Raw genomic sequence first — 72,089 nt, forward strand, 5'->3', positions numbered from 1 at the left:
TACAGAGGGTTCACTGCACGGTGCAAGCCACTCATAAGCATCAAGAATAAAAAGGCTAGACTGGACTTTGCTAAAAAAAACAACTAAAAAAGCCAGCACAGTTCAGGAAGAACATTCTTTGGACAGATGAAACCAAGATCAACCTCTACCAGAATGATGGAAAGAGAAAAGTATGGCGAAGGCGTGGTACAGCTCATGATCCAAAGCATACCACATCATCTGTAAAACACGGCGGAGGCAGTGTGATGGCTTGGGCATGCATGGCTGCCAGTGGCACTGGGTCACTAGTGTTTATTGATGATGTGACACAGGACAGAAGCAGCCAAATGAATTCTGAGGTATTCAGAGCCGCCATACTGTGTGCTCAGATCCAGCCAAATGCAGCCAAACTGATTGGTCGTCATTTCATACTACAGATGGACAACGACTCAAAATATAAAGCCAAAGCTTACCCAGGAGTTTATTAAAGCAAAGAAGTTTAATATTCTTGAATGGCCAAGTCAGTCACCTGATCTCAATCCAATTGAGCATGCATTTCACTTGTTAAAGACTAAACTTCAGACAGTAAGGCCCACAAACAAACAGCAACTGAAAACCACCGCAGTGAAGGCCTGGCAGAGCATCAAAAAGGAGGAAACACAGCGTCTGGTGATGTCCATGAGTTCAAGACTTCAGGCAGTCATTGCCAACAAAGGATTTTCAACCAAGTACTAGAAATGAACATTTTATTTAAAATTATTTAATCTGTCCAATTACTTTTGGTCCCTTTAAAAACAGGGAGGCACATGTTAAGGAGTTGAAACTCCTAAACCCTTCATCCAATTTTAATGTGGATACCCCCAAATGAAAGCTGAAAGTCTGAACTTCAACTGCATCGGAATTGTTTTGTTTAAAATTCATTGTGGTAATGTCTATAACCAAAATTAGAAAAATGTTGTCTGTGTCCAAATATATATGGACCTAACTGTAACAGTAACAACATCACCATCTACTGTCAGAAAAGTGTAAACTCCTCCTGCACACAAATAAGTCTGTATATGTTGCATATCTGCCAACACTTTCTACATATAGAGCTTGGTGTGGGCGGGGTTAGCTTTCTCAGCTCTGCTTCATTCTAAATCTAAAAGCTCTGATTGAGTCAGAATGGCTGTACCCAGTAATCTAAATGATACATTGTTGAATTCAGGTACTTTTTGCCTACATCATGCTGCTTTCAGATGAAATAGAAAAAACCTGCTGGCAGATTCTCTTTAACTGGTAGAGTAATATCTCATATGTTGTATCCAAGGTCATACACACCTGAGCTGCAGAACATGGTGCATCTGCCATGGGGCTCTTTGGGAAAGGGTATAGCTCTGCTTGGTCCCATCCCCTTTGCCACCTGTGCAGATGTATTTATTCTGAGAAACTGGATTGTTGGAAAACAAGTGAATGGGTAATTGGCACTAAGGTCATGAAAAAGTCATTAAGGGGTTAAGTCAAACACAGGCTCTTCTGGCCTTTGTAGGAAAACCCAGTCCCATTTTGATCTTTACTTTGAGGCATCCTCTCCTATGTATGTCACAGGTTATTTTTACTGATATGCCTGTGCAAAACACATACATGCAGTTACATTTCCAATGGTGGGTAACAGGTTAATCTTGTTTAACCCCTTACCGACATGTCAGTAGTGGGTTTAGGGTGACCTCACCCCATATCTGGCAGGTAATGGCTGTGTGTTACAGCCTAGACCTGCCTCTAACAGATGTGACTGCCTCAATGGAGTGACTGCAGACTTGCCTCCTATGGCCGGACAATCCCTTTAAGGTTAAGGTTTAATGGTCAGCTAGTGAAAGGCAGATTTCCCAGTGAGGTTTATCCCTTTTAGTAATTATTATTTTTGAATTCATTTCTGTCACAGGCCTGAGAAGCATCTCAGTATATTTGTTCTCATATTATTCCATCTTTATGCACTTTGCTTTGTGCGCTGCGGCTTTCATGAACAGAACAGGGTCTTCCCCATACTGTTCCCACAAAATTAGAAGCATACAGTTTTCCAAACTTCATTAGCATTATTCCTCCTCCACAAAACTTTACATAGTTACATAAGTTGAAAAAATACACAGGTCCATGAAGTTAAACCTTTCTCCATCGCTACATCTTAATATATACTTACCTTGTAATGTCTTCACACCCTGTTCCATCCAGATGTGTCCGGATCCCAGAATTCCAAGCAGCGGAAGTTCACCGACTGCCATATTGGGACACCCCAAGTGATGGGTGTCTCAATATGGAAACTGCTGGAGGTACCAGCCTCTTGCGCGATACCACCAGCGGAACACTGTCGCACCACACACGCACACACACTGTATACGCCGTATGCACCACACACACACTGTAAATGCTGTATGTACCATACAGACACACTGTATACGTCGTATACACCACACACACGTACACACACTGTATACGCCGTACGCACCACACACACACACACTGTATATGCTGTACGTACCACACAGACACACTGTGTACGTCGTACACATCACACACACACACGTACACACACTGTATATGCCGTATGCAGCCTCTTGCGCGATACCACCAGTGGAACACTGTCGCACCACACACGCACTCACACTGTATACGCCGTACGCACCACACACACACACACTGTATATGCTGTACGTACCACACAGACACACTGTGTACGTCGTACACATCACACACACACACGTACACACACTGTATATGCCGTATGCAGCCTCTTGCGCGATACCACCAGCGGAACACTGTCGCACCACACACGCACACACACTGTATACGCCGTATGCACCACACACACACTGTATATGCTGTATGTACCATACAGACACACTGTATACGTCGTATACACCACACACACGTACACACACTGTATACGCCGTACGCACCACACACACACACACTGTATATGCTGTACGTACCACACAGACACACTGTGTACGTCGTACACATCACACACACGTACACACACTGTATATGCCGTATGCAGCCTCTTGCGCGATACCACCAGCGGAACACTGTCGCACCACACATGCACTCACACTGTATACGCCGTACGCACCACACACACACACACACTGTATATGCTGTACGTACCACACAGACACACTGTATACGTCGCATACACCACACACACACACACACGTACACACACTGTATATGCCGTATGCAGCCTCTTGCGCGGTTCCACCAGCGGAACACCGTCGTGAACACGTTGCCACCGGGATCAGCTGAATGATTCACTGACCACCGCCATCTTTGTACAGGAGGAGCGCATGTGCAGTTTTAATGTGACCGCCGCTATCTGTCTGCACAAAGATTTCGGTGGTCTGATTTACTGTGCCTGCGCAAATTCCATGCAGGCGCAGTGAATCATTAGGCTGATCCTGGCGGCAGATGTGCGACGTGTCTACAGGCAGAGGAAGCCGGTCACATGAAAGGGGTTTTCCCATGAATGAAAGTTCATTTTAAAAATTCTCTGTCTCTGACCGTGTACAGAACATACCATATCTTCTGGGCAGAGGAGGAAGCAAAAGACAATACTGACATTACAGCAGGGGATCACAGAGGATTTCTTTTGCCAGGTAAAATATTTCACTGACTGGTTTTAAACAATATTTTACCTCACAAAATGTATCCTCTGCGATCTCCTGCTGTAATGTCAGTATTGTCTTTGTGGGGAGAACACAGCACAGGAAGGAGAGAGACAGCAGACAAGGGGGATAGCACATGGGGTGAACAGGTCAAAGAAGAGAGCACAGACGGGAGAAGTCAGCACATGGGGAAAGAGAATGGATAGGTGGGTGAGCACATGGGGGGAGAGATTCTCCACACTGCAAAGCCTGCCCCAATCGTGACATTACCTCCCTCCCGATGCGATAGCATCCGTTCTCCATGCTGTCATATTATCTTCCATTACTTCTATTACTACCTCTTGTACCTCTTCTTCAGCCTGCTTTAACTGTAAAGAACCCTTTCCTATTTAGCTGCCAGAATCGCCTTTCCTTCACATGTAATGAAAATCCACTGGTCTTTTGTATGGTCCTTGGAAGAAATAAGTCATGTGCCCGTCCTTTGTATTGACCGCACATGTTTTTATACATATAAATGGGATTGCCTCTAAAGCATTTTTCCAAGCTAAGCAAGCCAAATTTATCCAACCTCTTACTATAGGAGAGGTCTTCCTTCCCATGTAATATCCTAATTGTTGTCTTTGGACTAATTCTGACTTTGCAATATTCTTTTTAAAATGTGGACCCTAAAACTTGATTCCATATTCTGGATGTGGCAGAATGCGGTCAGGCAGGTGACGTTCTCCTGGTATTATCTATAACCAGACACTTCCACTGCTCCACAGGCCACTCAAGTTTTGGTGCTGATGATAATGCCAGAGGAGGCTTGAACTCTCCTATCACTGAGTTAGAAGAGGGTTGATGACTTATGCACTATGCTCCTCAGTACTCGGTGACTCTCTTCTGTAACTTTATGTTGTCTTCTACATTATTATTATTATTTATTTATATAGCACCATTGATTCCATGGTGCTGTACATGAGATGGGGTTACATACAAATTACAGATATCACTGACAGTAAGCAAACTAACAATTACAGGCTGATACAGATGGGTGACGACCCTGCCCTTGCGGGTTTACATTCTGAGGCTGAATCGCTGTTGTTCCCAAAAGCTTCCATAATAATATCACTTACTGTTGATTGTGAAATATTTACAGGGGATCCTTCACCAGGGTTTTGCCACCTAAGCTGAGAGCAGCATGGTGTAGAGACAAAGACCCTGATTACAGTGAGATGTAACTTACTAGGTTAGTGTAGTTTTGATAAAAATCACTTTTTTTTATCAGTCTGAGATTATTACTAGAGGATTAATAACCATGCTGCCATGTAGTCCACCATATTCATGAGCTCTGTATAACCCCGCCCCCATTACTGCTTTCTGCCTATGCACAGTATAAACTTAAGGCCATGGTCACACTTGCGTGTTTAATGCGAGAAACTTGCGCGAGTCTCCTACATCAACAGCCGGCACTTGGGACCCGACTGTGCGGCTGCACAGAAATACATGGAGATGCACACTCTGGTCCCGATTGCCGGCAGCAGTGCTGGGTATTGATGCGAGTTTCTCGCATTACATACGCAAGTGTGACCCCGGCCTAAAGTTAACAATCAGTGGTGTAAGTGGGGCTATACTGAGCTCGGTATTCAGAGAACTGGGATATCTGCAGCAGGGAAAACAGTAATTTTGTGAAAACTAAAACAAGTAGCACAGTAAGTGATAGAGGACTGGAATCAGGGTCTCTTCCTCTACACTATGCTGCTCCTAGATGGGGTTGCAAAATATCGGTGATGTATTTTATTTGCGCTTTTTCCCATTCATCCTGTTCAAATTTGCAGAAAAAAAGCAGCATGTGCATGTCATTTCATAAATCTCATTCCCTCTGATGGTTTTGTAAAATGATGCAATTTTTTCTATGTAAAACATGAGCAAAAAAAAAGCAATGCGTAAACAAGTCCTAAGAGCGAAGACATTTCACAAACTGACTTGACATCCTATCACAGGATGATGCTCCCAGTCAGTGGGACGAGTCATTTTTTCACAAATGTGAATGGCAGCCGGCATGGTGAGGAGGTGCATGTCATACACCTGTGCCAATGGGACAGAATGTAAAACCTAAATTCAATAATTAAGCGTGTCCCAGTGCTTTTTTACTTCGGCTATGTTCACGCTAGGCATTTTTGCAGCATTTTTTTTTCTGCAGCAAAACCTGATCTCTTTGCAGGAACCAAACTGTGACAAAAACGCATGTCGTGTTGCATTTTTGGTGTTTTTTTTGCTGCGTTTTTGTGCATTTTTTTCTGCGGCTTTATGATACATTTGACTCTTGTGCATGTTTATTGAAAAAAAAAGATCTCATTCTAGTTAATCAAATTTTAGCACAAGAAATGCTGCAAAACCTGGTTTTGTTGCCACCCATTACTTTCAATGGGTGAAAAACGCTGACAAAAATGCAGAAAAAAATGCTGAAAGAAGTGACATGCTCTATTGTGCAAAAAAACATGCAAAGCACAAAATACTGATGACTAAAAACAAGCTGTGTGCATGAGATTTCAGAAATCTCGTAGACTTTGCTAGTACTGTAAAACGCAGCTGAATATTTGCATATATAAAGCATAAAAAACCGCTGCAAAAACGCTCAGTGTGAATAAAGCCATATAGTACAGAAGATTTATCTCAGCTACAGCAAAGAGCTTGTTTGTCATTTTTTATTAAATTCACCTTAGTGTTATCAAGTTCCTAAGTTGACCTACTGAAACTCCATTATGTTGGCCATCGTAAATTAAGGCATGATTTGTTTTTCTCCATAAGTATTTTATCTTTAACAAATGAACACATTCCTAGAAACATATATTCTCAGTTGAAAACTTTTTTTTACTCATCTGAAATGACAAAGAATGTCACCCATAACATAAACAGCTTTCAACGTCTTGCCAAAACGTAGAATGTGCGCGAGCTAAAACAAACTATGATCCTATCCCAGCAGTAGAGCTCTCATCTTCAGCATGTCCACAAACAAATGCTTCTCTTGAGAGGCACCGTAATTGATGATGAGCGCTGTCTGTCTTCTATGACCTGCTGTGACTATGCACCACCTCAAGACCAGCTCTGCAAGGTTACCAGCTTTGCTTTAGTATAAATACACAGATGGCGCAGTCACGGGTCACTTATATGGGTAAACCGCTTGTATCCTTTATTTAAACAACATCATTCATCCACAGCTGTTGAAGTGGATAGGTGAAACCCATTACAGGTATAACCTGCTAAAGCACCTGCTGGTGTGATGGTGGACTCAATGGACTTGATGACATAATTAAACAATGCTTAGCGTCACCCTAGGTTTACTGCATAATGACTGCTGACAGATGTGGTTTGGATTTTTTTCAGTTTCTATTTTTTGGTGTTCTGTAAAATACAGTGAAAACTTTTTGAAAGACCACCTTCTCATCCAGATCAAATTTTCTATAACTTAATTTCCATTCCATAATATACTATGGGTTCCTGCCTTGTTCTTTGAAAAATACCATCCATCAGATAATTATTTTTCAAAGCAATGTGAAGTAGTTACTAGTGATGAGCAGATGTGCTCGTTAGCTGAGATTTCCTGAGCATGCTCGGGTGTTTTCCGAGTATTTGGGCATGCCCGGAGATTTAGTTTGTGTTACCGCAGCAGCATGATTTGCGGCTGCTAGACAACCTGATTACATGTGGGGATTGCCTGTTTGTTACACAATCCCCACATGTATTCAGCCTGTCTAGCAGCTGCGGCAAAACAAACTAAATCTCCAAGCATGCCCAAATACTCAGAGAACACCCCAGCATGCTCAGGAAATCTCGGCTAACGAGCACATCTGCTTATCACTAGTAGTTATCACAAAGTGGTTTATGATAATAATAATTTTATTTCTATAACGCCAAAAGATTCCACAGCACTTTACAATTCAGAGGGGATTTGTACGGACAATAAAGGCATACCAGAGTACACAGATAATTCAACATATACCCAGAGGAGGGAAAACCCTGCTCGCAAGCTTATAATAGGGGAAACACGACAGGTAATTGGTAAAAAGTGCTTGCATTGTACAGTCCAGCTATCAATGTAATAAATAAGGTATTTAAATAACGATGCATGAACCAGTCAGCAGCCAGTATCTGCATAAATCTGCATAAGTACAGATACAAAGTGCAATTAAGCGCATGGAGGCTGTGGAAGAGTTACTATGAGGGACCAGAGTTGGAAGAAAATTTTGTAAGGGCAAAACTGGAATAGTTACATAAGTGACGTGAGGTGGTAGGCCAGTCTAAAGAAGTATGTTTTTAGGGCACGCTTAAAACTGTGGATATTGGAAATTAAGAGAATTATCCTGGTTAGTGCACTCCAGAAAAGTGGTGAAGCTCGTGAGAAGTCTTGGAAATTGGAGTGAGAGGTTCGGACTATTGAGGATGTTAGTCTTAGGTCATTAGTAGTGTTGAGCTTTCCGATACCGCAAGTATCGGGTATCGGCCGATATTTGCTGTATCGGAATTCCGATACCGAGATCCGATACTTTTGTGATATCGGGAATCGGTATCAAGATCGATATTAATGTGTAAAATAAAGAATAAAAAAAAAAATATTGATATACTCACCTCTCCAACGCAGCCTGGACCTTACCGATGTAACCAGCAGCTTCCGTTCCTAAGAATGAGAGCTTGAAAGACCTTAGATGACGTCGCGGCTTGTGATTGGTCACGTGGCGGTCACGTGACCGCTCATGCGACCAATCACAGGCCGCGACGTCATCTAAGGTCTTTCAAGCGCTCATTCTTAGGAACGGAAGCTGCCGGTTACAGCGGTAAGGTCCAGGCTGCGTCGGAGAGGTGAGTATATCAATATTTTTTATTTTTATTCTTTATTTTACATATTAATATGGATCCCAGGGCCTGAAGGAGAGTTTCCTCTCCTTCAGACCCTGGGAACCATACAGGATACCTTCCGATACTTGGTGTCCCATTGACTTGTATTGGTATCGGGTATCGGTATCGGCGATATCCGATACTTTTCGGGTATCGGCCGATACTATCCGATACCGATACTTTCAAGTATCGGACGGTATCGCTCAACACTAGTCATTAGTGGAATGGAGGGCACAGGTAGGGTGATTGACAGAGATGGGCGAGGAGATGTAGAGTAGTGCAGAACTGTGAAGCACTTTGTGGGTGAGAGTGATAAGTTTATATTGGATTCTGTAGAAGATGAACAACCAGTGCAAAGGTTAAAGGCATCGGTGTAGCAGTTTGAGAGGAATATGATCCTGGCTGCTTCATGCAAGATTGATTGGAGAAGGGATAGTTTAGTAATAGGGAGACCGATTAATAGAGAGTTGCAATAGTCCAGACGAGAATGAATAAGAGCAACAGTGAGAGTTTTTGCAGAGTCAAAGATTAGAAAAGGTCAAATTCCAGAGATGTTTTTGAGCTGCAGGTGACATGAGCAAACAAGTGACAGAGGGCACGATGCTCAGGATGGTAGAACCACACACGAAAATGGCAATATTGGGTTCTGGAAGGTGGGTGGAGGGAGAAAACACAAGGAGTTCGGTATTTGACAGATTCAGTTTTCGATAGAGGGAAGGCATGATGTTAGAGACAGTATAAAGACAGTCACTGGTATTTTGGTATTTGGCAGTTAAAGATGCATTGAAGCAATGGTCAGAGAGCTAGGAGGAGATCCAAGAGAGCTCACTATCCTTGAGTCCAATAGAGCGGTGCATAGTGAGGAGGAGCTGGTAACATAGTTATGTAACATAGTTATTAAGGTTGAAGGAAGACTTTAAGTCCATCTAGTTCAACCCATAGCCTAACATGCCCTAACATGTTGATCCAGGGGAAGGCAAAAAAACCCCATCTGGTAAGAGTAAGCTCCACCATGGGGAAAAAAATTCCTTCCCGACCCCACATACGGCAATCAGACTAGTTCCCTGGATCAACGCCCTATCAAAGAATCTAATATATATACCCTGTAACATTATACTTTTCCAGGAAGGTATCCAGTCCCCTCTTAAATTTAAGTAATGACTCACTCATTACAACATCATACGGCAGAGAGTTCCATAGTCTCACTGCTCTTACAGTAAAGAATCCGCGTCTGTTATTATGCTTAAACCTTTTTTCCTCCAGACGTAGAGGATGCCCCCTTGTCCCTGTCACCGGTCTATGATTAAAAAGATCATCAGAAAGGTCTTTGTACTGTCCCCTCATATATTTATACATTAACATAAGATCACCCCTTAGCCTTCGTTTTTCCAAACTAAATAGCCCCAAGTGTAATAACCTATCTTGGTATTGCAGACCCCCCAGTCCTCTAATAACCTTGGTCGCTCTTCTCTGCACCCGCTCCAGTTCAGCTATGCCTTTCTTATACACCGGAGACCAGAACTGTGCACAGTATTCTAAGTGTGGTCGAACTAGTGACTTGTATAGAGGTAAAATTATGTTCTCCTCATGAGCATCTATTCCTCTTTTAATGCATCCCATTATTTTTTTTGCCTTTGTAGCAGCTGCCTGACACTGGCCACTGAATATGAGTTTATCATCCACCCATACACCCAGGTCTTTTTCATTGATGGTTTTGCCCAGAGTTTTAGAATTAAGCACATAGTTATACATCTTATTCCTTCTACCCAAGTGCATGACCTTACATTTATCCCCATTAACGCTCATTTGCCATTTATCAGCCCAAGCTTCTAGTTTACATAAATCATCCTGTAATATAAAATTGTCCTCCTCTGTATTGATTACCCTGCAGAGTTTAGTGTCATCTGCAAATATTGAAATTCTACTCTGAATGCCCCCTACAAGGTCATTAATAAATATGTTAAAAAGAAGAGGGCCTAATACTGACCCCTGTGGTACCCCACTGCTAACCGCGACCCAGTCCGAATGTGCTCCATTAATAACCACCCTTTGTTTCCTATCCCTGAGCCAGCTCTCAATCCACTTACACATATTTTCCCCTATCCCCATTATTGTATGTATATTATATGTAACAACCTTTTGTGTGGCACCGTATCAAAAGCTTTTGAAAAGTCCATATACACTACATCCACTGGGCTCCCTTGGTCCTGTCCGGAACTTACCTCTTCATAGAAGCTGAACAAATTAGTCTGACATGAACGGTCCCTAGTAAACCCGTGCTGATACTGGGTCATGAGGTTATTCCTCTTCAGATACTCCAGTATAGCATCCCTTAGAATGCCCTCCAGGATTTTACCCACAGTAGAGGTTAAACTTACTGGCCTATAATTTCCGAGTTCAGTTTTTGTCCCCTTTTTGAATATTGGCACCACATTTGCTATAAGCCAGTCCTGTGGTACAGACCCTGTTATTATGGACTCTTTAAAGATTAAAAATAATGGTCTATCAATGACTGTACTTAATTCCTGCAGTACTCGGGGGTGTATCCCATCCGGGCCCGGAGATTTGTCAATTTTTGTGATTTTTAGACGCCGCCGTACTTCCTGCTGGGTTAAGCAGGTAACCTTTAATTGGGAATTTTTATCACTAGTTATATTGGCTGCCATGGGATTTTCTTTTGTAAATACTGATGAAAAAAAGTCATTTAGCATATTGGCTTTTTCCTCATCCTCATCCACCATTTCACCCAGACTATTTTTAAGGGGGCCAACACTATCATTTTTTAGTTTCTTACTATTTATGTAGTTAAAGAATATTTTGGGATTATTTTTGCTCTCTCTGGCAATGAGTCTCTCTGTCTCAATCTTTGCTGCCTTGATTTGCTTTTTACAGAATTTATTTAATTTTCTGTATTTATTTAATGCCTCCTCAGTCCTCACTACCTACTTCCTTTAATTCTCTAAATGCTTTCTTTTTGTCCCTTATTGCGCCCCTTGCAGCTCTATTTAGCCATATTGGTTTCCTCTTATTTCTAGTATGTTTATTCCCATACGGTATATACTGTGCACAGGTCCTATCCAGGATGCTAATAAACGTCTCCCATTTTCTTTGTGTATTTTTATGCCTCAGGATATCGTCCCAGTTAATTGCACCAAGATCCTCTCTCATCCTTTGGAAATTTGCCCTCCTGAAGTTTAGTGTCCATGTCACCCCTCTACTACACATCTTATTAAAGGAGACATGAAAACTTATTATTTTGTGATCACTATTCCCCAAGTGACCCCCAACCCTTATATTTGATATGCGGTCTGGCCTGTTGGTTAATATTAGGTCTAGCAGTGCCCCCCTCCTTGTTGGGTCCTGAACCAGTTGTGAAAGGTAATTGTCTCTCATAGTTGTCAAAAACCGATTACCTTTACTGGAACTGCAGGTTTCTGTTCCCCAATCTATTTCAGGGTAGTTGAAGTCCCCCATAATAATGACTTCTCCTTGAGTCGCAGCTTCATCTATTTGCTTTACAAGGATATTCTCCATTGCTTCCATTATTTTTGGAGATTTATAACAAACCCCTATCAGTAATTTATTATTTTTTCCTCCTCCCCTTATCTCCACCCACAGGGACTCTACATTTTCATTAGATTCACCTATATTATCACGCAGGATGGGTTTTAAGGTCGATTTTACATACAGACACACCCCACCCCCTCGCTTATCTGTACGGTCATTTCTGAAAAGGCTATAGCCCCGCAAGTTAACAGCCCAGTCATGGCTCTCATCCAGCCATGTTTCAGATATCCCCACCATGTCATAATTATGCTCCAACAACATTAATTCTAATTCGTCCATTTTGTTGGCGAGGCTTCTGGCATTAGTATACATGCACTTGATGTTCCTCTCTGTACCTCTATTCTTTCTTAAATTACTAACTGTTCTGGTGATCCATAGTTTTGAATGCTGCAGAGAGATCCAGGAGAATTAGTATGGAGCAGTGACCATTAGATTTATCTGTTAGCAGATCATTGGAGACCTTAGTAAGGGCAGTTAGGGGATTGGGAGAAGATTTCCTGCCGGATATGGTCAATTTTTTCTCTGAAATAATTGGGCAGATCATCAGCACTAATAGTGGTTGGGGCCTGCACTCTTGGATTGAGGAGGGAATGAAAAGTGTCAAAGAGGGAATTAGGATTCTTAGATAGTGAGGTGATAAGGGTGTTAAAGAAGGCTTGTTTGGAGAGATAAAGGGTAGAGTTGTGTGTTTTAAGCATAGACTTATAATGGATGAAATCTTGGATTTTCTTCACAGATGTTGATGAGAACCTGCAGCACCGCTGGAGGAAACGTGTTTGCAGCATGTGCCAGGGTTGCTGCCTTCTGTGCTGTGTTGTTCCATGTGTAGGAGGTGCAGCTTCATTAAGGACACTTCACAGTGTTTCAATATAATGTTTCAGCACATAGTCAGGAAATGAGAGGGAGGAGATAGAGGCCAATAATGACTGCACATTTTCATAAGTGTCTGGGTATTAATGGCATGTATATTACTATAAGTGTTGTATGTCGGGGACTGCTGAGTGGGGTGAAAGTTCTTGATATAGAATGAAAGTTTGTTGTGGTCAGAAAATGGGAGAGGGATGTCAGTAAAATTGGGCACTAAACAGAGCAAGGAGAAGATCAGGTCCAGCATATTCCTATCTTCATGTGTTCCTAAGTTAGTAAGATGTGAAATGCAGAGAGAGGAGCTTAGAGATAAAAGATGAGCCGCAGTTGGGGAAATGAGATCATCAATAGGGATTTAAAAGTTCCCATGTTGAGAGTGGGGATATCACAGGGTAGAAAGTGCAGAAGCCAGGTGGCAAAGTGATTGAGGAAGTGAAGGGAGGGACCCGGAGTGTGATACTGTTGGAATTATGCTTATTATTGTATATTGCAATAACTACTATTTAATACTATTTAATAGTGCATGAATTTTTGTCTCCAGCAATAGCGTTATACTGTCAGTAAAGCATTGTTCAAAAAAAAACCAACAACATCCCAGACATATGTCTGTTGATCCTCTGTTTGAAGACTTCTATTGAAGGAGAACTCACTACCTCTTGTGGAAGTCTATTCCATTCATTGATCACCCTCACTGTCAAAAAGTTTTTTCTGATATCTAGATGAACAAAGCAAAGATGATGAAGAAGCAAAGATGGCCAACAGCAGCAACTCTGTGAAGTTGACAGTGCTAAATTTGACTAACCAGAACTACCAATCCTGGAAATTCAAGGTAAAGATGCTGCTGATAAGAGAGGGTACTTAGACATACACACAGAAGTCTAGATCTCACCCACTACCAGAAGACTGGATAGAGAAGGATCAAAAAGCACAAAGTTCTCCTTCAGTGTAGATGATGATAAGATTGTGCATATATGCAAATGTGAAACTGTGTAGGAACAACTGCAGAAAGTGCATACAATGATAAATCTCAGCAAAAAGCTCTATTTAATGAGGAAGCTGTAGAAGTCTAAAGGTACCATCACACATAACGATTTCGTTAATGATATCGTTGCTTTTTGTGACGTAGCAACGATATCGTTAACAAAATCGTTATGCGTGACAGCGACCAACGATGAGGCCCCTGCTGGGAGATCGTTGGTCGCTGCGAATGATCAGGACCTTTTTTTGGTCGCTGATCACCCGCTGTCATCGCTGCATCGGCGTGTGTGATGCCGATCCAGCGATGTCTTCACTGGTAACCAGGGTAAACATCGGGTCACTAAGCGCAGGGCCGCGCTTAGTAACCCGATGTTTACCCTGGTTACCATTGTAAACGTAAAAAAAAAAACACTACATACTTACATTCCGGTGTCTGTCACGTCCCTCGCCGTCAGCTTCCCGCACTGACTGTGTCAGCGCCGGCCGTAAAGCACAGCACAGCGGTGACGTCACCGCTGTGCTTTACGGCCGGCGCTCACAGTCAGTGCGGGAAGCTGACGGCGAGGGACGTGACAGACACCGGAATGTAAGTATGTAGTGTTTTTTTTTAACGTTTACAATGGTAACCAGGGTAAACATCGGGTTACTAAGCACGGCCCTGCGCTTAGTAACCCAATGTTTACCCTGGTTACCCGGGGACTTCGGCATCGTTGGTCGCTGGAGTGCTGTCTGTGTGACAGCTCTCCAGCGACCACACAACGACTTACCAACGATCACGGCCAGGTCGTATCGCTGGTCGTGATTTGGTAAATCGTTAAGTGTAACGGTACCTTAAGCTAAGTAAGGGCCAAGATATGCAGGATTACATAAGAAGTGTTCTAGAAATTATGGAGTACCTGCAGGGCATTGGGAAGATTTACAGGATTTAAATGTACTGCACTACTTCTACGTGGTCTACCAAAAAGCTTTGACACACTTGTAACTACACTAGATGCACACCCAGATTATGAGTTTTCATTGCAGCATATCATAGGAATGCTTATTGATAAGTAAAAGCAAAAGACAGAAAATATAAGAAGCAATGGGGAATCCAAACCCGAATACGTTTTAAAAACGCAAGATCTACTCAAAAATAAAAATAATTTGAAGGAAACACGTGTTTTGTCTGCAATAAATCAGAACACCTAAAGGCTGACTGCTGAGTCTGGAAAGCTAGAATCAGCTGAAAAAGCAAAATATTCATCAAAGGTTTATAAGGGCCATCACTGAAGAATATGACACTTTAAGCACTGAGCTGTGTTTACTGTTCACACAAGTACATCAAAGCATGCATGGTGTATTGACTGTGGGGCAATTATTCATGACTAATGACAGAATCTTCTTATCTAACCTTGAACAAAGTAAAGGTACCGTCACATTAAGCGACGCTGCAGCGATATAGACAACAAGCCGATCGCTGCAGCGTCGCTGTTTAGGTCGCTAGGAGACGTCAGACACTGGCAACAGCAGAACGATGCAGGAGCGATCCAGTGACGTACTTATCGTTCTCGCTGGTTGTTCGCTCCAGTTCGCTCCATGAAGAAACATTGCAGGCATCGTTGCTTTTGCTGTCAAACACGACGATACACGCCGATCTGACGACCAAATAAAGTTCTGGACTTCTAGCTCCGACCAGCGATATCACAGCGGGATCCAGATCGCTGCTGCGTGTCAAACACAACGAGATCGTTATCCAGGACGCTGCAATGTCACGGATCGTTGTCGTTCTCGTTGGAAAGTTGTTTACTGTGAAGGTACCTTTAGTCACAGAAAGTGATCTTGTCTAATGGTCAGTATATGAATTCAGAGGGGATAGGAAAGAGAATAGGAGATAGGAGGTTATAATTATTATCAAGTCTCCCAAACAGAAAGCAGAAAGAACCCAGTAAAAGAAATGCTCTATGTCGCTAGTCTTGAAAGCAATCTTTTATCTGTGAAGAAACTCACAAGACAAGGAAATTGTTACATTTAAAGATGGCAGCTGTATCATCTCAAAAGAAGGTCACCCACTATCAGAAGGAAAAATCAAAGATAATTTGCATCAGATAAAATGCAAGGAAGATGTATACACTGCTAAACATGCACAGCACAAGTATTGTATCCATGTATGTGACAGGCGTCTTGCACATAGAGACCGAGAAGCAATAAAAAAGTTAAAAAACAACTTGCTGATGGTATTACACTCGATCTGGGCAATCAGGCAATGAAATGCATAGTACTACAAAATCAAAACAGCTTCTGGATTTAATACACACAGATGTTTGTGCTCCAATGAATACTCAAACTCTTGGAATCGATGATTATTCAAGATATACAGTCGTCTCTCTGCTTCACAGCAAAGATGAAGTTTCAGAGAAACTTGAAATATATCTTGCTGAAGTATATAACCAATATGGAAGAATGCCAAAAATTCTGCGTGCAGATAATGGAACTAAATATCCAAGTAATGAGACATAAAGTGTTTTAAGGAAAAATTAAATTCTGTTTCAGACCACTGTACCATACAACCCTGAACTAAATGGTGTAGCGGAAAGGAGGAACCGGACACTTTGTAAAAGTATTTGATGCAGATTTGCCAACAAAATATTGGGGTAAATCATGACAGCTTGCTATAAATGGAGAAAACTCCATTTGAGCAATCACAACAAGAAACCTGAACTACAAGACAAAATATTTGCAAGTAAAGTATTTGTACATATTCCCAATGAACAACATATTAATTGAGAATCTCATGCAAAATAGGGTATTCTGGTGGTCTACAGTGAAACCAAGAAAGGATATAGAATCCGGCACCCACTAACAAACAAGGTCACGAAAAGCAAAGATATAATGATTGATGAGAACTTTGTATGTCTCAAGTTTCATGACATCAAACCTGTAGTCCAGCTGAAGCAACATTAATCTCAGCCACAATTTCAAAATAACAAGAAAAAGGATATAAAAGTTTGGTTATGTCCTGTGGACATCAAAACTGCATTTTTAAGTGGCAACATTGAAGAGGACCTGTACATGACTAAACCTGAGGGTTATATCAAAGAGGGTGACGAGAATCTCGTTTGCAAGCTACAAAAATCTCTCTGTGGTCTTAAGCAATTGGCTAGAGAATGGAACACCAAAATGAACAAAGTCATATTGGAAGATGGATTTAAAAGGGGTCAAGCAAATTTGTGTTTATAGACAAAATGTATTGACGGAATTGGGTGCATATTATCTTTTATGTGGATAATGTGATTATGGGTCATCAAGAGGAAACAGACATTGCAAAGATGACTACAATTCTGAATCAGCGTTTTGAAATTAAAGACTTTGGAAATGTGATATATTATCTAGGAATCCATGTCCCCCCCAAAAATGTAAGCTTTCTTCTAAGCCAAAGCTGATTCTATTCTGAATCAGTTTGGAATGTCAGAAGCCAAAGGTTTATCAACCCCAATGGAACCATTCTACTTAAAGTTGAAAGGAGAATATTATGATATGTTGCCTAATAATGAGAAATACAGACATGTAGTGGACGAACTTCTATACATAGCTCCTATGACTCGACCGGATATAGCCGCAACAATTGCAGTTTTCTGCAGATATGTGTAAAAACTGTGTCAAAAAGACTGGAATGCCATTAAGAAAGTTTTTCAATACTTGAAAGAGACTCAAGCCATGAATTTAAGGCTATGTGGATGCAGACTGCGCTGGTGACTTAAGTGATTGTAAATTGAAAAGCGGCTATTTGTTCAAGTTTGAAGAAAGTTCAATTTATTGGTTTAGCAGAAAACAGGAGTATGTAGCCTTGTCATCTACAGAAGCAGAGTATGTGTCTCCAGCCCAAGCAAGACAACAGGTCACTTGGTTAAACCAAATATTAGGCGATCTTGGTAAGCCGTCAAGTCAGCCGACTGTAATTTATGAAGACAACCAAGGATACATTAAACTTGCATACAGTGAGAAGATTAATGTGAGAACCAAACAAATTGATGTTAAACATCATCATTGATTGAAAGTGGCATAGTTGAGTTTGTTTATTGCGAGACTGACCAGATGATAGCTGATGTTATTACAAAGCCATTTCGAAGAGCCAAATTTGAAGAATTCAGAGCCACTATGGAACTAACAAAAGTAGTTGTTGTGTAGGGGTGTTGGAATAATGATCATTATTGTATATATTGCAACTACTACTATTTGCTACTGTTTAATAAAGCTTGAGTTTCTATCTCCAGTAATAGTGTTATATTGCTAGTAATGCAGTGTTTAAGGCTTCTTTCACACTAGCGTCGGGCTCGGTCCGTCGCAGTGCGTCGGGCCGAGGTCACCGACGCTAGCGTTGTCTCCGCTGCACAACGGGGGCAGCGGATGCATTTTTCCAGTGCATCCGCTGCCCCATTGTGAGGTGCGGGGAAGTGCGGGGAGGTGGGGGCAGAGTTCTGGCCGCGCATGCGCGGTCGGAAAAAGCGGACCGTCGGGAGCAAAAAACATTACATGCAACATTTTTTGGTCCCGACGGTCCGCCACAACACAGCGCAACCGTCGCATGATGGTTTGCGACGTGTGGCAATGCGTCGCAAATGCGTCGCTAATGTTAGTCAATGCTGAAAAAACGCATCCTGCAAGCACTTTTGCAGGTTGCGTTTTTTCAGCAAAACGACGCATTTGCGACGTATTGCAGTTAACGCTAGTGTGAAAGTAGCCTAAGAGAAAACAAAACAGGAAGTTCCTGTTTACTGTAGGTGTAGCTGGAGCACATTATTACTTTTACTTTGCAAGCTGACAGACAGATGCTAAGATCCTAAAGGTACCGTCACATTAAGCGACGCTGCAGCGATAACGACAACGATGCCGATCGCTGCAGCGTCGCTGTTTGATCGCTGGAGAGCTGTCACACAGACCGCTCTCCAGCGATCAACGATGCCGAGGTCCCCTGGTAACCAGGGTAAACATCGGGTAACTAAGCGCAGGGCCGCGCTTAGTAACCCGATGTTTACCCTGGTTACCAGCGTAAAATCTAAAAAAAACAAACAGCACATACTTACATTCACGTCCCCCTGCGTCCACTTCCTGACTGACTGAGCGCCGTACAGTGAGAGCAGAGCGGTGACGTCACCACTGTGCTGCTTTCACTTTCACTTTGCGGCGCTGAGTCAGAGGAGGAAGCAGACTGCAGGGGACGCAATGTGAGTATGTGCTGTTTGTTTTTTTTACATTTTACGCTGGTAACCAGGGTAAACATCGGGTTACTAAGCGCGGCCCCGCGCTTAGTTACCCGATGTTTACCCTGGTTACCAGTGTAAAATATCGCTGGTATCGTTGCATTTGGTGTCAAACACAACGATACACAGCGATCAAACGACCAAATAAAGTTCTGGACTTTATTCAGCGACCAGCGACATCACAGCAGGATCCTGATCGCTGCTGCGTGTCAAACTAAACGATATCGCTAGCGAGGACGCTGCAACGTCACGGATCGCTAGCGATATCGTTATAAAGTCGTTTAGTGTGACGGTACCTTAAGCTATGAGAACTATCAGTTGTAAGCTGTGTTATCTTTGTTCCTGAATAAATATTTGCTATTAAATGGCTGGACAGTACAGAGATTAATCCGCTGAAAACAGATACACAACTGTCACTCACAGGAGAAAGGGACTGAAAAGCCTGACAGTGTAGACCTCAAAAGAAGGGAAGATAAATGAGGATACTAAGAGGATAACCTGAAAAGCACATTTTGTTGAAAGAAGCAGAACAACACTTCCACCAGGTGTGGTTCTACCTGAAAAATGTAAGCCACCATACAAGAGAGCAGGAGCAGCAGTGGTGTCCGATGACTGGATCCAGGTTTCAGTAAGAGCCAGAAGGTTAAGGAAGTTTAAAAATAAAAAGTCATGGACGTAGGAGAATTTGTTACATACTAACCGTGAGTTCTAGAAGGCACAGTGAAAGGATATTGAAGGCATGCAAAGAATATTAATGAGATTCGTGGGGTTCCAGAGTGTCACAGAGAAGGAATTAAAGTTACCATTACAAGAAAGGACTAGGTTCAGGAAGCTATGTCCTGCAACATGGGAAGGTTTTAAGCAAAGGTGGGCCCTGGGCAAAAGTTCAATTTACATGCTCTGAGTTATGATCATGAAATGAGTACGATTGACAATATTGAAGTAATTCTCTATTTCTTTATCAGCCTCTTTACACAGCTTACTGAATATTGATGGTACAGAACGATCACTAGTAAATCAAACTGTCCCAGTACAGTATCATGTTATCAGCAGCACATCTACAATTTACATCAGGTGATGTGCTGCTGAGAACAATGATTTTTGTTCTGCCATAAGCAATCCAATCACTCAATGAATGAGCAACAATTTTGCTCATTCGTTGGTAGTGTTGAGCGATACCATCCGATACTTGAAAGTATCGGATAGTATCGGCCGATACCCGAAAAGTATTGGATATCGCCGATACCGATACCCGATACCAATACAAGTCAATGGGACACCAAGTATCGGAAGGTATCCTGATGGTTCCCAGGGTCTGAAGGAGAGGAAACTCTCCTTCAGGCCCTGGGATCCATATTACTGTGTAAAATAAAGAATTAAAATAAAAAATATTGATATACTCACCTCTCCGGAGGCCCCTGGACATCACCGCTGGTAACCGGCAGCCTTCTTTGCTTAAAATGAGCGCGTTTAGGGCCTTCCATGACGTCACGGCTTCTGATTGGTTGCGTGCCGCTCATGTGACCGCCACGCGACCAATCACAAGCCGTGACGTCATTCTCAGGTCCTAAATTTCGAATTCTAGGAATTTAGGACCTGAGAATTACGTCACGGCTTGTGATTGGTCGCGTGGCGGTCACATGAGCGGCACGCGACCAATCAGAAGCCGTGACGTCATGGAAGGTGCTGAACGCGCTCATTTTAAGCAAAGCAGGCTGCCGGTTACTAGCGGTGATGTCCAGGGGCCTCCGGAGAGGTGAGTATATCAATATTTTTTATTTTAATTCTTTATTTTTTACATGGATATGGATCCCAGGGCCTGAAGGAGAGTTTCCTCTCCTTCAGACCCTGGGAACCATACAGTGGGAACTTCCGATTCCGATTCCTGATACCACAAAAGTATCGGATCTCGGTATCGGAATTCCGATACCGCAAGTATCGGCCGATACCCGATACTTGCGGTATCGGAATGCTCAACACTATTCGTTGGGCGATTGCCAACCTATGAACTCTTATCTATGCATCCGAGATTTCTAAATGGATGCTACATAAACACACTGTATGCAACAGACACACATCTGTATAGACATGCACAGCACAAATGCATGTATACACAGAGCACATGCACACATGTATACACATAGAACATACATATAAATGTTTGCAGAGCACATACGTAGACATACAGTATGTGTACACACAGCACATACACACATGTATGCACAGAGGACATATATACATATAGACATATGTGAACCTTCATACAAACACATGCATACAAAGAGCACATACAGTTGTGCTCAAAATTTTACATACCCCAGCAAATGTTTTGCTTTCTTGGCCTTTTTCCAGAGAATATGAATGGTAACACCAAAACTTTTTAAACTTTTTCTCCATTCATGGTTATTGGTTGGGTGAAGCCATTTATTGTCAAACTACTGTGTTTTCTCTTTTTAAATTATAATGGCAACAGAAAACATCAAAATGACCCTGATCAAAAGTTCAAATACCCCATTTCTGAATACCGTGTATTGCCCCCTCTAACATCAATGACAGCTTGAAGTCTTTTGTGGTAGTTGTGGATGAGGTTCTTTATTTTCTCAGATGGTAAAGCTGCCCACTCTTCTTGTCAAAAAGCCTCCAGTTCCTGTAAATTCCTGGGCTGTCTAGCATGAACTGCACGCTTGAGATCTCCTCAGAATGGCTCAATGTTATTGAGGTCAGGAGACTGAGATGGTCACTCCAGAACCTTCACTTTATTCTGCTGTAGCCAATGACAGGTTGACTTGGCCTTGTGTTTTCGATCGTTGTCATGTTGGAGCGTCCAAATACGTCCCATGTTCAGCTTCGGGGTTGATGAGTGCAAATTTGCCTCCAGTATTTGCTGATAACGTGCTGCATTCATCTTTCCTTCAACTTTGACCAAGTTTCCTGTGCCTTTGTAGCTCAATATCCCCAAAACATCAACAATCCACCTAGGTGCTTTATAGTAGTAATGGTGTTCCTTTCATCATAGGCCTTGTTGACCTCTCTCCAAATGTAACGTTTATGGTTGTGGCCAAAAAGTTCAGTTTTAGTCTTATCACTACAAATTACTTTGTTGAAGTTTTGAGGCTTGTCCCTGCGCTGTTTTGCGTATTGTAGGTGAGATACTTTGTGGCATTTGAGCAGTAATGGCTTTCTTCTGGCAACTCAACCATGCAGCCCATTTTTCTTCAAGTGCCTCCTTATTGTGCATCTTGAAACAGCCACACCGCTAGTTTTCAGAGAGTCTAGTACTTCAGCTGATGTTATTTGTGGGTTTTTCTTTGCATCCCGAACAATTTTTCTGGCAGTTATGATCAAAATTTTTGTTGGTCTACCTGACCGTGGTTTTGTTTTTACAGAGCTCCTGATTTTCCATTTATTAATCACAGTTTGAACGCTGCTGACTGGCATTATCAATTCCTTGGACATCTTTTTGTATCCCTTTTATTTTATACAGTTCAACTACCTTTTCCCATAGATCCGTTGACAATTCTTTTGCTTTCTCCATGACTCACAATCCAGAAATGTCACTGGCTGGATGAAAGATGCAAGAATCTGTCTGGATCCTAGAAACTCACTTAGCTTTTATGCACACACACTGTTTACAAGCAAACAGGTCACAGATGAGGATGTTACCTTTAGTAGCTATTCAAACCCATTTGTGTCAACTTCTGTGCATGTTATCAGGCCAAAATCACGAGGGAATGTGAACTTTTGATCAGGGTCATTTGGATGTTTTGGGTTGTCATTATGATTTAAAAAGAGAAAACATAATCAGTTGACAATAAATGGCTTCACCCAACCACTAACCATGAGTGGAGACAAAGTTTTGGAGTTATTATTCATATTCTCAGAAAAAAAGGTCAAGAAAGCAAAAATTCTGAGGGGGGTATGTAAACTTTTGAGCACAAGTGTACATACAAGCCAGGGTCAGCTCCAGGTTTTCATGGGCTGCGGGAGAAAGGGTCTAAGTGGGCACCTTTAACACATTCCACAATTCATGATGCACAGATACGGCAGAGAAATAAAGGTATAGTATAAATGACAAATATTTCACTTACTTCTTACATTACATGAGGCTCAGAAACCAGACAGTACAGTATAGCCCTCCATACAGTATTATGGACACCACATAGTGCTCCATACAGAATAATGAGCCCCATATAATGCTCCATATAGTATTATGGGCACCATATAATGCCTCATATATTGCTCCATGCAGACTAATGGACCCCATACAATGATCCATACAGTATAATGTGCCACATATATTGCTCCATACAGTATAATGATCCCCAAGTATTGCTCCATACAGTATTGTGGGTACCACATAGCGCTCCATACAGAATGATGAGCCCTATATATTTCTCCATACAGAATAATGGACCCCATATAATGGCCATACAGAATTAGCCCCATATATATCTTGTAGATTGTGAGCCCTCGCGGGCAGAGTCCTCTCTCCTCCTGTTCCAGTTGTGACTTGTATTGTTCAAGATTATTGTATTTGTTTTTATTATGTATACTCCTCCTCACAGGTAAAGCGCCATGGAAAAAATGGTGCTATAATAATAAATAATAATAATAATAATAATAATAATATATTGCTCCATACAGTATAATGAACCCCATATATTGCTCCAAACAGTATAATTGGCCCCATATATTGCTCCATACAGTTTAATGAGCCCCATATAATGCTCCAAACAGTATAATGAGCCCCATAAAATGCTCCATACAGTATTATGAGCCCCATATACTGCACCATACATAATGTGCCCCATATAATGTTCTATACAATATATGATGGGCCACATATAATGCTCCAGTATAAGATGAGCCCCATATATTGCTCCAAACAGAATGGGCTCCATTTAATGCTCCATATATAATAGGCCCCATAGGATGCTCAATATATAATGGGCCCCATATAATGCTCCATATATAATGGGCCCATATGATGCTCCATATATAATGGGCCCCATATTATGTTCCATATATAATAGGCTCCATATGATGCTCCAACTTATGATGGGCCCCATATATGATGGTCCAGTGTATGATGCATCCCATATAGTGATGAGTGAATATACTCATTACTCGAGATTTCCCGAGCACGCTCGGGTGACCTCCAAGTATTTTTTAGAGCTCGGAGATTTAGTTTTCATTGCCGCAGCTGAATAATTTACATCTGTTAGCCAGCATAAGTACATCTGGGGGTTGCCTGGTTGCTAAGCAATCCCACATGTAATCAAGCTGGCTAAGAGATGTAAATCATTCAGCTGAGGTGAGGAAAACTAAATCTCCGAGCACTAAAAAATACTCGGATGTCACCTGAGCGTGCTTGGGAAATCTCGAATAATGGGTATATTCGCTCATCACTAGTCCCATATAATGCTCCATACATAATTGGCCCCATATATGATGCTCCGGTGTATGATGTGCCCCATATAATGCTTCATATATAATGTGCCCCATATATGATGCTCTAGTGTATGATGGGCCCCATATAATGCTCTAGGAACAGGGTGAGGTAAGTACTGCAAGTACTGGGGTCCTGAGTAAGTGGGGGTCCCACCTGTGGATGTCGGCACTGGAACTGGGCCCCCATAGTGTGCCGGTGTCCCCGACAGCGAATGGGCTCCCCGACCCTGATACTAACACATATATACCTACTGGGAGCCCATAAATTCTGATGTCTTCATTAATATATACTGGGACATAGAGCCATTCCAGCAGGAGGAGATGACAAAAGGTTTCAATAGTTACCCCACATTTATTATTTCTCCTACTATGTATTAATCACGGTTTGGACATCTAAACTCGGGCTGTGACTCTTATAGCACTTTGCCCTTCACATATATATCCTGCATATTGTGAACACATACTGCCTTTTAGTTATCTCTTCTGCTGTTTTGTGTTATCCCCCTTTTTTGTGTACTCTTTTTATTTTTAAACTTCTATTCTACACCTGTAACTTGGCTATTTTTTGTGAGCAACTTTTGGTTTAGCTATTTATTTATGGCCACATGTACCACCATTATCCAAACATTCTAAGGTGCTTCTATTGACACTATGTATTATAAATATTGGGACTTTTTGATATTTTTCACAGAGAAAAATTAAAATCCATAAGAAATCTCAGGAGAGGTTACATATCACCTTCACATTGAACATATTGATGGGTTTAATTATAGCTAGGGAGGAGAGAAAACTAATCATAACTAGGGAAGTGAGAGAGCTGGTACTTCAAGCTCCATTGAAGTATGGTCCTCCTGTAGTGACCAGGTAACTACAACAGGGAGATTTGCTGGAAAGAAGACACCAAGTCTGGGATATGTTTACGCAGAAGTGGGAAAGTACACTTTCAAACCAAATACCTTCCTCTAATCAAAGAATCTTTCAGAGACATTTCAGAGATAGTGGTCACTGGTGAATATCGGGGTTTGCATTGATCCAATATTTATGGTAGATATATTTTCGGAGTCGTAGAAAAGGGACGTGCATAACACATTCACTCACATCACCATAAAGCCAGCAGAACCCCCAACTTAAAGAGGTAGTCCACTACATTGCATATAACCCCATTGATTTACACCTTTTAACTACCGTATTTTGTGGATTATAAGATGCTCCGGATTATAAGACGCACCCCAAATTTTGAGGAGAAAAATAAGAAAAAAATATTTTTAAATAAAATGGTGGTGCTTCTTATAATCCATGCGTCTTAATGCTTACTGCGGATGGTGGGTGCGGTGAAGCGGGGTCCCAGGGTTGCTGCTGGAGGAGGCAGGAGTGGGGTGATGCTGCAGGCCGCAGGCTAGGATGAGGGGGGCTCTGATGTGCGGTGCACTGGTGCAGGGGTCTTGTGCTGGTACATGTCCGGTGCTGTTTTGCATGTCTCCGGGTGCCCGGCGGTTGCTAGCCGATGCTGCAGGTGTCTCCAGTGCCGAGTGGTGCTGCATGGGTGTTCGGCACTGCCCGACCTCTGCCGACATTTTGCAACAGGCCAGAGCCCCGGTAATTTTACGGTTCCCTGTGCGTGTGAGGTCGACTCCGGGAATATGGCCGCCGCAGATGTGATCTTAGGTCCAAGATCTCGACGGATGAGATTTTAGCGCTGAGATCTCATCTCTCGAGGTCTTGGTCTCGAGATCACCATCTACGCATGCGACACCCGAACACCCCCTCATCCCAACCTGCAGCCTACACCCACGATGTCGGTAAAGCATGTACGCTTTGTAAGATGCATCCCCCATTTTCCCAACTTTGGGGGAAAAAAGTGCATCTTACAAAGCGAAAAATACAGTGACTGTGAGTGACGCTGTCACTGCTCGCTCAGTCTGCATCGCATGACCCCGGCTGCAACCACCGCTGGCATCTGCTAATGTCACATCAACTCCAGGATTTCCTGGATTCACCCAGGCGTGACCCAGTAGTTCGTACCCCCCCCCCCGATTGACTGAGCTATGGGCAGTATATCATCACAAGTCACAGCCCAGTATCCAGCGTGCACTTGCTGCCAATGAAAGCAGAGGAGAGAGGGAAAGCATGCCCCGGATACTGGGCTGTGACATACGGCGAAACGCTGCCCACAGTCCAGTAAATAAGAGGGGGTGTGTGCAAATGGGTCACACCTGAGTGAATCAAGGAAGTACGGAAGTTGAGGTGATATCAGAGGCAGCAGCAGCCGTGGTCATGTGATGCAGACTGAGTAAGCAGCGATAGCATTGCTTACAGGCACATATTGCAGCAGAAGGTATTTACAAAATTACTTAGTTAAAAGGTGCAAATTGATGGGGGCATTATACAATGTAGTGGACCATCTCTTTAATCTCTTTTACCGTCCAATGGATTGTGCTAGCTAAGCCATGTTTCATCTTTATAGACAGATAAAATTGCGATAAGAAAAATGTCGCCAATATCTACTGCATGGGACCTCCAGTGACGAAGATACCCTGAAAGTTAGGGATTTCATAAAATTCTAACAGACCTAATACATCCCACAAACACCCCCATATCAGCTCACCAAGTAGAGGCATGAGGGCATAACGTTGATCTAATAAAAAGGAGAATTTGGATGTCTGTCATTTGTCATTCTGGAAGACATAGTTTGCTGTGAGAGTGGTCAATTTTCCCAATCAGAGTGCTTCCCTCCTTAAAGATAAGAGCCGTTCCAAACATCAGGTTTAGTAATTCTCTTTCATTGTTCCTTTTATTTCATGTAATTGTATATCGAATAGCTTTGTTCCCATTTTATATAATCTTTGTACATTTTTTATAAACATTGCACACTTTTCTGGATTAAATACATAATATTTAATAGCTTTGTTCTTCTTGCTCTATAAACCCCACCCCTGAAGCCATACACTACCTGTAACGGGTGCTAATCGGCCTGTATAAATGATTGGTGGAGGCAGCTAGTAGTTTTTGTTATTAGTTGGCAGGCACTCAGAAACAGCCCTCACTTATGGCTTGTTGTGGCACATGTTACAGCTGCAGCAATCAGGAATGATCCGGCCTCAGACTCCAGGTAACAGATTGCCCTACCCTGTCAGCCAACCTGGCCTTTAATAATACATCTTCTCAACCGTAAGTTTGGCACGTCTTACATAAGGATGCATGTATACACTTAATCTATGATGCTAAGCTTTGGGATCTACATCGATCAAATAGGGCCCTCCCAGATACGGGGCTAAGTGGCCATAGCCTCCAGTAACATTGTGCCCCTGCTGATTCTTACATGCACTATGTCACCACCCAATAAAGAGTACATCTTTAAAATAGTGATGTGAGTAATAAGAGTTGAACTCATATTTAGTCAATCTGATTCTTAGAGGCCCCATTCGGTGATGTCCATGTGTAGAGTTGCCATTTGTGATTTTGGAAGTGTGTGCTCATAATGGTCAGTTTATTTGTTGTGCAAAAGTCAATGAATCTGCCTTCAGCCTTATTTTGTTCGCCAAGACAAAAGTTTCCAACAATGGGTCAAGGTTTGCCGTGGTCCATTTTGGCATTCATGTCTCCCAAGATGATGAGTAAGTCTTGTTTCGGCATCTCATCGATTTCCTATTTAACTTGATAATAGCATAGTTCAACCTCCTCCTCTTTGGTATCTGTTGTTCGTGAGTAGACTTGTATAACTGTGACCTAGATTGACGCTCCTTGTTGTCGTATCAAGATGACTCTATCACTGACTGCACTGTACTTCTGGACAGTGCCAGCCAATCTTTGATTGAGAACAAAAGTGACATTGCTTCATTTTTGGTTGTCGTAATAAGAGATTTAGTAATCATATTAAATTTTTTTACTATGAGAGAGGCAAATGTCTAATTTTACACATCTTTGCAAGCATAAGGCCTATTTTTTTTTATTTATGACAGATTTAAATATATTTTTCACTGGTTTAATATCTAAATAGCCATAACATGCATCCTATATTCGCAGAAGATTACAAACTCTAATATCATAGGAGCTTGGTCTAGTTTATAAATCCCATATATCGCTGTTTATAAGTTATCAGGACCCAAGCAACTAACTCAACTCAAAGTTGAAGTAGTCAGTCATGAGATCTGTGTCTTAATCTGGTAAGGAAAGATAAATTATATTTTTCCAGACAACCATGACCAAGACATCCTTGAATCACTTGTCAGGTCAAGTTAAGAGTAATAATAAAAAGAAGTGAAGACTGAAAAAGCTGATTACGAAGCCTAAGGTAAACATGGCTGGTGGCCTGTGTTCTAAACAATGGAGTCAGCTGGCACACCATGCGTTTTCCTTGCTGTGCTTTTAATGTCCCTCACTTCTTCCTACAGACAAAGTTACATGTTGAGAAGATGCAAGACATGGAAAAGCCTGGGATTTGTCTTGTTATTTTAGCTGGGTGAGTTTATAATGTCTGTGTGAGTTCCTACTCTGGGACACAAACTAAGTTACAGGCATCTTCCTAATTTAAAAAAAATAACATTAAAACCATCTCATCCCTTTATTTCAAGGCCAACAATCATGAAAGAGAAATGTTAGCACCTCACATCTTGTACTAATTTGCTCTTGTCAAGGCTTTGCCTTTATTAACAACCATGGGAAATATGTTTTGGGACTGACTTGAGGTCAGTTTTAAGGATGGGAACAAACAAGTATGTTTTTTTTTATTAAGCTCAATATTTATGTCAGTATTATGGTGTTTCATTATTTTTCATCCATATCGTTATTTGTGATGTATTAAATTTTTTCTCATGTTCTAGATAAAAAATCAGATCTGTAATATGGATTTCACATGGTTGTGAAATATGTATGCTGTGAAAAATGATACTTTTATGCTTAGAACATGCGGTGCACACCAAGCTTTAACCCCTTCCCGACATGTGACGGAATAGTACGTCACATGTCGGGACCCCCGCTTTGATGTGCGCTCCGGCGGTGAGCGCACATCAAAGTCGCGACATGTCAGCTGTTTTTTACAGCTGACATGTGCGCGCAATAGCGGCGGGTGAAATCGCGATCACCCGCCGCTATTAACTAGTTAAATGCCGCTGTCAAACTCAGACAGCGGCATTTAACTACCGCATCCGGCCGTGCGGCCGGATATGAGCGCATCGCCGACCCCTGTCACATGATCGGGGGTCGGCGATGCTTGTGCATTGTAACCATAGAGGTCCTGGAGACCTCTATGGTTACTGATTGCCGGTGGCTGTGAGCGCCCCCCTGTGGTCGGCGCTCACAGCACACCTGCATTTTAGCTACATAACAGCGATCTGATGATCGCTGTTATGTAGCAGAGCCGATCGGGCTGTGCCTGCTTCTAGCCTCCCATGGAGGCTATAGAAGCATGGTAAAAGTTAAAAAAAAAAGTAAAAAAAAATGTGAAAAAAATAAAAAAAATATAAAAGTTTAAATCACCCCCCTTTCGCCCCAATCAAAATAAATCAATAAAAAAAAAGCCCAACCTACACATATTTGGTATCGTCGTGTTCAGAATCGCCCGATCTATCAATAAAAAAAAAGCATTAACCTGATCGCTAAACGGCGTAATGAAAAAAAAAATCGAAACGCCAGATTTACGTTTTTTTGGTCGCCACGACATTGCATTAAAATGCAATAACGGGCGATCAAAAGAACGTATCTGCACCGAAATGCTATCATTAAAAATGCCAGCTCGGCACGCAAAAAATAAGCCCTCACCCGACCCCAGATCACGAAAAATGGAGACGCTACGGGTATCGGAAAATGGCGCAATTTTATTTATTTATTTTTTTGCAAAGTTTGGAATTTTTTTTCACCACTTAGGTAAAAAAGAACCTAGTCATGTTTGGTGTCTATGAACTCGTACTGACCTGGAGAATCATAATGGCAGGTCAGTTTTAGCATTTAGTGAACCTAGCAAAATAGGCAAGCAAAAAACAAGTGTGGGATTGCACTTTTTTTGCAATTTCACTGCACTTGGAATTTTTTTCCCGTTTTCTAGTACACGACATGGTAAAACCAATGATGTCGTTCAAAAGTACAACTCGTCCCGCAAAAAATGAGCCCTCACATGGCCAAATTGACAGAAAAATAAAAAAGTTATGGCTCTGGGAAGGAGGGGAGCGAAAAACGAAAACGGAAAAACGGAAAAAGCTCCGGGGGTGAAGGGGTTAAAAAACAAACTGACACAGATGTAAATAAGGAAATACACGTATTTGGCAGCATTTTCAGAAATTATATATCTGGAATGATTACAGATCCTGAAGTGTAGAAGAGAAATAATTCTCAACAAGCCGTTATGCTAAAACAAAGTAAGATAAATTGTGCACATAAAATGCTTTATCTTCAGACCGAAAATGAAGAAAGGATTCCAGCTCAACGAGACGGTGAAAAAGTAAAAACTGGGTACTTTATTCACTTCATATCGGAAGCAGAGGATAAAACATCAGCACAATATAATAAAAACACTATCTACGCGTTTCAGGTGGCACAGCACCCTTAATCATGATATCTAGTGTGCAGCCTGTTCCATGCTTTTGATATATGAGCACCCGGTAGGCACACCGGTGCAATGGCTAATCTAATGAAAATAGAAACACCTGATAGTGTATGTAGACACCAATTAGTTGCACAGAAAAAAAAAAAACAAAAAAAAACACACATATGCTTTGGCTGTATAGAACAAGAAATATAAAATACAACAGTATGATTGCTCAATTGTGTGAAAAGAAATAATTTTTAGCGACAATAAAATACAAAATTACATTACATGCAAAAAATGATGTAGAAAAATGTATCATGTATTATATCAGGCTCTTCATGAAGTAGTTGGAGGGACAGAATTGGAACAATATCCGAATAAATAGCCTGTTGAAGTGATCCATAATAATTATTCAAAGAATGCACCATAACATATAAATCAGAAAAATGCACAGATTCTTGAACGAAATGAATATTCAGAGACCTATAGAAATGTATATGAAAAATGAAGATATAAAATAATTAGTAATCAGGTTGCTGAGAATATGTATACACATAATAGAAATTCAGTAGAAACTTTGCAATGAATATTATGAAGAATAATGAATATTTTACTGAATGAGGAAATAGCGAACTGCAATAGGTACATTTGATTACAAAAATCCCTAGTAACAAAACTAGACCAGTGGTTATATACGCAGGAGGGAGAAAGAACATAACGACCATATAGGCCAGAAAACATGGAACCAGACAACCTCGAACCGGTTCACATGGCTCACTAAAAAAAAAAAAATAAAAAAAAAAAAATAATAAATTAAAAATAAATAAATAAAATCCTCATTACTATCCTGTACAAGCACGTAAACCTGTAATGGATAGGTTTCAAACTGCTATAGAAACACAGCTAAGTCTCCTCTCGGAAAGCACTCATGATGCATATCTGCACCATAGTAACCTTAAACCTAAACTACAACAGGCATTACGGGAATTACGAGACAAAGATGACCTTGTCATCAAAAATTCTGACAAGGGGGGTTCAGTTGTAATTATGAACAGGGACAATTATATTGCCTGGGTTGACAAAATGTTATCTGATTCTGCTGTGTACAAACGTTTACCCACCAATCCTACCTCATTGATTAAGGACAAAATATTTGGGCTTATTGATGAGGGTCTCAGTTTGGGCTTTTTTAATGAAAAAGAGAGTGAATATCTCAAAGTTTCAACTCCTGTTACCCCAATAATGTATGCTTTACCCAAAACGCATAAAGACGTATATCCTCCACCTATGAGACCGATTGTCTCAGGCATTGGGTCCCTGGGTGAGAGACTGGGAGAGTGGTTAGATCTGCTCCTTCAGCCTCTCGTCCAGAGGACACCTGGTTATCTCAGGGATAGTACAGATGTCCTCCATGTCATGAAAGATCTCACATGGCAAACTCATTTTTCATGGATCACCTCGGACGTTGTTTCATTATACCCTTCCATACCACATGAGATAGCACTCCATGCATTAAGATTCCACATGGAGAAACATAGTGATTTTTCCCCAGATTTTCAATCCTATATAATAGAAGTTACTCATTTTTTGATTACCACAAATTTTTTTTGCTTTAACCAAATCTACTACATGCAAATCAGCGGCGTCTCAATGGGGGCCAAGTATTCGCCTTCCCTCGCCAATTTGGTGATGAGTTGGTGGGAGGAGACCTATATTTACACTACTGAGAACCCATTTAGGGATTACATATTTTGGTACGGTAGATACAGCGACGATATCATATTGATATGGAATTTCGATGTATCTACCGTACAGAAATTAATTGATTACTTCAATAGTAACCCTTTCAACCTCAGTTTCACCGCTCGTCAGGAACATACTTGCATTGAGTTTTTAGATTTAAAGCTCAAAGGCATTGGTGATACTCCTGTAGTAACATCAACCTTTAGAAAAACCACAGCAGGAAACACAATATTGCGGGCAAATAGCCACCATCCTAAACATACTATCAAAAGCATACCCGTAGGGGAAATGGTCAGAGCAAAACGCAATTGTAGTATTCAGTAGGATTATACTAGAGAGGTTGAGGACATCAAGGGCAGACTCACACAGAGAGGTTACAGTAGGTGGTGTTTACAGAGGGCAGAAAAAATAGTTGACAAAAAACCTCGCTTCAAACTCAAACAGAATAAAAAAACTATTTCCACCAACCCCATTACTCTGGTTTTTCAATATAGCAATCAATTTGCTTCCATCAGCAAACTGTCATGAATCCCCAATGGCTAGGGAAGCACAGGATAAGCAAAGTATAATAAATATCGGACGAGCTCTAGGGTGATGGAACCTGGGCTGACCGCTGCCCTACGCCTGACAAACGCAACTAGAGATAGCCAGGGAGCGTGCCTACGTTGGTTCTAGACGCCACGCACCAGCCTAAGAGCTAACTAGTACTGCAGAGAAAACAAAGACCTCACTTGCCTCCAGAGGAATTAACCCCAAAGGTATAGTTGCCCCCCACATGTATTGACGGTGAAATGAGAGGAAGGCACACACATAGAGATGATGTATATAGCTTTAGCAAATAGAGGCCCACTGAAAACTAGAAAGCAGAATGACACAAAAGGGGACTGAGCGGTCAGCAAAAAACCCTAATCAAAAAAACCATCCTGAGATTACAAGAACCCATGTGCCAACTCATGGCACATGGGGAGAACCTCAGTCCACTAGAGCAACCAGCTAACAAAGAGACATTCTAAGCAAGCTGGACAAAAAACCAAACAACTGAAAATCAGCACTTAGCTTATCCTGAAAGATCTGGGAGCAGGTAGGCAGGAACCAAACAGAGCACATCTGAACACATTGATAGCCGGCAAGAGAAATGACAGAAAGGCCAGGTAAAATAGGAAACACCCAGCCTCTGATGGACAGATGGAAACCAAAGGCCGCAACCCACCAAAGTCACCCAGTACCAGCAGTAACCACCAGAGGGAGCCCGCAAACAGAATCCACAACAGCAAACTAATTAGAAATAATCTATCTATTTTAAGGGAAGATCCGGACATTGCGGTCATATTAAAACATGGTTGCAGAATTGTGTCAAGAAAAGCACCCTCCTTAGGTCATAGTCTATCCCCTAGCTCCTTAAATACGTCCCATGCCCAGCCCTCTAATTGGCTCAGCATCAAGGGCTTTCATAAATGTGGTGCTTCAGTTTGTAAAATCTGCAAATTTGCACAGAAACGCTCCGACTTTGCGGACGCAAATAATCAAAAAACATACCAAATTAAAACATTCCTCAATTGTAATACCAATAACGTAGTGTACATTATGGAATGCACAACCTGCAATCTCAAATATGTCGGGAGCACCATACGCCCACTTAAAACAAGAATTTGCGAGCATATTTATGATGTGGAAAATGTCAATATCCATAGAAATATATCGCAAGTGTCAAAACACTTTATTAATTCACATCAATCCAACCTTGACTCACTAAAGGTTTATGCGATCGAAAAGACACATAGACTCTTCAGAGGAGGAGACACTGAGGTAACTTTAAGAAATAGGGAAACATGGCGGATCTTTAAATTGGGGACTAGAACACCGCATGGCCTCAATAAGAGAAAGGATATTATGCTTTTCTATTAGACATACCGCTTTTAAAATGCATGAATTTTTCGCTTTCCTGGCACATAGATTTTCTTCTTCCTCATGTATCCTCATTGTAGCTCGCAGTTAATTTATTTATTTATTTTTTTTATTTTTTTATTTATTTTTAAATTTTTTTTTTTAACCCCTTCACCCCCAAGGGTGGTTTGCACGTTAATGACCGGGCCAATTTTTACAATTCTGACCACTGTCCCTTTATGAGGTTATAACTCTGGAACGCTTCAACGGATCCCAGTGATTCTGACATTGTTTTCTCGTGACATATTGTACTTCATGATAGTGGTAAAAATTCTGTGATAGTACCTGCGTTTATTTGTGAAAAAAATGGAAATTTGGCGAAAATTTTGAAAATTTCGCAATTTTCCAACTTTGAATTTTTATGCAATTAAATCACAGAGATATGTCACACAAAATACTTAATAAGTAACATTTCCCACATGTCTACTTTACATCAGCACAATTTTGGAACCAACATTTTTTTTTCTTAGGGAGTTATAAGGGTTAAAAGTTGACCAGCAATTTCTCATTTTTACAACACCATTTTTTTTAGGGACCACATCTCATTTGAAGTCATTTTGAGGGGTCTATATGATAGAAAATACCCAAGTGTGACACCATTCTAAAAACTGCACCCCTCAAGGTGCTCAAAACCATATTCAAGAAGTTTATTAACCCTTCTGGTGCTTCACAGGAATTTTTGGAATGTTTAAATAAAAATGAACATTTAACTTTTTTTCACAAAAAATTTACTTCAGCTCCAATTTGTTTTATTTTACCAAGGGTAACAGGAGAAAATGGACCCCAAAAGTTGTTGTACAATTTGTCCTGAGTACGCCGATACCCCATATGTGGGGGTAAACCACTGTTTGGGCGCATGACAGAGCTCGGAAGCGAAGGAGCGCCATTTGACTTTTCAATACAAAATTGACTGGAATTGAGATGGGACGCCATGTTGCGTTTGGGGAGCCCCTGATGTGCCTAAATATTGAAACCCCCCACAAGTGACACCATTTTGGAAAGTAGACCCCCTAAGGAACTTATCTAGAGGTGTGGTGAGCACTTTGACCCACCAAGTGCTTCACAGAAGTTTATAATGCAGAACCGTAAAAATAAAAAATCATATTTTTTCACAAAAATTATGTTTTCACCCCCAATTTTTTATTTTCCCAAGGGTAAGAGAAGAAATTGGACCCCAAAAGTTGTTGTACAATTTGTCCTGAGTACGCTGATACCCCATATGTGGGGGTAAACCACTGTTTGGGCGCATGGTAGACCTCGGAAGGGAAGGAGCACCGTTTGACTTTTCAATGCAAAATTGACAGGAATTGAGATGGGACGCCATGTTGCGTTTGGAGAGCCACTGATGTGCCTAAACATTGAAACCCCCCACAAGTGACACTATTTTGGAAAGTGGACCCCCTAAGGAACTTATCTAGATGTGTTTTGAGCGCTTTGACCCACCAAGGGCTTCACAGAAGTTTATAATGCAGAGCCGTAAAAATAAAACAAAAATTTTTTCCCACAAAAATTATTTTTTTAGCCCCCAGTTTTGTATTTTCCCGAGGGTAGCAGGAGAAATTGGACCCCAAAATTTGTTGTCCAAGTTGTCCTGAGTGCGATGATACACCATATGTGGGGAGAACCACTGTTTGGGCGCATGGGAGGGCTCGGAAAGGAAGGAGCGTCATTTGGAAGGCAAACAGATGGAATGGTCTGCAGGTGTCACATTGCGTTTGCAGAGCCCCTAATGTACCTAAACAGTAGAAACCCCCCACAAGTGACACCATTTTGGAAAGTAGACCCCCTAAGGAACTTATCTAGATGTGTGGTGAGTGCTTTGACCCACCAAGGGCTTCACAGAAGTTTATAATGCAGAGCCGTAAAAATAAAACAAAAATTTTTTCCCACAAAAATTATTTTTTAGCCCCCAGTTTTGTATTTTCCCGAGGGTAACAGGAGAAATTGGACCCCAAAAGTTGTTGTCCAATTTGTCCTGAGTGCGCTGATACCCCATATGTGGGGGGGAACCACCGTTTGGACGCATGGAAGGGCTCGGAAGGGAAGGAGCGCCATTTGAAATGCAGACTTAGATGGAATGGTCTGCAGGCGTCACATTGCGTTTGCAGAGCCCCTAATGTACCTAAACAGTAGAAGCCCCACACAAGTGACCCCATTTTGGAAACTAGACCCCCCAAGGAACTTATCTAGATGTGTTGTAAGAACTTTGAACCCCCAAGTGTTTCACTACAGTATATAACGCAGAGCCGTGAAAATAAAAAATCCTTTTTTTTTCCCACAAAAATTATTTTTTAGCCCCCAGTTTTGTATTTTCCCAGGGGTAACAGGAGAAATTGGACCCCAAAGGTTGTTGTCCTATTTGTCCTGAGTACGCTGATACCCCATATGTTGGGGTAAACCCCTGTTTGGGCACACGGGAGAGCTTGGAAGGGAAGGAGCACTGTTTTACTTTTTCAACGCAGAATTGGCTGGAATTGAGATCGGTTGCCATGTCGCGTTTGGAGAGCCCCTGATGTGCCAAAACAGTGGAAAACCCCCAATTATAACTGAAACCCTAATCCAAACACACCCCTAACCCTAATCCCAACAGTAACCCTAACCACACCTCTAACCCTGACACACCCCTAACCCTAATCCCAACCCTATTCCCAACCGTAAATGTAATCTAAACCCTAACCGTAACTTTAGCCCCAACCCTAACCCTAACTTTAGCCCCAACCCTAACTGTAGCCTTAACCCTTGGCCCAGCCCTAACCCTAACCCTAGCCCTAATGGGAAAATGGAAATAAATACATTTTTTTTATTTTTCCCTAACTAAGGGGGTGATGAAGGGGGGTTTGATTTACTTTTATAGCGAGTTTTTTAGCGGATTTTTATGATTGGCAGCCGTCACACACTGAAAGACGCTTTTTATTGCAAAAAATATTTTTTGCGTTACCACATTTTGAGAGCTATAAATTTTCCATATTTTGGTCCACAGAGTCATGTGAGGTCTTGTTTTTTGCGGGACGAGTTGACGTTTTTATTGGTAACATTTTTGGGCACGTCACATTTTTTCATCGCTTTTTATTCCGATTTTTGTGAGGCAGAATGACCAAAAACCAGCTATTCATGAATTTCTTTTGGGGGAGGCGTTTATACCGTTCCGCGTTTGGTAAAATTGATAAAGCAGTTTTATTCTTCGGGTCAGTACGATTACAGCGATACCTCATTTATATTATTTTATTATGTTTTGGCGCTTTTATACGATAAAAACTATTTTATGGAAAAAATTATTATTTTTGCATCGCTTTATTCTCAGGACTATAACTTTTTTATTTTTTTGCTGATCATGCTGTATGGCAGCTCGTTATTTGCGGGACAAGATGACGCTTTCAGCGGTACCATGGTTATTTATATCTGTCTTTTTGATCGCGTGTTATTCCACTTTTTTTTCGGCGGTATGATAATAAAGCGTTGTTTTTTGCCTCGTTTTTTTTTTTTTTCTTACGGTGTTTACTGAAGGGGTTAACTAGTGGGCCAGTTTTATAGGTCGGGTCGTTACGGACGCGGCAATACTAAATATGTGTACTTTTATTGTTTTTTTTTTTATTATTTAGATAAAGAAATGTATTTATGGGACAAATATTTTTTTATTTTTTCATTATTTTGGAATATTTTTTTTTACACATTTGGAAATTTTTTTTTTAACTTTTTTACTTTGCCCCAGGGGGGGACAATACAGATCGGTGATCTGCCAGTTTGCATAGCACTCTGTCAGATCACCGATCTGAGAGAAGTGCAGGCTGCTTCACAGTGCCTGCTCTGAGCAGGCTTCTGTGAAGCCACCTCCCTCCCTGCAGGACCCGGATCCGCGGCCATCTTGGATCCGGGTCTGGAGCAGGCAGGGAGGGAGGTAAGACCCTCGTAGCAGCGCGATCACATCGCGTTGCTGCGGGGGGCTCAGGGAAGCCCGCAGGGAGCCCCCTCCCTGCGCGATGCTTCCCTGCACCGCCGGCACATCGCGATCATGTTTGATCGCGGTGTGCCGGGGGTTAATGTGCACATAGTGCCGGATGTCAGCTGCGATAGGCAGCTGACACCCGGCCGCGATCGGCCGCGCTCCCCCCGTGAGCGCCGCCGATCGCGCTGGATGTACTATCCCGTCCGTGGTCATGGGGGCCCACCCCACCTCGACGGGATAGTACGTCCGATGTCAGAAAGGGGTTAAATAATTTTTTTTTTTTTTTTAGTGAGCCATGTGAACCGGTTCGAGGTTGTCTGGTTCCATGTTTTCTGGCCTATATGGTCGTTATGTTCTTTCTCCCTCCTGCGTATATAACCACTGGTCTAGTTTCGTTACTAGGGATTTTTGTAATCAAATGTACCTATTGCAGTTCGCTATTTCCTCATTCAGTAAAATATTCATTATTCTTCATAATATTCATTGCAAAGTTTCTACTGAATTTCTATTATGTATATACATATTCTCAGCAACCTGATTACTAATTATTTTATATCTTCATTTTTCATATACATTTCTATAGGTCTCTGAATATTCATTTCGTTCAAGAATCTGTGCATTTTTCTGATTTATATGTTATGGGGCATTCTTTGAATAATTATTATGGATCACTTCAACAGGCTATTTATTTGGATATTGTTCCAATTCTGTCCCTCCAACTACTTCATGAAGAGCCTGATATAATACATGATACATTTTTCTACATCATTTTTTGCATGTAATGTAATTTTGTATTTTATTGTCGCTAAAAATTATTTCTTTTCACACAATTGAGCAATCATACTGTTGTATTTTATATTTCTTGTTCTATATAGCCAAAGCATATGTGTGGTTTTTTTTTGTTTTTTTTTTTCTGTGCAACTAATTGGTGTGTACATACACTATCAGGTGTTTCTATTTTCATTAGATTAGCCATTGCACCGGTGTGCCTACCGGGTGCTCATATATAAAAAGCATGGAACAGGCTGCACACTAGATATCATGATTAAGGGTGCTGTGCCACCTGAAACGCGTAGATAGTGTTTTTATTATATTGTGCTGATGTTTTATCCTCTGCTTCCGATATGAAGTGAATAAAGTACCCAGTTTTTACTTTTTCACTGTCTCGTTGAACTGGAATCCTTTCTTCATTTTCGGCTTCTTCACGTCTTGACACAGCGTTTCCGTGCTCCGAGTTTCTTGGGACAACGACTATGGTGAGCTGGACTTTTCTTTTTGCTTTATCTTCAGACACAGAAAAAAAGAGAATCCAGCATTGCAGAGATCATTACAATAAATTATTGTTTTTTTATTCCACCGTTACAAAGGAGTATAAAAAACAAATAACTGCCACGGTCGAGATTTAGGCTAGTGAGCTATTACTCATAGCCAGGGCAAGATGGTTATGGTTAAATGGCAAGCTCTGGAGCTGTTGTGGAAGAGGAGGCGCTGGTACTCCTGAATAGCTCCTGCATGATTTGTCATTGGTGCAGGAAGGCTGTTAAATTTTGGCTAGACGGGACTACGTGGAGCCAACCAGCACCAGAAGAGTTGCAAGGAGAAATGAGTTCATGTGCGGCACTCAGTCAGGTGCTTTTGATGACAAAGTTCCCGGATATAAAAGTCCTGCATGCCAAACCATGGGGTGGTTTTGTGCCCAGGAAAGAGAGGTGCAGATATGGGCAAGACGCAATGCTGAAGCCATAGTGACAGGCCTCAGTGGAAAGCATGTGCCAGCATGGTGCTGGCTGCTGTCAGATGAGGCCCCATGAGACCCGAAGACCCACCTACGCCAGACAAGACCCGAGGAACAGTTATATACTGGTCAAGACCCAGAGCCCAGACTGTGCTGATCAAGGTCCCAGCACTCTTTCCTCCAGGTCCAGGAGACATCTGCCATCAGTCAAGCACCGAATATCGAAGGAGGCTTAGCGTTCCTTGATAGACTTCATTAGGAGGTCTTGTGGCCTATCGGGAATACTCAGTGACCGCTGCTAGGGGCATTCTGTGAAGATGATCTAGTGTAGCAGCTTTCCTAGGAATGAATATATCAGCCCTGACAGAAAGACACCTGTATAATCCTTTAAGAGACTTCTCTGATTATTCAGATTGAGCTTTAAGACTCACTCACTAGTATCACTCTCTAGTGTTTGGGCTGTTTTTCTACTGTTAAAACGCTTCCCCAGTTCTATAAGTTCCCTCCATAAAGCAGTAAATAATTTGTTGTCTGTTCCCACCTTGTGCTCATTTGTGCGTTGCATCCGGTCACCTGCTTACACACACATAATTATTACTAGTCCATTGGACATAATTGAATAATTGTAATAGTTTTAAAGGTGCAGCCATGCAAACATTTTTAAATAAATGATAAATCAATTGTGAATTGATAAGTTTTTGTCATGCAGTTTTGTATGTTTAAAAGGGGATGTCACAGACACGAAGCTCAATTCATCAAGGAGTGTATGCCAGTTTTCTGGAGTAAAACACCTTGAAATGTTGGAATTTTTTTTTGCACAACTTCAAGTTGCACAAAAATTTTGCAGCGTTTGGTGTTTTTCGCCAGTTTTGGCTAGCTTTACCAAAGCAGAGGAAGCTAGCTTGGGGCAGGATGTGGTGAAGTCTGCAGTCATGAAAATCTACCCCACACTAGTGGGGTAAAATTTACCAAAAATATACTACAGTTTCTAATTGGAGTTGATCTGTGGCGAAAGTGCTCACAGTTTCTAATATGCATCTTATTCATTATGTGGTTTGGGCTTCTTAATGAATTACATGCACCAGACTCCAACGGTCCGGTTAATTAATATTGCCATATGAAACATCAGCCTTAATGAATCAGGGCCACAGTATTTTGTGGAAGAGCACAGTTTTAAATTTTGGGTAGAGGTATTCTGTAGGCCACAAATTTATCATTGCATTTTCTGTCATTTCAGCAAACTTTAAATTATTGCACTTCAACAAAAACATGGATTGGATAAGTCAAAGTCACACAGATGCAAAAAGCAAGGCAAAGCTTTAGCCACTGCAAATAAGCTTCACAGATTTTACTACCATTGAATCAATAGGTTGCAGCTTTACAAGTTAGTCTATAAATCTATTCTTGGGATTAAACATTGTTCATGTTAGCAACCTGTGAACCTATTTAGAATAGCAGACAGCTGAGAACTATCAGCTATAATTCTACAGTATTTCCTCATCATTAATGCCATGGGTGAGGAGCACAAGAGAATCCAATCTTTGAGAGAATCTTTAATTTTCAAAACAGCTATAAAAAATAACATTGCAGGCTCAGACTGTGACCTAAGCATACTGTCACAATAATGACTACAAGCCCCTTATTTCAGGATACATGGAGTTTCATCATTCTCATTGGACATTTGCAATAACTCATTTTACTGACAATATTTGATCAGACGGTGGGTGGCGAGAGCTGGACAGCCAATCATCTAATATTGATGGCCCATGACCTAAGCTATCAATACTGTTCTCCTGGCAATCTTCTTTAAATCTATGTCTATTCAGGGGTTTGGAGCTCTGTGTCACACAAATGTAGCTTCAGTTCATGATATACTATTACATTAATTCACAGAGTCTGCTGTACATTCTCTTAAAATAAATCTATTAGCAGTAGTTCACCCCCCAAACTCTTCATATGTGCATAAGCTCTTTCAAGGACAAGTCCAGCAATACCTTTACATGGTCACTCCATTCTTCCATTATTAAAAAATCAGCATTTGAATTGGTATGGAAGAACTATGAGGGGTTACCCAAAAAAAGAGAATTATTAAATTTAATTTGTTCAAGATAAAATCTTAAAAACATAAATCTCCTTCAAAATACTGTCCATTAGATGATATACACTTGTCACAATGGTTTTTCCACTCTTAGAAACATTTTTTATATTCTTCTGAACTAATGCTTTTAAGTGCCTCCAGCTAGTCTTTCTTATCCTCTTCTTCGTCCTGAAAACTCCTCCTCTTTAGGTTTTTCATCATTCTAGGGAAAAAGAAGTCACATGGGGCTAGGTTGGGCGAGTAAGGAGGTGACCCTGATTTTTTGGACAAAAATCATCACAAGGGAGGAATCATGTTGTTACACCCGTCATCCTGAAACAAAACAGCAGTCCAGCCAGTGGAAGACGGCTTCATAGCTCAGACCAAAAAAAGCACGGCAAGAGAAATCAAATTTGAAGTCCATGATGGTTTCCTTTTCGACATCAAAGGTGTTGTTCATGTCGCATTTGTTCCTCAGGGCACCACAGCGAACCAACATTATTATCTGCAATTGCTGAAGTGATTGCACGAGGCAGTGAGAAAAAAACAACCTAAATTGTGGAGATCGGGGGGCTGGCTGCTTCATCATGACAACAAGCCTGTCCACACAGCATTGGAAATCAACCAGTTTTTGGCAAAAAATGGCATGACAACGGTTTCTCACCCCCTTACTCGCCCAAGTAAATTTACAAAATACTAACAAAATAATGAAAAATAAAATTTAGATTTTTAGGAGCAAAACAGTAACAATGCAGTGACATGACAAGAATCTGCATAACTAATCATATGCTATATAGTTGCAAGTCAAATTAATGTATGAGATAGCCAAGATGATTGTCTATAAAATGATGGTAGTCTCATGTTGGATAGTGGATGGCGAGATATGGAGCCTGAAAGTCAAAAGTTCAAAACATTGTTTCCCTTTTGCTCATCAGTGTACCTGCTCGTATAAATTGTTTGGAGGGTGAAATCCTGCTGACAGATTCCCTTTAAGCAGTCTAGATACAATTTTAACCTCACACCTTTTATGCAGACTGTGCAGACAAGCCCAATATCATCACTATGTAATAACTTTTGGTTAATGTGAGTTTTCAGTGCACATATCAAGTGACCCATTAAATGTCTGCCACAGTAATAGCTGTAAATAAAGAGATTAAGTTTAGTCCAACTTTAATGTAGGTGCATTGAATTTCCTAAGTAAACCGCAGAGAAACATTCCATAAACAGCAGATTGGTTTTCTGTGTTTGCTATATGTCCTGCTTTTATTTACATTTTGATCCGAGCTTGAAAAGTGTTTAAAAAGGCGTATAATGCAGTCACCGCTCTGCTTCCCTTTTTCTATACTCTCTTTGATTGCTCAAAACTTCCTTTCTCTGTTAAATCTTCCCAAAGCAAACTTCTCAAGTGACTGATGACTTAAGTGTTGCTTAGGTGAATAACCCATTCTTATCTTTATTCCGGTTCTGCCTTTAATAAGTAAATTAGAACATTATCTGATGCAGACTGTAGTTGCTAACAATCCAGTTTTCCTGATTGTTGCACCACTGACTCAGATGGATCATGCTTTGGGTTGGTTATTGCTGTGACACTGAAGGATGTTCACAACATCTACTTCAATCTTTCCAGATTCTTCTTATTCTTATCTTCCAGCAAAGCTTTTTTCTTGCACACTGCTGTGACTCTTGACTGGGGACTCGTGAGTACGCTAAACCAGGGGTAGACAGAGAAAGAAGAGGGCCCCTGTACAAGAACAGTATATTGGCCCGTAGCAGTCCAATAAGGCACACCATATCACACACACCTTGCATCTGTAACAAGCTTCTTGCTGCTTTTAAGGTAGAAGTGGGCCCTCTTTTCTTTTGTGCCTGTGTGGCTGCACAGATTGCATCAATGGTATTTCCTTCCCTGTACTAAATAGGTCTTTAAAGTGCTCTTTAGGACTGATCCTCGAACCTAGCTTCTGACACTCCAATTAATTCTTTGGTATGTCACACAGCTGTAGCATACAATGGTACCTGCATAATCTGGTGAAATCATGGCATTACTGACATTCTGACTGACCAAAAATTACGATGCAAATAACTTAGCACGCTTCATGCAGAAACGAGTAAGGTTGCTTTCACAATTCCTCCACTCAGTGAGTGATTGTTTTGCTTCCCTATGGAATCTGGGTCATGCTGAGTTGTCGGTGTTTTCATTAACAGCTCGGCCATCCAATCTTGTGATGGGCCTGCTGAGCTGTCAGTAGTTTGACAGCTTGGCTGTCCAATCTGTGACTGGGAGGTGCAGGGCTTTCTCCAGGTGTTCTCTGTTCTGGAGATTCCCCAGCTACTTAATTGAGGTGTCTGCCTCTGATCCCTGCCAGACACAGGTTTTTGCTTTCTGGTGAGTCTTTGCCTGATTCTATTGTGCTGAGTTCAGATCTTCTGCTGCCTGACCCTTTAGACTGCATTCTGACTATCCCTTTGTCTTGCCCTTTTGCTTAGATGTGCTATCTCCTGGTATTTTGACCCCGGACCGTGATCTGACTACCTTTGTCTTTTCCCTTGGGTTTCTATGTGCTCTCTTGGTACTGACCCCGGAACGTCTGACTTCTCTGCCTCACAGTCTGCCTGTGAGTAGTGACTAGCATCAAAGTTGCATTAAAGTAAATCTGTTAGTAGGATCAACCCTCTTATGCTGTGTGTATGGGCATGTAGGTTCTACTGTTCTGTGTTGCATGTCTCACAATGATAATTCCCCCTTTAATTGAATGTAATCTCTGGATACAGATCGTTATACAGATCAGTGTCCAGTCCATAGACCAGATCAACTCCTTTACATATAAGAAAAATGTGGATTTCTCTGGAATAAGACATCATATCGCAGATATCAAGGAATCATTTTATGTAGCTTCCTAGGACCTAAATACCCATATAGAGGGTTGATTCTGCTGACAAATTTCCTTTAAAGTCACTATTTTCCTTTAAACTTTGAAATATTTGCAAAACATTCTGGATATTTTAAACTTGAAAGAATTATATAATAATATATAACTATTGTACATATATATTTGTTTTATCTGTTCGCATTATACCAAGCAGCTAATGATATAGTCTCCAATTCAGCATTGTTTGATGGTAAATGCAGTTTCTCCGAAAGCTCCTATTGGCAGGCAGAGGACGATCAGATATGCATTTTTAAGCATAAGGCTGCTTGCGTGCCAATTTATTTTTCTCGACCCAGGGTGTTATTAATTTCAGTTAGAGTATGATATGGGAGAAACACCGGGAGATACTTTACAGCTCATTAATTTCAATCTCAGAGCAGAGGTCAAGGCTTCAGCCCTGTGCTGCATGAAATCTGTTTGAGTTTAAGGATATGATGTGTTATCTCTGGTAACAGCAAAGACAGATGAAATTATTTTATGGCAATCTGTAGCGGTCATGAAGGACACTCTTTTGTCTTCTGCATTGGCTTGAAGATTGCTAATGAGTTTCAGTTGTAGCATGTAGGCTTTTGTATTGGACTCTGAAATATGAAATTTCTGCTATATTTGCCTTTAATGTTTGACACATGGACACATGTTTTTCCATTTTAATCTATGTGGAAGTAGGCAGTAAACTTAGAAGAGAAATGTTTCATTATAATGCCTTGTTCATAAATATCTTTAAAGGCTCATTTATCATTTTAAAAGTAGTTGAAAATCAGACTAAAATTACAAATATTCTTCCATTTCTATTTTTTTTCTCCTAAATGCACAATCAATTAAAAGGAGGAAACAAAATTACCTAGAGATTCTGCTAAAGCCAAAAAAGGCCTTGATGACTTCAATATGAACTGCTTTTATAGCTGCACCTCACCAATACCTGTGGGGCACCTTCAACATTGGGGCCTATCTCACATTTTGAGAAAGTACCACCACAAAGTTGCTAATAGCCTCGAATTTACTGGGATTTTATAGAAACATGAAATCCTGGAAAATTTGGGAAAATCCAAGGCCTTATGTGTTATATAAACCCCACCCAAAAGTGTGACTAATGTTGTCACATGACTAAAGTTTGCTAGGTGTCACAGTGCAATGTAAATGGAAAGGGTCGCATTGTGACTCTGAGAGCAACTATGACAAACAAGTCTTCCAACCTTGTTTTTTTGCGACCTTGTCATTGTCACAGTACCCTTGGGTACATGAAGTGACACCCAGTTCCCATGTAAATCACCATGAGCCATAATCCAAGAGTGGACAAACCAGAAACGCACAGTTTGCTTATGACCATGGCACATAGGCAATAAGTGTTTTTATCCATGATTGAATAAATTAATTAGATTTTTATACCAGGTACTGGAATTTTATCAACTTTTTGTATTTACCATCAAAATTAGGTAATTGTACCTGGTTGGTTTGAGGATGTTCTTGGACTTCATTGGTGCATTTTGAGGTGGGACTGGAGACAGAACTTATGTCCCTATTTTGCCAACAGAAAATTTTCTACAATAAAGAATATCATAGAGATACAACAATGAAATATTCAATGCTATATAGAAATTTAAAGGATCTCAATGAAAGGGGTCTTTTTGTTGAGCCACAAAAAAATACTATCGATGCAAACTGGTATGGAAAAGTGGGAAATAAAAGAGTTATCTGCCATAGTAAAATTGATGTTAAGGCCCTTAATGGGGTTATCAAGGACAGTCCAGAGCTACCTTTGCATTAGAAATAAACGGTGTTGATAAGGATATGTTCCCACACACTTGCTGAGGTGCATGATGATCGGCATTAATGATGCATGTGTTGTACTCTAATAAACAGTACATGTGTACAATACTTGCAGATTATGTGTATGTAGCGCAGCGCAGGGCGGTAGTCACGGTTGAGGCTCTCAACTGAGGCACACCAGCATGCAACATTAAAGTGGAGGTCTTGGCTGGGTGCGTGGACTTGTGCTGTGAGGGCATTAGCCCATGTAAGCCACAGGTAACTGATGTTGCTAGTTTTCCAGGACCAGATGTTTCACAGTTCAATGAGGGCGACCACCATTCAAAAATAAACCCTTTACTAAATGACTTTTTCACACAGTTTCATTCCTTAGTACAGTGCCGGCAAAACAATTTTTACATTTGTGAGGCAAAAAAACCCCTGTAAAATCTGCGTCATGGTTTCATTTGTTAAAAGTCCACTGTAATAATTATAGGGGATAACTCAGGAGACTCTTTGCGTGGAACAAGACAACTACAGGACACAGTTTTATAAGTGGTAAAGTCTATATTATCACACGGTGATTCAAACAGGTGCAGAGAGAAACTCAAGTCCACAACACTTGGTGCAAATAATAAACGCAGCTTAGCAGTCTATAGGAAACTTCAGAGGAAAATGCAATCAAGCAGAAAGTCTATGAAGCACAGTTATTCTTGAGGATACTTGACACGAATAAATCCTTGTCTTAGTCCAGGCACAGATAGATATGTTTATTAGGCAGTTCAAATCATATCTTAGCTCAAACAGGGAGGCCTGGTTAATAATCTCAGGTTATTGCAAAGCAGCAACAGCTTACATGTCCAGCAAATGCAGATGGAAGCAAACACGAGCAGCAGATGAAAGAGGATTACTGGAAACTTGTGTATGCAGCAGGAACTCAGAGCAGAGTAGCAGGATCACCACACAGGTTCACAGGAGCAGGTGTATAGCCAGGGAGTAATCAGAGGTCAGGAGCTGGATGCAAGGCAGAATACTCTAGCACAGACTGAAGGCTGGGGTGGAGTTTTATAGCAGGAAGACACAGTGCACATGAGACCAAAGACGCCATCTTGGAAAAGGGCAGTAATGCACAAAAGGTAAAAAATGTTCAGAGTCCTGACATTACTCCCTCCTTAGAAGCGGCCTCAGGACGATCCTGGACCTGGTTTCTCAGGGAATCTCTGATGAAAATGAGAAATCTTCTGTTGGGCATTGATGTTTTCCACAGGTTCCCAGGAGTCTTCCTCAGGGGGATATCCCTGCCATCTTATCAGATATTGGAGCCGATTCCTGCGAATCCTGGAATCAATAATTTCCTCCACCACGAATTGTTCTTGCCCATCAATCACCACAGGCTTTGGAGGTGGCACAACACGGCCCTGGAAGGTATTAGGAGATACAGGCTTTAGTAAAGATACATGAAAAACTGGGTGTACCTTCATTGTCCTAGGCAGCTTCAGCCGGCAGGACACAGAGCTCACAATACCGTTGATCTTGAAAGGGCCAATGAATTTCTGTCCAAGTTTTTGTGAAGGAACGTTTAACTTCAGATTCTTAGTTGCCAACCACACGGAATCTCCTAACTTGAACATGGGTGCAGGTCTACGGAATCTATCAGCCGATCTCTTATAACTTTCTTGAGCTGTGGTCAGGGATTCCTTCAGAACCTCCAGATTCTGTCTCATCGCAGTCAGCCTATCCTCCACTGCCGGAGAATTAATTGGAGACCTAGGTAAAATACACGGATGATAACCCAGATTGGCAAAGAAAGGTGTAAATTTAGTGGAGGCGCTCTGAGAATTATTATATGAAAATTCGGCTAATGGCAACAACTCCAACCAATCATCCTGGAGATGGCTGACATAACATCTTAGATATTGTTCCAGCGTCTGGTTGGTACGCTCAGTCTGACCATTTGTCTGGGGATGGTAAGCAGAAGAGAGACAGACAATAATATTGAGTGCAGAGCAAAACCCCTTCCATAATCTTGAAGTGAACTGTACTCCACGGTCAGAGATGATCTCATCCGGAACCCCGTCCACCCGAAAGACATTCTGTATAACCAAGTTCACTGTATCTTTAGCTGAGGGGAGGCCGGTGCACAGAACAAAATGAGCAGCTTTAGTCAGGCGATCAACTACCACCATGATTGTATTCATGCCCCCCGATGTAGGCAGCTCCACAATAAAGTCCATTGATATAGACCCCCAAGGGCGGGACGGAACAGGTAATGGGCGTAGAAGACCCGTAGGTGCCACATGAGGAGTCTTGTAACGGGCACATACCTCGCAAGAGAGAACATAGTCCTTGGTATCCTTCAGGCAAGTTGGCCACCAGAAGAATCGGCTCAGGAACTATTGTGTCTTCTGTACCCCCCTGTGAGCAGCCAACTTGGAGTCATGTACCAACTTGAGGATCTGCAGACGGACGACCTCCGGGACGTAGATACGTCGATCTCTGAACCACATGCCACCCTTAAAGACAAGATTAATATCCACAGGTGGGTTGGCCAGAAATACATCACCTTCATAGGCCTCCCTGCACTCCTTCCACAAGTCCTGATCGTGGATAACTCCGATGAAATTGGCATCAGATAGAATGGTCTTGGACGGGGCTCCAGGTATGGAATCTGCAGCATGGATTCGGGATAAAGCATCAACCTTCCCATTACGAGAACCTGGACGGTACGAGATAACAAAGTTAAATTGATTTAAAAATAAGTTCCAATGAGCCTGACGAGGAGAAAGACATCTAGCAGATCTAAGGAACTCTAGATTGCGATGGTCAGTTAGCACTATGATCTGTTGTGCAGCTCCTTGCAGATGATGCCTCCATTCTTTGAAAGCCGCAATAATAGCCAGCAATTCCTTGTCTCCCACGTCATAATTCTTCTCTGCTGAGGTTAGTCTACGGGAAAAGAAAGCACAAGGATGCAGCAGACCCTTCTCTCCAGTTCTTTGGGAGAGAATAGCCCCCAAAGCATTATCAGAAGCGTCCACCTCCACAAAGAAAGGAAGTGTTGGATCTGGGTGTATCAACAGCGGTGCTGATGTGAAACAGATCTTAAGCCGATCAAAAGCTTCTTGAGCCTGTGATGACCACTTAAAGGGCTTTTCCTTCTTTGTCAAGGAAGTAATGGGACGGACAATATCAGAAAAATTTCAAATGAAGCGTCTGTAGAAATTTGCAAAACCAATAAAATGTTGCACTTCCTTAAAGTTCTTGTCAAGGCAAGGATAGCCTGAATCTTAAAATGAGTAGTTGATTGCATAAAAATATGCTATCAGACGTATCCGCGCTAGTGTTACTGCCTGCAAGTTAGGACTTCTAATAGTAGCAATAGATAGAAAATTGTGTGGGTAATTAACCCCACCTACTGATATGCACACTTAGAGGTTGAATACCCAATTGTTGAAGTCAGCATAAATGCAGACTCAATAGGGAGAAAAAGAGATCTTACCCCTGTCAGAGGTCTGCAGGGAGGGTGATGAGAGTCATGAAGAAAGTCTGCTGTCTGGAAGAAGTCCGACGGGTGCTGTTTTGCTGCCTTGGCCAGTGGCAGACAACTGCTCCTAGGTGGACTGGAAGTAGCGATGTCTCAGCAGAAAATGAATTCCCCCTGGTACAAGCGATACGAGCGGCACCCGTGCAAGACCGATGTGCCGGGGTGAGCAGGGCCGGTTTTAGGCAAAGTGGGGCCCTAGGCAAAGTTTAAAATGGGGCCCCAAATGCTAACATATTGCACGTCACACAGAAGCATTTCGGTTGTATTTACCTGCGCTGATCTCAGGCCGCTAAACGAGTGTGATCGACAATACTGAAGTCGTTGGACGCTTGTTTCCCGGCCTCTTTCCACCATCTGAGAAAGAATGATGGGACAGAACCATCACTAATAGATCACTAACAGATCACCATACAGGATCATGTTATCAACAGCACATCTACAGTTTACACCGGCGATGTGCTGCTGAGAACAATGATTTTTATTCCGGCATAAACAATCCAATCACCCAATGAATATGCAGCATTTTGCTTGTTTAGTATAATACACCCCATAGTCCTCCATATATTATAATGTGCACCACAGTCCTCCATATTGTAAAATGCACACGCCATAGTCCTCCATATAGTATACAGCAGAGCCCACAGTAGTATACAGCAGAGCCCCCAGTGGTATACAGCAGAGCCCACAGGGGTATACAGCAGAGCCCACAGGGGTATACAGCACAGCCCCCAGTGGTATACAGCAGAGCCCCCAGTGGTATACAGCAGAGCCCCCAGGGGTATACAGCACAGCCCCCAGTAGTATACAGCACAGCCCCCAGTGGTGTACAGCAGTGCCCCCAGGGGTATACAGCAGAGCCCCCAGTAGTATACAGCAGAGCCCACAGGGGTATACAGCAGAGCCCCCAGGGGTATACAGCAGAGCCCCCAGGGGTATACAGCAGAGCCCCCAGGGGTATACAGCAGAGCCCCCAGGGGTATACAGCAGAGCCCCCAGGGGTATACAGCAGAGCCCCCAGGGGTATACAGCAGAGCCCCCAGGGGTATACAGCAGAGCCCCCAGGGGTATACAGCAGAGCCCCCAGTAGTATACAGCACAGCCCCCAGTGGTGTACAGCAGTGCCCCCAGGGGTATACAGCAGAGCCCCCAGTAGTATACATCACAGCCCCCAGTAATATACAGCAGAGCCCCCAGGGGTATACAGCAGAGCCCCCAGTAGTATACATCACAGCCCCCAGTAATATACAGCAGAGCCCCCAGGGGTATACAGCAGAGCCCCCAGTAGTATACAGCACAGCCCCCAGTGGTGTACACCACAGCTCACATCCCCCCCTCTCCTCTCCCCTCCTCCCCTCTCCTCTCCCCTCCTCCCCTCTCCTCTCCCCTCCTCCCCTCTCCTCTCCCCTCCTCCCCTCTCCTCTCCCCGTCCAGTAAAAAGAAAAAAAAAAACAAAACACAAGCTCCTCACCTCTCCACACGTGCCCGCGCTGCTCCTGTGTCGGTGGCTGCAGCTGCTCTGCCTGGGACACAGTGAGTGCGCGCGCACCCGCTGTGTCAGAGGCAGAGCGGGGAATGATGGGAGAGGGGGCGTCAGGTGACGCTCTCTCCTCCATCATTGCTTTGAACTGTACCGGCAGACGCCGGTACAGTTCAATGCGGCGGGGGAGTCAGCGCTGGCGGCAGGCGGGCCCCCTGCCTCACAGGGGCCCCCTGCCTCACAAGGGCCCCATAGCGGCTGCGTGATTTGCCGCTAGCTGGGGGCCCCTGGGGGAGTGGGGGGCCCCTGGGGGAGTGGGGGCCCCAGGCAGCTGCCTGGTCTGCCTGCCCCTAACGCCGGCCCTGGGGGTGAGCAGCTGTTTCTCTCTACGTCACCAGAACCCAGCTTTAACGCCACAGTCCTGATCAACAAGTCTCATTTACTTGTTCAGCTGTTCAGTGTCCTATTTCTTCAACTACTGGTACCCTGAAAAGTGTACTCTGGACCCTTCAGTAGTTCTCCATACTGACTCCTGTTTAGGCCCATTACCTCTAAGCATTAAAAGTCCATGTTCTCGTGGCTAGCGTTTTGTCCTGGAACCCATCTCTAGAAAGCGATTGTATTTCTTTTAGTCACTTATCTTCAGGATCTCGCTATCCCTTCTCTCTGGACTCCGCTCATCTAGAGTCACCCAGGTCAGCAGCGCTGCTCACTCAGTACTTCAGACCCTATCTGCCTTCCTAGCTGGAAGGAGTCGCTTTCCCTAAGACTATCCCCTCCCAGTCCCAAACATTAATTCTAAACTATCCTACAGTAAAACACACACTATATATTACGTTATATTGACAAAAGATGCAAGACATTATTCACATTACACTTTACATGACACTGACGTGATTGGAGCCTTCTGGGTAGGACTGCAGCGGTCCACCATCCTTACAGAGTGTAGCATTCTGGGCACTGCTTTCTTCTGGTGTAGAAGTAAATGGCTCTGGACTACACTGTTTAACCCTTTTAAGGGCCCTAACAGCAATGTTACTTTGTCATATAACCCTTTTAAATGCCAATGTCCGGTGTTATCAACATAATGTCATTCTAAATGTTTTGCTGTCATTTGCAGAGTGAATTATTTGTGAAGCTTGGAAATGCAGCATGTAGATATTATGTAGAATGAGATTTGTACAAATCACATTCACATTTGTACTGTATTTGAAAAGTTCACGTTTTTGGGTCTCATTGATTTTGAAAAAAACAACCCATGGTGTTACATTATTGACTGTGTTTTTTTCATTATTTCCTTCCTTGTTGACTTCAGCATGGAAAAATCAACAGTTTTTTACAATGGGGAAAAAAAGTATTTAGTCAGCGACTAATTGTGCAAGTTCTCCCACTTAAAAAGATGAGAGAGGCCTGTAATTGACATCATAAGTAGACCACAACTATGAGAGGCAAAATGAGAAAACAAATCCAGAAAATCGCCTTGTCTGATTTGGCAAGACCTGATGATATGAGCATCAGTTTTTGCGTTTTAATTTTTTTTATACAATGTTCACTGAGGGGGTAAGATAGTGGCATAGTTTTATAGGTCAAGTCGTTCCGGAAGTGGGGATACCAAATATGTGTACTTTTTTGTTTATTTTTTTAACATAAATAAATGTATTTATTGGAATAATATCTTTTTCTTTTGTTTTGTTCTTTATTTGTTTGTCTTTTTATATATTTTTACAATTTCTAATAACTTTATTTAGTTACTTTCATACATTGTCCCACTATGGGACATCATCTTTACACTGACAGAGCGCTGATCTGATACTCTGAAATGCTTCTGCACTGAAGGGCATCAGAGTAGCGTCTGACAGGCAGGGAGCAGGCGCGTCAGCTCCTGCTCTCAGCATGTGCTCACAGGTCACCTTCCCTGCAGGACCCTGAAGGACCCCGTGGCCATCTTGTGCCCTGGTGTCACCATGGTGACCATCATCACAATGGGAGTGCATCGTATAATGTCGATGGGAGCAAACAGGGAGCTCACTCCCTCAGCGATGCTCCTTGATATTGCTGTCACTATTGACAGCAGCATCAGAGGTGTTAAACATCCATGATCAGTGTTAGCACCGTTCATGGGTGTGCTGCAGCATGTCATCTGCACTCAATCGCGGTGGCGCTCAGCGTGAGCCCGCACGATCGAGAAGAAGTATATGTACTGGGGTTAATTACAGTCACAAGATTGCGGAGCTGGACTGCAGCTGCGCTGGGAAGAGCTGAAAACAGTGACTGGTAAGTATAATACTAGGTCATGGACCTTATATTATTGACACCACTCTATCAATGGAATAAAAAGGAAAACACTGGAGTGGTGCTTTAAATAAGGAAGGAAAATATTTGCCTTTGGTATGTTGAGAAGAACATATTTTTGGTCTGGGCACAGTTCATGTGGAAAATGGATGGCCCATGTACTGCATTTAGACCAATGTTAACTAATGTGTTAGTTCACATGGAGATTTCCATATGGAATTATGGTGTGTTGGAAAAAAAATTGCATCATCTAGTCTCTTCCATTTTTTGGATAAGACTCATCTCTAAATTTCAATGGGTGTGGTCAAAAATGGAAACAATACCAACACCATCTGACTGGCATCCATTTTTTATCACTCACAAATATTTAAATTTTAATTATTGATATAAAAAAAGGATTCCATACTGATGTCAAAAACAGACATATGGAAGGCAAAAAACTGACAATACGGATTAAAAAACGACAAAAATTGACTTTTTTTCATATGCTTTTGTGAGCTTAGCCTTATTAGTACTAGAATATTACACATAATTAATTCATCAATAAAAAGTGTTAAAAAAAACAAAGACTGTCTATTCATATTGAGTATGTAGCTTGTATTCTGCACTTATAACCCCAAAAATGTTATTAGGCAGTGGAATAAGAGCTGAGGATATGACTATCCCCATTACTGATGTGACGGTGACCACTACCGATTGGTCTCTATGGTAACCATTTAATTAGGACTCTACTGTCAATTAAATATTCACTTTCCTCTTGAATTGCTCTTCCATGCTAAACATCCTGGAATTAATTCATTTATAAATGTGTGTTGGCAGATAAACATATTGGTCACAGGTTTCTTCTTGTCACAGCCACATAAACCTTTGAAATCGGTTTGAAGCCTAATGATGTGTACATGTCTACAGGACACCATATAAGTAGCAACACATCCAGTTTCTGTATTTAATTACCATAACTTCTGCCAAAATAAATTGATAAAGTAGAAAAGATCACAGGGTTCAACAAAATGGATGTAATAAATTCTTTCCACATTTGCCTCTAGACACGTTACCTCACATCATTCCCTGTAGTTTCATTCAAGGTGCACACAGTGTTGGACTGGGGTGCCAAGGGCCCACCAGTAACCAACTCCAGGGCCCCACTTTTCAGCTACATGCAAATGTGACATTATCCTCAATCACAAATGTATATAACAATGAACTTGGTAGACTGTTAAATGAATAAGATGCTGCCTTTGTCTGTACATAATGATTCAAGATAATTAGTTGCATAGTTACATAGGTTGAAAAAATACCTAAGTCCATCAAGTTCAACCTTTCTCCACCAACTGTACATTTCGTCACAAATTTAACTATAAGCCGCAATGTTATGTGTATGAAGGAAATTGTCCAGCCCTTTTTTAAAAGCTGTTATAGTGTCTGCCATTACTACCTCTTGCAGTCGACACTCCACAGTCTGACTGCTCTAACTGTAAAGAATCCTTTCCTATTTAGCTGCCGGAGTTGCCTTTCTTCCACCTGTAATGAGGGCCCCTCTGGTCCTTAGTGTGGTCCTGGGAAGGATTAAGTCATACGCCAGTCCTTTTTACTGACCAAACATATATTTATACATGTAAGCAAGATTACCTCTGAGGCGTCTTTTTTTAAGCTAAGGAAGCCCAACTGTCCCAACCTTTCATCATGAGAGGCTTTCCATACCTTGTAATAATCTAGTTGCTCACCTTTGAAATGACTCTAGTTTCTCAATGTCCTTTGTAAAATGTGGAGCCCAAAACTGGATCCCATATTTTAGATGTGGCCTCACCAATGATTTATTAAGGGGTAATAATTAGTGTTGAGCGATACCTTCCGATATGCAAAGGTATCGGTATCGGATTGGATCGGCCGATACCCAAAAAGTATCGGATATCGCCGATACCGATACCCGATACCAATGCATATCAATGGGACACAAAATATCGGAATGGTTCCCAGGGTCTGAAGGAGAGGAAGCTCTCCTTCAGGCCCTGGGATCCATATTCATGTATAAAATAAAGAATAAAAATAAAAAATATGGATATACTCACCCCTCTGACGGCCCCGGCTCTCACCGATCCAAGCGTCTGCCTCCGTTCCCTAAGAATGCAGAGTGAAGGACCTTCGATGACGTCGCGGCTTGTGATTGGTCGCGTGACCGCTCATGTGACCGCTCACGCGACCAATCACAAGCCGCGACATCATCGCAGGCCCTACACTCACTCATTCTTAGGAACGGAGGCTGCCGGTTACATCGCTAAGGTCCAGGGTCCGCCGGAGGTGTGAGTATATCAATATTTTTTATTTTTATTATTTATTTTTTACATGAATATGGATCCCAGGGCCTGAAGGAGAGTCTCCTCTCCTCCAGACCCTGGGAACCATACGCACCGCACACTTCCGATTACGATTTCCGATATCGCAAAAATATCGGAACTCGGTATCGGAATTCCGATACAGCAAATATCGGCCGATACCCGATACTTGCAGTATCGGAATGCTCAACACTAGTAATAATACATTGGCATTGCGGGATTTTAACTCTCTTTTTATACATCTTAAAATCTTGTTTGCTTTTGCTCAGCTTACTTGTATCCAGAATATTCAAGTCCTTCTCCTGTTCTGTAGTCTCGAGTATGGTCCAATTTAATGTATATGCAGCTATAGGATTACTCCATCCTAGGTGCATTACTCTACATTTATCTACATTAAATCTCAATTGCCAAGTGTTTCCCCATTCAGTCATCTTATTCCAATCGCTTTACAATATTGTAATGTCAAGGCCAGATTATAATATCCTACTTAGTTTGGTGTCGACAGCAAAGACTGACACTTTACTCTCAATCTCATCCAGAAGGTCATTAATAAAGAGGTTAAACACAATCGGTCCTAGCACAGATCCCTGTGGTCTCCACTGCTGACTATATGCCATTTAGAGAACGTAACATTTATGAGAACTCTTTGTTTCCTGTCATTTAGCCAATTCCTTACCCATCTGTATATAGTTTCCTCCAGTCCCTGCTTATGGAGCTTCAGTATAAGGCTGTTATGTGGAACAGTATCAAATACCTTTGCAAAGTCCAGATAAATCACATGAGCTGCATTACCAACATCCTGATTTGCATTTACCTCTGTTGTGAATTCTGCTTTTGGGTTCCCTCCGGTGGTAGTAGGTGGTAATGCAGTTGTCCCTGGGTTGCAGTCCTGGTCAGGTGGGTCTGCTGATTGCAGTTCTGACTGGGGTATTTAGGTGTGCAGGATTCATTAGTCCTTGCCAGTTGTCAATTGTTGTTGGGAGGTGTGGACCTCTGCCTGGTTCCTCCTGTCTTTCTGCCAAATCAGCAAAGATAAGTGTCTGGTTTTTTTTTCCTGTGGCACACATGCTGTGTGCTTCACAATTCAGTGCTATTCTTTGTGTTTTCTTGTCCAGCTTAGATTGTGTCAGTATTTTCTCAGTCTTGCTGGAGTGGCAGATATACATTCCATGTCTTTAGTTAGATTGTGGAACTTTTTGTATTATCTGTTGTGGATATTTTTGGAAGGGTTTTAATACTGACTGCCTAGTAATCTGTCCTATCCTTTCCTATTTAGCTAGAGTGGCCTCTTTTGCTAAATACTGTTTTCTACCTGCGTGTGTCTATTCTTCTCCTACTCACAGTAATTATTCGTGGGGGGCTGCCTATCCTTTGGGGGTCTGCTCTGAGGCAAGATAGCATTCCTATTTCCATCTATAGGGGAATTTAGTCCTCCGGCTGGGTCGAGGTGTTTAGGGTTTGTTAGGCACACCCCACGGCTACTTCTAGTTGCGGTGTTAGTTCAGGATTTGCGGTCAGTACAGGTTCCATCGACTCCAGAGAAAGTTTTCATGCGGCTCCAAGGTCACCGAATCATAACAGTACAACTGGCCGATAATGAGTTAAATGCATCTCAGAAGAAGGGAAGAAAGGTGTTAAGCCATTTTTTTTTTCTGCAGTCTGTTTTGTCTTCTCTTCCCTCTATATTTAAGGGTGGCTGAGGAGTCTTGTGCCAGCATGGATGTTCAGGAATTAGCTTCTCGTGTAGACCAGCTTGCTGCTAGGGTACAGGATATTTCTGATTATATTGTTCAGACTCCTGCTTTAGAGCCGAAGATTCCTACTCCTGATTTGTTTTTTGGTGATAGGTCCAAATTTTGGGGTTTTAAAAACAATTCTAAACTGTTTTTTGCTCTGAGAACGCGATCCTCCGGTGATTCCATTCAGCAGGTTAAAATTGTCATCTCCCTGCTGCGTGGCGATCCACAGGATTGGGCATTTTCCCTGGAATCTGGGAATCCGGCCTTGCTTAAGGTAGATTCCTTTTTTCAGGCTTTAGGATTATTATATGATGAACCGAATTCTGTGGATCAAGCGGAGAAAACCTTGTTGGCCCTGTCTCAGGGTCAAGAGGCGGCAGAATTGTATTGTCAGAAATTTAGAAAATGGTCAGTGTTGACTAAATGGAATGATGATGCTTTGGCGGCAATTTTCATAAAGGGTCTTTCTGAATTTGTTAAAGATGTTATGGTGGGGTTTCCCACGCCTTCCGGTCTGAGTGATTCTATGTCTCTGGCCATTCAGATTGATCGGCGTTTGCGGGAGCGTCAAACTGTGCGCTCTGTGGCGTCGTCCTTAGAGCAAAGTCCTGAGCCAATGCAGTGTGATAGGATTTTGTCTAGAACGGAACGACAAGGACTCAGACGTCAGAATAGGTTGTGTTATTATTGTGACGACGCTTCTCATGTCATTTCAGTCTGCCCTAAGCGGACAAAAAGGATCGCTAGTTCATTTACTATCAGTACTGTACAACCTAAATTTCTGTTATCGGTGTCCTTGATCTGCTCATTGTCATCATTTTCTGTCATGGCGTTTGTGGATTCAGGCGCCGCCTTGAACTTAATGGATTTTGAGTTTGCCAGGCATTGTGGTTTTCCCTTGCAGCCGTTGCAGAACCCTATTCCTTTAAGGGGGATTGATGCTACACCTTTGGCTAAAAATAAGCCCCAGTTTTGGACACAGGTGACCATGCACATGGCGCCAGCCCATCAGGAAGATTGTCGATTTCTGGTGTTGCATAATTTGCATGATGTTATCGTGCTGGGGTTCCCGTGGTTGCAGGTACATAATCCTGTGTTGGATTGGAAATCTTTGTCTGTGACTAGTTGGGGTTGTCAGGGGGTTCATAATGATGTTCCTATGATGTCAATCTCCTCTTCTTCCTCTTCTGAAATTCCAGAGTTTTTGTCTGATTTTCAGGATGTATTTGATGAGCCCAAGTCCAGTTCCCTTCCACCGCACAGGGACTGTGATTGTGCGATTGACTTGATTCCAGGCAGTAAGTTTCCTAAGGGCCGACTTTTCAACCTGTCTGTGCCTGAACATACCGCCATGCGGAGTTATGTTAAGGAGTCTTTGGAGAAAGGGCATATTCGGCCATCTTCTTCACCGTTGGGAGCAGGGTTTTTTTTGTTGCTAAGAAGGATGGCTCCTTGAGACCTTGTATTGATTATCGCCTCTTGAATAAGATCACGGTCAAGTTTCAATACCCTTTACCTTTGCTTTCCGATTTGTTTGCTAGGATTAAGGGGGCTAGTTGGTTTATGAAGATTGACCTTCGGGGGGCATATAATCTTGTTCGTATTAAGCAGGGTGATGAATGGAAAACTGCGTTTAATACGCCCAAAGGCCATTTTGAATACCTTGTGATGCCATTTGGGCTCACTAACGCTCCATCTGTTTTTCAATCCTTCATGCATGATATCTTCCGGACTTATATTGATAAATTCTTGATTGTATATTTGGACGATATTTTGATTTTTTCCGATGATTGGAAGTCTCATGTGGAACAGGTCAGGATGGTATTTCAGATCCTTCGTGACAATGCTTTGTTTGTGAAGGGGTCTAAGTGTCTCTTTGGGGTGCAGAAGGTTTCTTTTTTGGGCTTTATTTTTTCTCCCTCATCTATGGAGATGGATCCGGTTAAGGTTCAGGCCATTCATGATTGGATTCAACCCACATCCGTAAAGAGCCTTCAGAATTTTTGGGGTTTTGCAAATTTTTATCGCCGGTTCATTGCTATCTTCTCCAGCGTGGTTAAACCCTTGACCGATTTGACGAAAAAAGGCGCTGATGTGGCGAATTGGTCCTCTGCGGCTGTCTCTGCCTTCCAGGAGCTTAAATGCCGATTTACTTCTGCTCCGGTGTTGCGCCAACCAGATGTTTCTCTTCCGTTTCAGGTTGAGATTGATGCTTCTGAGATTGGGGCAGGGGCTGTTTTGTCTCAGAGGGATTCTGTTGGTTCTTTGATGAAACCGTGTGCCTTCTTCTCCCGCAAGTTTTCGCTTGCTGAACGCAATTATGATGTCGGCAATCTGGAGTTGTTGGCTATGAAGTGGGCGTTTGAGGAGTGGCGACATTGGCTTGAGGGAGCTAAGCACCGTATTGTGGTCCTGACCGATCATAAGAATTTGATTTACCTCGAGTCTGCTAAACGGCTGAGTCCTAGACAGGCTCGATGGTCCTTGTTTTTTTCCCGTTTTGATTTCGTGGTTTCGTATCTTCCGGGTTCTAAGAATATTAAGGCTGATGCCCTTTCTATGAGTTTTTTGCCTGATTCTCCTGAGGTCCTTGAACCGGCCGGCATTCTGAAAGAAGGGGTGGTCCTTTCTGCCATTTCCCCTGATTTACGGCGGGTTCTTCAGGAATTTCAGGCTGATAGACCTGACCGCTGTCCTGTGGGGAAATTGTTTGTTCCTGACAGATGGACTAGTAGAGTGATTTCTGAGGTTCACTGTTCTGTGTTGGCTGGTCATCTGTTATGACCCCAATGGCGAGGGTCTCAGAGGAACGTGGAAGTCTGCAGAATACAAAAATCCAGCTCATAGGGCAGTGGTAACTGGGTTGACCATATATCTACTCCTAACGCCAACACTAGAAGTAGCCGGGGATCATTCCTACGTTGATTCTAGATGACACGCGCCAGCCGGAGAATCTAGCTACCCCTAGTAGAGGAAAACAAAGACCTTTCTTGCCTCTAGAGAAGGGGACCCCAAAGCTGGATAGAAGCCCCCCACAAATAATGACGGTGAGGTAAGAGGAAATGACAAACACAGAAATGAACCAGGTTTAGCACAGAGAGGCCCGCTTACTGATAGCAGAATAAAGAAAGGTAACTTATATGGTCAACAAAAACCCTATCAAAATCCACACTGGAAATTCAAGAACCCCCGAACCGTCTAACGGTCCGGGGGGAGAACACCAGCCCCCCTAGAGCTTCCAGCAAAGGTCAGGATATAGTTTTGGAACAAGCTGGACAAAAAATACAAAACCAAAACAAATAGCAAAAAGCAAAAGGCAGACTTAGCTGATATAACTGGAACCAGGATCAGTAGACAAGAGCACAGCAGACTAGCTCTGATAACTACGTTGCCAGGCATTGAACTGAAGGTCCAGGGAGCTTATATAGCAACGCCCCTAACTAACGACCCAGGTGCGGATAAAAGGAATGACAGAAAAACCAGAGTCAAAAAACTAGTAACCACTAGAGGGAGCAAAAAGCAAATTCACAACAGTACCCCCCCCTTAGTGAGGGGTCACCGAACCCTCACCACGACCACCAGGGCGATCAGGATGAGCGGCATGAAAGGCACGAACTAAATCGGCCGCATGAACATCAGAGGCGACCACCCAGGAATTATCCTCCTGACCATAGCCCTTCCACTTGACCAGGTACTGAAGCCTCCGCCTGGAGAGGCGAGAATCCAAGATCTTCTCCACCACGTACTCCAACTCGCCCTCAACCAACACCGGAGCAGGAGGCTCAGCAGAAGGAACTACAGGCACAATGTACCGCCGCAACAAGGACCTATGAAATACATTGTGAATAGCAAACGACACAGGAAGATCCAGACGAAAAGATACAGGATTAAGGATTTCCAATATCTTGTAAGGCCCAATAAAACGAGGTTTAAATTTGGGAGAGGAGACCTTCATAGGAACAAAGCGGGAAGAAAGCCATACCAAATCCCCAACGCGTAGTCGGGGACCCACACCGCGGCGGCGGTTGGCAAAGCGCTGAGCCTTCTCCTGTGACAACTTCAAGTTGTCCACCACATGATTCCAGATCTGCTGCAACCTATCCACCACAGAATCCACCCCAGGACAGTCAGAAGGCTCCACATGACCCGAAGAAAAGCGAGGATGGAAACCAGAGTTGCAGAAAAAAGGTGAAACCAAAGTGGCGGAACTAGCCCGATTATTAAGGGCAAACTCAGCCAACGGCAAGAATGTCACCCAATCGTCCTGATCAGCAGAGACAAAACACCTCAAATAAGCCTCCAAAGTCTGATTGGTTCGCTCCGTCTGTCCATTAGTCTGAGGATGGAAAGCAGACGAAAACGACAAATCAATGCCCATCCTACTACAAAAGGATCGCCAGAACCTGGAAACGAACTGGGATCCTCTGTCAGACACAATATTCTCAGGGATGCCGTGCAAACGAACCACGTTCTGGAAAAACACAGGAACCAGATCGGAAGAGGAAGGCAGCTTAGGCAAAGGAACCAAATGGACCATCTTGGAGAAGCGATCACATATCACCCAGATAACGGACATGCCCTGAGATAGCGGAAGATCAGAAATGAAATCCATGGAGATATGTGTCCAAGGTCTCTTCGGGACAGGCAAGGGCAAGAGCAAACCGCTGGCACGAGAACAGCAAGGCTTAGCTCGAGCACAAGTCCCACAGGACTGCACAAATGACCGCACATCCCTTGACAAGGAAGGCCACCAAAAGGACCTGGCCACCAGATCTCTGGTGCCAAAAATTCCCGGGTGACCTGCCAACACCGAGGAATGAACCTCGGAAATGACTCTGCTGGTCCACTTATCCGGGACAAACAGTCTGTCAGGTGGACAAGACTCAGGCCTATCAGCCTGAAATCTCTGCAACACACGTCGCAGATCCGGAGAAATAGCTGACAAGATAACTCCATCTTTAAGAATACCAACAGGATCAGCGACTCCAGGAGCATCAGGCACAAAGCTCCTAGAAAGAGCATCGGCCTTCACATTCTTTGAACCAGGTAAATACGAGACAACAAAATCAAAGCGGGAGAAAAACAATGACCAGCGGGCCTGTCTCGGATTAAGGCGTTTAGCAGACTCGAGATACATCAGATTTTTGTGATCAGTCAAGACCACCACACGATGCTTAGCACCCTCGAGCCAATGACGCCACTCCTCAAATGCCCATTTCATGGCCAACAACTCCCGATTGCCCACATCATAATTTCGCTCGGCAGGCGAAAACTTCCTAGAGAAAAAGGCACAAGGTTTCATAACAGAGCAACCAGGGCCTCTCTGCGACAAAACGGCCCCTGCCCCAATCTCCGAAGCATCCACCTCAACCTGAAAGGGAAGTGAGACGTCAGGCTGGCACAAAACAGGCGCCGAAGTAAACCGGCGTTTCAACTCCTGGAAAGCCTCCACGGCAGCAGGAGCCCAGTTAGCTACATCGGAGCCCTTCTTGGTCATATCCGTCAAAGGTTTCACAATGCTAGAAAAATTAGCGATAAAACGACGGTAGAAGTTAGCGAAGCCCAAGAACTTCTGAAGACTCTTAACTGACGAGGGCTGAGTCCAATCAAGAATAGCTCGGACCTTGACTGGGTCCATCTCCACAGCAGAAGGGGAAAAAATGAACCCCAAAAAGGGAACCTTCTGTACACCAAAGAGACACTTTGAGCCCTTGACAAACAAAGAATTTTCACGCAAAATTTTAAAGACCAACCTGACCTGCTCCACATGCGAATCCCAATTATCAGAAAAAACCAAAATATCATCCAGATAAACAATCAAAAATTTATCCAGATACTTCCGGAAAATGTCATGCATAAAGGACTGAAAAACTGAAGGCGCATTGGAGAGACCAAAAGGCATCACCAAGTACTCAAAATGACCTTCGGGCGTATTGAATGCGGTTTTCCATTCATCACCTTGCTTAATGCGCACAAGGTTGTACGCACCACGAAGGTCTATCTTGGTGAACCACTTGGCACCCTTAATCCGGGCAAACAAGTCAGACAACAGCGGTAAAGGATACTGAAATTTGACAGTGATCTTATTTAAAAGCCGATAATCAATACAAGGTCTCAAAGATCCGTCCTTTTTTGCCACAAAAAAGAATCCCGCACCAAGAGGGGAAGAAGACGGACGAATATGTCCTTTCTCCAGAGACTCCTTGATATATGAACGCATAGCGGTATGTTCAGGTACCGACAGATTAAACAGTCTTCCCTTAGGAAATTTACTGCCTGGGATCAAATCTATAGCACAGTCACAGTCCCTATGAGGAGGCAGTGCACTGGACTCAGACTCACTGAAGACGTCCTGATAATCAGACAAATACTCCGGAACTTCCGAAGGCGTAGAAGAAGCAATAGACACAGGCAGGGAATCCCCATGAATACCACGACAGCCCCAACTTGAGACTGACATAGCCTTCCAGTCCAGGACTGGATTATGGGTCTGTAACCATGGCAGCCCTAAAACAACCAAATCATGCATTTTATGTAAAACCAGGAAACGTATCACCTCGCGGTGTTCAGGAGTCATGCACATGGTAACCTGTGTCCAATACTGCGGTTTATTTGCAGCCAATGGTGTAGCATCAATACCCCTAAGAGGAATAGGATTTTCTAATGGTTCAAGAGTAAAACCACAGCGCTTAGCAAATGAGAGATCCATGAGACTCAGGGCAGCACCTGAATCTACAAACGCCATGACAGGATAAGATGACAGTGAGCAAATCAAAGTTACAGACAGAATAAATTTAGGTTGCAAATTACCAACGGTGACAGGACTAACAACCTTAGCTATACGTTTAGAGCATGCTGAGATAACATGTGTAGAATCACCACAGTAGTAGCACAAGCCATTCCGGCGTCTATGAATTTTCCGCTCATTTCTAGTCAGGATTCTATCACATTGCATTAAATCAGGTGTCTGTTCAGACAACACCATGAGGGAATTTGCGGTTTTTCTATCACATTGCACCGAATTAGGTGTCTGTTCAGACAACACCATGAGGGAATTTGCGGTTTTGCGCTCCCGCAACCGCCGGTCAATTTGAATAGCCAGTGCCATAGTATCATTCAGACCTGTGGGAATGGGAAAACCCACCATAACATTCTTAATGGCTTCAGAAAGGCCATTTCTAAAATTAGCGGCCAGTGCACACTCGTTCCAATGTGTCAGCACGGACCATTTCCGAAATTTTTGGCAATACACTTCAGCCTCGTCCTGCCCCTGAGACATAGCCAGCAAGGCCTTTTCTGCCTGAATCTCAAGATTGGGTTCCTCATAAAGTAAACCGAGCGCCAGAAAAAACGCATCAAGATCAGCCAATGCCGGATCTCCTGGCGCCAGCGAAAAAGCCCAATCCTGAGGGTCGCCCCGTAAGAACGAAATAACAATTTTTACTTGCTGAGCAGAATCTCCAGATGAACAGGGTCTCAGGGACAAAAACAATTTACAATTATTCACGAAATTCCTAAACTTAAACCTGTCTCCGGAAAACAGTTCAGGAATCGGTATTTTAGGTTCTGACCTAGGATTTCTGATAACATAGTCTTGTATGCCCTGCACACGAGTAGCCAGCTGGTCCACACTTGTAATCAAGGTCTGGACATTCATGTCTGCAGCAAGCATAGCCACTCTGAGGTAAAGGGGAAGAAGAAAAAAAAAAAAAACTCAGAATCTTCTTTCTTATAATCCCTCTTCTGCAATGCATTAAACATTTAATACTGGCCTGGCAAACTGTTATGACCCCAATGGCGAGGGTCTCAGAGGAACGTGGAAGTCTGCAGAATACAAAAATCCAGCTCATAGGGCAGTGGTAACTGGGTTGACCATATATCTACTCCTAACGCCAACACTAGAAGTAGCCGGGGATCATTCCTACGTTGATTCTAGATGACACGCGCCAGCCGGAGAATCTAGCTACCCCTAGTAGAGGAAAACAAAGACCTTTCTTGCCTCCAGAGAAGGGGACCCCAAAGCTGGATAGAAGCCCCCCACAAATAATGACGGTGAGGTAAGAGGAAATGACAAACACAGAAATGAACCAGGTTTAGCACAGAGAGGCCCGCTTACTGATAGCAGAATAAAGAAAGGTAACTTATATGGTCAACAAAAACCCTATCAAAATCCACACTGGAAATTCAAGAACCCCCGAACCGTCTAACGGTCCGGGGGGAGAACACCAGCCCCCCTAGAGCTTCCAGCAAAGGTCAGGATATAGTTTTGGAACAAGCTGGACAAAAAATACAAAACCAAAACAAATAGCAAAAAGCAAAAGGCAGACTTAGCTGATATAACTGGAACCAGGATCAGTAGACAAGAGCACAGCAGACTAGCTCTGATAACTACGTTGCCAGGCATTGAACTGAAGGTCCAGGGAGCTTATATAGCAACGCCCCTAACTAACGACCCAGGTGCGGATAAAAGGAATGACAGAAAAACCAGAGTCAAAAAACTAGTAACCACTAGAGGGAGCAAAAAGCAAATTCACAACAGTCATCCTGGTATTTTTGGTACCAGAGATTTGGTTGGTAGGTCCTTTTGGTGGCCTTCGTTGTCACGTGATGTGCGTTCTTTTATGCAGTCCTGTGGGACTTGTGCGCGGGCCAAGCCTTGTTGTTCCCATGCTAGTGCGTTACTTTTGCCATTGCCGGTCCCTGAGAGGCCCTGGACGCATATTTCTATGGATTTTATTTCTGATCTTCCGGTTTCCCAGAGGATGTCGGTTATCTGGGTTGTTTGTGACCGGTTTTCTAAGATGGTTCATTTGGTGCCTTTGCCTAAATTGCCTTCCTCTTCAGAGTTGGTTCCGTTGTTTTTTCAGCATGTGGTTCGTTTGCATGGTATTCCGGAGAATATTGTGTCCAACAGAGGTTCCCAGTTTGTTTCTAGGTTTTGGCGGGCCTTTTGTGCTAGGCTGGGCATTGATTTGTCTTTTTCTTCTGCATTTCATCCTCAGACAAATGGCCAGACCGAGCGAACTAATCAGACTTTGGAGACTTATTTGAGATGCTTTGTGTCTGCCGATCAGGATGATTGGGTGGCCTTTTTGCCATTGGCCAAGTTTGCCCTTAATAATCGGGCTAGTTCGGCTACTTTGGTTTCGCCTTTTTTTTGTAATTTTGGTTTTCATCCTCGTTTTTCTTCTGGGCAGGTTGAGCCTTCTGACTGTCCTGGGGTGGATTCTGTGGTTGACAGGTTGCAGCAGATTTGGGCTCATGTGGTGGACAATTTGGTGTTGTCTCATGAGGAGGCTCAACGTTTTGCTAACCGTCGTCGGTGTGTTGGTTCCCGGCTTCGGGTTGGGGATTAGGTTTGGTTGTATTCCCGTCATGTTCCTATGAAGGTCTCTTCCCCTAAGTTTAAGCCTCGGTTTATTGGTCCTTATAGGATTTCTGAGATTATTAATCCGGTGTCTTTTCGATTGGCGCTTCCGGCCTCTTTTGCTATCCATAATGTCTTCCATAGATCTTTATTGCGGAAATATGTGGTGCCCGTTGTTCCCTCTGTTGATCCTCCGGCCCCTGTTTTGGTTGATGGGGAGTTGGAGTATGTGGTTGAGAAGATTTTGGATTCTCGTTTTTCGAGGCGGAGGCTTCAGTACCTTGTCAAATGGAAGGGTTATGGCCAGGAGGATAATTCTTGGGTTTTTGCTTCTGATGTCCATGCTGCTGATCTGGTCCGTGCCTTTTATCTGGCTCGTCCTAATCAGCCTGGGGGCGCTGGTGAGGGTTCGGTGACCCCTCCTCAAGGGGAGGGTACTGTTGTGAAGTCTGCTTTTGGGTTCCCTCCGGTGGTAGTAGGTGGTAATGCAGTTGTCCCTGGGTTGCAGTCCTGGTCAGGTGTGTCTGCTGATTGCAGTTCTGACTGGGGTATTTAGGTATGCAGGATTCATTAGTCCTTGCCAGTTGTCAATTGTTGTTTTGAGGTGTGGACCTCTGCCTGGTTCCTCCTGTCTTTCTGCCAAATCAGCAAAGATAAATGTCTGTTTTTTTTTTCCTGTGGCACACATGCTGTGTGCTTCACAATTCAGTGCTATTCTTTGTGTTTTCTTGTCCAGCTTAGATTGTGTCAGTATTTTCTCAGTCTTGCTGGATTCTCTGGAGTGGCAGATATACATTCCATGTCTTTAGTTAGATTGTGGAACTTTTTGTATTATCTGTTGTGGATATTTTTGGAAGGGTTTTCATACTGACTGCCTAGTAATCTGTCCTATCCTTTCCTATTTAGCTAGAGTGGCCTCTTTTGCTAAATCCTGTTTTCTACCTGCGTGTGTCTATTCTTCTCCTACTTACAGTCATTATTCGTGGGGGGCTGCCTATCCTTTGGGGGTCTGCTCTGAGGCAAGATAGCATTGCTATTTCCATCTATAGGGGAATTTAGTCCTCCGGCTGTGTCGAGGTGTCTAGGGTTTGTCAAACTACTCCGATCCAGAGAGACATACTGGATTTACACGCTCGACACGCTAGCACCTAAGGGCCTAAATAGGGAAATTGACTGGTTGCCATAATGATGATACTGATATGTCTTCTTTTCTCTTTCTATAGACCCGCTGACCGTTGTCGTTTGTCTATTCACAATTGGTATGACTACCCTCTTTCCCCCTAAGGAAGCTATTTTCCTCATTCCTAACCTCTTGTCTTTACTTTTTCTTTCATTTTTTATACCGTATTCTCTTATTTTTATTCCTTATTTTTACTTTTATTTTTTCATTTTTCCATTTATTGTTTACTTGTTATTTTAGTTTTGACTCTTTTTCCCTATGGGTGCATATTTTATTCCTATCGTGGTCTTCTATTTTTGTTCCATTTTATTTATTGCTCACTCATTTTTTATGTCATTTTTTTATGTTATTTATTTCATTCATAATTTATTTCAATTTCAATTTTTTTTCCCTTTTTCTTTTTTCTTTTTTCTCTTTTCCGTTCTCTTAATTGTTTCTATTTTATTTTTATCTTTATTTTTATTTTTATTTTTATTATTTTTTCTCATATAATTTTCCCAATTTTTACCTTTATTGGTTTTTACTTCTATTTTGATTATTTGAACCTTCATTGCGTGTTTTCTTGTTTTTTATTTTTTATTTTTTATTACTACCATTATTTATTGCCATTTTTCCATATCTACAGTAATTCTCCCTAGCTTTGGACCTGCCTTTAGTCTATTCCCCTTCCATTTATCTAAATGTTCTAATCCAAACCAAGTCACCATACATTTAGAGGGAACAGTCCCTCGTAGCTGCACCAATTATCCAGGACCGCACTTGTAGTTTGTTTGGGCACTTCACTAATACTTTATTCTGCTGGCCTTCTAGCAGCGCAGGCGCAGATGCAGCGGCTAAATACACACTGCTAGATCCCCTTAACAACGCCCGCGCATGCGCACATGACCGCTACTACCAGACGGCGGGACTTCCGGTGCCGGATGACGCACTTCCGGCACCGCGGGTCCCGCCGCTCTTAAATACAGGGACAGAGACGTCACACGGCACCGGCCATCACAGCAAGGCGCAGGAGCGCCGCTTACAACACAGCACCTCAAGGTAATGCCCTGACCCACCAATGCAAGGACAGCCCTCGGTTCCATGTCACACATGACCGGGGCATTCTATATCATGTTTATTACTGGCTCACATATTGCATTTCCCCCTAGAGGTCTCCTACCCACGGTTCTTTTTGCCGTCTATGCAATTACCGCATACAGCCAGTGTGGAACCTCACCTATGCAGGTATTATTTTCTAACGCCTCTTTCGAAGCACTAGTGCTTTATATATATTTCACCTGACCCATACCTTTATGCCTGCACAGGTCCCCCGTTTCCACTTTTGTGTAGCTGCTGTGAGTTGGCACATGGGTGCTTGTAATCTCAGGATGGTTTTTGATTAGGGTTTTTTGCTGACCGCTCAGACCCCTTTTGTATCCTTCTGCTTTCTAGTTATAGCGGGCCTCGTTTTGCTAACTCTATTTTCATATCTATGTGCGTGCCTTCCTCTCATTTTCACCGTCAATACATGTGGGGGGCAACTATACCTTTGGGGTTTATTTCTCTGGAGGCAAGTTAGGTCTTTATTTTCTCTGCAGTGCTAGTTAGCTCTTAGGCTGGCGCGAGGCGTCTAGAATCAACGTAGGCATGCTCCCTGGCTATTTCTAGTTGTGTTTGTCAGGAGTAGGGCAGCGGTCAGCCCAGGTTCCATCACCCTAGAGCTCGTCCGTTATTTGAGTTATTTTTTGCTTGTCCAGTGCGATCCCCTAGCCATTGGGATCCATAACAGTATAGCCGGCCCACAAAGTGTTAATTGTTTGGGCTGAAGCAGGAGAAAAAGAAGTGTTGAAGGGAAATTTTTTATTTTTTTTTTTCCCCTCAGAGTTTTGCTGCCTAGCCTTTAATTGCTGTCTAGCTGCTTCTTACCTCCTCTTAACCCTTGAATGGCTCTGACCTTAGCTGTTTAATATGGATGTCCAGAGTTTGGCTTCCAGCCTGAATAATCTCGCTGCAAAAGTTCAAAACATACAGGATTTTGTTGTTCACACTCCTATGTCTGAACCTAGAATTCCTATTCCAGAGTTTTTTTCTGGAGATAGATCTACCTTCCTGAATTTCAGGAACAATTGCAAATTGTTTCTTTCTTTGAAATCTCGCTCCTCTGGAGACCCTGCTCAGCAGGTCAAGATTGTAATATCTTTCCTGCGGGGCGACCCTCAGAATTGGGCATTTGCATTGGCACCAGGGGATCCTGCATTGCTCAGTGTGGATGCGTTTTTTCTGGCACTGGGATTGCTCTATGAGGAACCTAACCTGGAGATTCAGGCTGAAAAGGCTTTATTAGCCCTCTCTCAGGGGCATGATGAAGCGGAAGTATATTGTCAAAAATTTCGGAAATGGTCGGTACTTACTCAGAGGAATGAGTGCGCACTGGCTGCAAACTTCAGAGATGGTCTTTCTGAGGCCATTAAGGATATTATGGTGGGGTTCCCTGCGCCTACAGGTCTGAATGAGTCTATGACTATGGCCATTCAGATTGATCGGCGTTTGCGGGAGCGCAAACCTGTGCACCAGTTGGCGGTGTCTTCTGAACAGGCACCTGAGACTATGCAATGTGATAGAATTCAGTCCAGAAGTGAACGGCAAAATTATAGGCGGAAAAACGGATTGTGTTTTTATTGTGGTGATTCAGCTCATGTTATATCAGCATGCTCTAAACGCACAAAAAAGGTTGATAAATCTTTTGCCATTAGTACTCTGCAGTCTAAGTTCATTTTGTCTGTAACTCTGATTTGTTCACTGTCATCCATTTCCGTCGATGCTTATGTGGATTCGGGTGCTGCCCTGAGTCTTATGGATTGGTCATTTGCCAAACGCTGCGGTTTTAGTCTGGAGCCTCTGGAAGTTCCTATTCCTTTGAAGGGAATTGACTCTACACCACTGGCTAT

Source organism: Ranitomeya variabilis, chromosome 1 (assembly GCF_051348905.1).
Source record: "Ranitomeya variabilis isolate aRanVar5 chromosome 1, aRanVar5.hap1, whole genome shotgun sequence".
NCBI classification, from domain to species: Eukaryota; Metazoa; Chordata; class Amphibia; order Anura; family Dendrobatidae; genus Ranitomeya; species Ranitomeya variabilis.